The sequence below is a fragment of the Centruroides vittatus genome, unplaced genomic scaffold (genome assembly GCF_030686945.1).
Source record: "Centruroides vittatus isolate TY-2023 unplaced genomic scaffold, ASM3068694v2 contig_1758, whole genome shotgun sequence".
Taxonomy (NCBI): Eukaryota; Metazoa; Arthropoda; class Arachnida; order Scorpiones; family Buthidae; genus Centruroides; species Centruroides vittatus.
Window position 1 is genome coordinate 769,242 of NW_027121073.1, and position 69,988 is coordinate 839,229.

Genomic DNA, 69,988 nt, shown 5'->3' on the forward strand with positions numbered 1-69,988 from the left:
ATTAGTGTGTGGGGGCACAATTTTGTTTATCCTCTTTGAAGCTTAATAACTCCTGTTCTTTTTGTCAAAAATTTCTGAAATTTTGCAGGGAGGTTTGTGTATTAGGTGAATTGATGCTATTAAATTTTGGTTGTTAAAGGTTGACAGGGTAGGGAGACAATGGAGGTCATGTTTATCTCTAGTCGGATCAGACTTAATGACGACTTTACTTGTTGTTAGCATTTACAATTTTTTTTTTATATAAAACTCATCCCTATTCTCAAAATCTGGCTTTTTACTATTTTCTAATAGTTAAAAATATAAAAGTTTTAAAATAAAGTGGTTACAGATGGTGCCACCAAAATTTTAAAGTTAGGAAAGTTGAGCAACTCATTGCTGGTTTATTTTTGTTAAGTAACTAACTTGTATCTCCATAGACATGCTTAACATATTTGTTTTCTGAATGCCAAAGAAAGTTTTTCATTTTTGAGTTTTGTCTGTGTAAATTTTTAAGAAAGACGGATGCTAATATTTTCAAATGATTCTTAAATCTTAATTTTATCTGAAATAATTACAGCTTGCAAAATGTATTGTAACTAGCTGTGAAGCATTTCTTTGAGTTATCAGAAATTGATAAATCATAATTTTTTATGATTTCAGATCAATATCAATTGTTCAACTTTTTAAGAATTTTTAATAAAAAAAAATTGAGTAAGATTTTTAATCATTTGACAAAGACTATTTGAAACCATTATTTCAGTTTCATTACATATTTCTTCAAATAATAAATAAAAAGATCATTTGTGACACGTACAAGGCCAAAGTTAAAAATATTTAGAGATGTGATTTGATTACTCTTATTGAATGTCGATAAAAAAATTTAAGACATTATAAAATAATAAAATTAAAAATTAATAGTATAAGCTTGTATATTGTTTATATGGAAAATGAAAAGATTATACAGTAGAAACTTGATTTAACATTTTTCAAGGAACTAATTAAAAATATGTTAAATTGCAGAATAGGTAAAATCCTTAAAAACATGCCAGAATGTACAAATATATAAATGTGTGTATACATTCAAAATGTATAAAGTGAGTAAAAAATAATAATAATTTTAGTGTAAATGCTTCTGTGAAAGTTGTTTCAAACAATATAATATATAAGAACTGGCACCACTAGACATATTTTACACTGTTAAACTGTTAAAGCTGTCTTTTGACAGTAATCTAGAATACTCGTTTGTTTCCTGTTGAATATTTGATGTATCTTCACACGGTTTCTAAATTAGAAACATACACATTTTTGTCACTATCACCCAAACATGAAATACAGTATTTTTCTTCTTCTTTGAAAAACAGTGTTTGAGGTAAAAATTCATCTAGAGATTAAGGTTATGATGCATTAAATCCTGAAAATTCACAAAATTGAAGGAACTGAATGCGGTAATATTGACATTGTGGCTTACAAAAATTTTAAGACTACTGATGATAAAACTACATTTAATGTATTTTTTAAAATGTTTTTTGCATGAAATACTTATATGAGAATGAGTTTTGTACAGATTGACATTAATCACTAATTATATTTGGTTGTTTGGTTTTCTTTTAAATGAACAGTTATGATGTATATTGATTGTATAAATTAAAATTTTAATTCGTATAAAATTATTTTATACCAGTATAAATTTTGAAAGTAAAATTATAACAGATTTTATTGTATTAATATTCTTAGTATATTCACACTTAACATATAAAATAATATAAAACATACTGAATATGTAAAAGAAAAAAAAGCTTTACCTATGAAGACTGTTAATTTGTTACTACTTTTATAATTTGTGAAATATATATTGTATAAAAAAATAGATTATAGATTTTGTATAATTTATGATGATCAAACTCATATATATAATTTTGTTTTTAGGAGGATACTTCTCTTTCACTGTCTGAAAAAGAAACTACAGTCAGGTAAGTAAAAACAAACTTTAAACATTAAAAAAAATATTCAAGTTTTATAAACTAGTTTTAAAAATTATAAAAATGCGAGGGCTGTTCAGAACATTTGCGGCCTTGCCTATATGCAGCGCTGCAATCAGTTTAATTTTTGGCGGGAATAATTCAGCCATCTTTGCTAAAGATACAATACCAATTTCCACTTGATTTGTCATAAAGTTTTGCCACGACAGCTTAGCAGATAGTCAGTTTGCACATGCATTGTCAAATATGGAGAAGACAGACTCGTACGGTCAGAAAATACCTGACGAAAAAAGGGTTGGCCCCATCTCAAATCAAAGCTTACATGGATGAAGTTTTGGGCTAGTCTGCTTCTTTGTACACCACTATGATAAAATGGACAGCCCTTTTTAAATCTGGCAGAGAGAGAGTGGAAGATGACCCTTGCAGCAGACGGCTGTTAACTGCTATTACTGAAGAAAATATCAACCAAGTTCACGATTTGGTGTTAGCAGATTGCCATTTGAAAACACGTGAGATAGCTGAGACAACAGGCATCTATGTTGACCGAGTGCACCACATCCTAACCAAAAATTTGGGTATGATGAAGGTCTGCCGACCATCGAGCAAAAACGTGTTTGCACTTTGATGTCAAAGGAGTGCTTGGACTTCTACCAGAAAAACCCACAGGATTTCTTGCATCAGTTTGTGACTAGTGACAAAACGTGGATCCACTACTACACTCCCGAAACAAAAGAAGAGTTGAAGCAATGGAAACACCACAGTTCGCCACCACCAAAGAAGGCAAAGACAGTTTCATCAGCGGGGAAAGTGATGGCCTCGGTTTTTTGGGATGCTAAAGGCATCATCTATATTGACTACCTAGAAAGAGTAAAGACCATCAATGCTGTCTATTACTGTGAACTTTTGGAAAAACTGAAGAAAGAAATCGAAGGAAAGAGAGCCACACTTGAAGAAGAAAAAGGTTCTGTTCCACCACGATAATGCACCTGCACATTCCGCCAGAATCACTGAACAAAAGAGAAATGAACTTTGCTTCCAATTAGTTCCACATCCACCGTACTCACCTGATTTGGCCTCCAGTGACTTCCACCTTTTTCCAAACCAAAAAAATTTTTTGGCTGGAAAGAGATTCCACTCAAATGATGAAGTCATCTCTGAAGTGAACGAGTATTTTGCACACCTTAACAAATTGACCTATTGTGATGGCATAAAAAAGCTAGAACATTGCTGGAATAAATACATTGCTAACAAAGGAGACTACATTGAAAAATAAAAAAGTTTTAATATTATTTTGTTTGTTGTTCTATTTGAGGCCACGAACTTTCCAAACAACCCTCGTATATGTAATTAATATTTGTTTGTTAAAACCTGTTGCTTTTAAAAACCTTTTCAAAAATACAGTAAAATCTTACTGTTATTTTGGATATTGCCCCAAAACAAAGAAACAACAACAAAATTCACACCTAAACGCTAATTCCAGCAGTAAAAGTGAACAAACTTTAATGTTCAAATGTTTTCGACTTCTTTTAGAGGCCCTCCTCAGGAATGTACAACAAAAAACTGTTCTATCGTTTGAAATTCTTTAACCGTCGAATACCGTCGTGTTCCAATTTTTAAAAATATTTAACAATGTACCGTACAATACAACAATCATTACGTTTTAAACATAAAATTATAATTTAAATAAAGTTATAAATAGACTCATTATTATTATTAATATTATAGTGTTGTAAAAAAATTAGTGCGCTGTAAACTTTGCTGTAAACGCAGCATAAGTTTGTTCATTTTTACTGCTGGAATTAGCATTTAGGTGTGAATTTTGTTAGTATAGTTCCAGTTTATATGTGCTAAATTTTTGTCTAAAACAAAGAAAGTTTAAAATAAAGGATTTAGTGCCAAAACATGATTTGTGTAATTTCTATGATTTCAAGAAAAATCAATGTTTTTATGCAAGTCTCTTCCGTAATGATTAACCAAGTTTTAGTTAGGGTAGTTTGTTTGGAACAAAATGAAACAATTAGACAATCCAACATGTTTGTATTATAATTTTTCCAATGAAGTATTTTTTTTATTCTGATATCTCATTTTGGAATATTATTATTAGCATATTATGTCAGCCTGTCTAGCTGCTGTCTAATATTGTTTGTGTTTCTATTCTTTACAAGCAGGCTTCTGAAGGGTTTTTGATTTGTGTACTTCTGACTGTGGATGCAGTTTCAGTCTATGGTAGGTCACAGTAGTGACCTACCATAGACTGACCACCTGCATAGACTAGTGTGGCTAAGAACAATGAAGTTGTCAGGTTGTTGATCAATTGCGCAGCTCAGGAAGTTGCTCATCCGTGACGTAAGAACATGCTAATCGTCATCAAAGGCGTTCCAGGTGGACTGGTCTGATTTCACGCAATAGGGGCACGAAAATCGATCAGAGGGACGCGTTATAGCACTGTAGGTTGATAATACTAATTGCTTATCGCTTTTCTAATGCTTAGCATCGGCCATTTTTATTTTAAAATCGTAAATGTGCTTGCAACTGATTATAAGAAATTAGGATTGAATCTGTTATTTTCATACTTTTCTTTCTTTATAACGTTTTATTTGCGTTTATTTTCCTGTAATTCGAGACGAAACAGCTTTAAAATAAACAGATTACGTTTCACTTACCAAAAGATTATCTCTATTGACATCGGTTTCTTTGAAATCAGAGAGGAATAGATTGTGTCAATTTCTAGTGTTAAGTGTTTATTGCTTTTGCGGTAATCTGAGTAGAGGGGAGAAGTCACTTAATAAACCGCCAAGTGTTTTATTACTGTTTAAACAACTGCTCCCCAGTTGTTATTTTTAGTAATTAGAGAGGGTATATCGTCTGTCAAGGTCGGTTAAAGTTTATTACTTTCACAACAGGATGTCAAGTGAGCTGCCTCCCACTCCCCGCTGTTAATGACAACAACGCGCTAAGTGTTTTATTACTATGTAAACAAAAACTCCTTTCCCTGTCAGAAGTGGGTCAGATGTCAAGGTTAAGTGTGCAACGTTTTTATGACTTCTTAGAAAAACACAGAGATTAGAAATGACTATTTACATTTATTATTAACTTTAAGAATTTACAGAATAATATTTACACAATAATATTTATACACATTAGCTTAAAAACTAATTAAAAACATTAAACATGACAACATAAAAGGAGAATAAATTAAATGATATAAAAATAGTGTTTACATAAGTAGTATAGAATTAAATGAATAAAATATAATGTGATATATGAATATTTACAAATTATGAAAAGGTCAATTCGAATATAATATGAATAAAAATACAATATAGTAAAACAAATTGATTACAATAAGATCTGTTTATAAAATGGCAATATATTTTATTCATCTTTATGTAATAACAAAGATGTAGCATTATGGAAAAATTTTTGCAAAGTTGAACGGTATAATCAATAAATATTTTTTGAAACAACAAAAATGTTCATTGCAATTTTAACTCGTAAACTTTATATAAGTATAATTTAAAACAAATCGATTTAAAACATGATAAAGACAATTTTTTAAACGAGCAGAAATAAATTATAAGAAAGATATTAAAAGTAAACAGTTCTGACAAAACTGAGTTCTTAAATATCAAGGACAACATTCTGTTCAATACCATTAAAAAGTAACCTTGACATCTGACCCACTTCTGACAGGGAAAGGAGTTTTTGTTTACATAGTAATAAAACACTTAGCGCGTTGTTGTCATTAACAGCAGGGAGTGGGAGGCAGCTCACTTGACATCCTGTTGTGAAAGTAATAAACTTTAACGGATGGTGACAGACCATGACAGACCAGACGATATACCGTCTCTAATTACTAAGAATAACAAGTGGGGGAGCAGTTATTTAAACACTAATAAAACACTTGGTGGTTTATTATGTGACTTCTCCCCTCTACTCAGATTACCGCAAAAGCAATAAACACTTAACACTGGAAATAGACACACGATCTCTTCCTCTCCTATTACAAAGAAACAGATGTCAATAGAGATAATCTATTGGAAAATGAAACCTGATCTGTTTATTTTAAAGCTGTATCGTCTTTAATTACAGGGAAATAAAGGTAAATAAAGCGTAATAAAGAAAGAAAAGTATGAAAATAACAGATTCAATCATAATTTCTGATAATCAGTTGCAAGCAAAGTTACGATTTTAAAATAAAAACAACCGATGCTAAGCATTAGAAAAGCAATCAGCGATTACTATTATCAACCGACGGTGCTATAACGTGTTCCTCTGATCGATTTCCACGTCCCTATTGCCTGAAATCGGACCAGTCCACCTGGAACGCCTTTAATGACAGGTAGCACGCTTTGACATCACGGATGAGCAACTTCCTGAGCTGCGCAATCAATCGACAACCCGACAACTTCATTGTTCTTAGCTTGTACAATCACATTAAGGATAGTTTAATGAGAGCTGCTATTCTTGAAGGGTACAACTGGCCTTGCAATCCTCACCTTGTTCACATGTGTACAATGTTCCATCATCTACTTGCATTCATAGTGTGTCTTAGAATCAGTGGCATCTTAGAAATGAACAACTATAGTATATGTAACTTTATAACAATTATTTATATTTTATTATGCTAATTTGTTATGAATTTTTGATACTAATAAAATAGTTTTTTATTTTTATGTTAGCTCTTCTTCAGTTGATGATTGTGAATTTTCTGTTTATTTTGAGCCACAAGAAAATTTTAAGAAAAGCACTAACTGGACAGTAAGTTTTTCTGAATTATCTATAACACACCTTTAACTGCTGTAAATCATTGTGCTATAATTTGGCAATAATAATTATTGCCAAATTATAGCTCGATTTACGGCAGTTGAAGCTGTATTATTGCAATGTATCAGGTTTAGTAAAGTGGTTTGTATTGAATTATTATGTTGAACATATAAAATATTTTATAGAATAAATAAAAATTTAAATATAAAACTTTTTGAAAAAGCAAGTAGAAATTTATAGGCGTAGAAAAATATTTTTTTAAATAGTAGCAAAATATTTGAAGTTTTCTTTTAAATAATAGTTTTATAATTCAATTTATAGAATAAATTTTAAATTGAATATTTTAATTCAGAATTTCATTGGCTAATAATCTACCAGATTTTTTTATTGGGCTATATTAAGGCTAATAAATAATTCAAAACAAAGTAATTTGTCCACCATCTCATGAGAGCTTCATTAAATTACTTGAATAACCTGATATACGAGAATTTTCTTATATATTGGGTTATATTATCAATGGAATGTATTTGCATTATCCATGATATCATAAACATGAAATTTTTATGGTTTCTTATAGATCTGCAGCAAAATAATACTTTTTAATTTTAAAAATAATAAACAAACACATGCATTTATATAGGGATTAATGAGTTGTGTGATTTTAATGGCTATTATTATTTGTACTATTTATAATATCCTAACATATCATTTAATTTTAAATATCTTACAGAAATACTAAAAAGGTAATAGTAATTGTTTGACAAAATTGAATTTATTATAATGGAACTATTGTATCTTATGAACTGTGTTTTTTACTTCTAAATTTATAATTTATTAACATGTCACTTTAGATAGTTTATAATTTTCATTACTATTGTATAATGTAGCAAGATTTTTTTTATGTTAAACTCTATTTTGAAAATGTAACCTCTGTGAATATTTCCAGTATTCTGAAATTAAAGAAAAACTTTACGTAAGCATGGCAGTGGCTTGTCCAATTCGCTTTAAAGTGAAAAAATTGCCACCAGATGGCACCATTATTCGTGCAACACCTGTTTTTATTAGTTCAGAGTTTAGAGAGGATGTTGCTAAACGTTGTTTAATTCATTCTTCACCATCAGACGTGCTCAATGTGGGTAAGTATATAATTTTTTAATTTGTTTTTTCTTGTGATTTAATTTTTTCTTTTGTTTTATTTATATCCAATGTACATTTGTTTTCTTAAACAATTTCAAATTAAAATATTTTACATTATTTCTAGCAATGTTTAGATTACGTTTGTCTTTTTTTTTTTTAATTCGTAAAATAATTCAGAATAAGAATTTCATAGATAAAAATTTAATTTAATAATAAATTATTTATTATTGAATTATGACATTCATTTAAAAACTGAAAGAAAAACACAGAGAAATAATTTGTGAGGAACTTCTATTATTACATGTAAATTTATATAGATTTATTTGTTGTTTATTCTAATAGTATAGATACAATGCTAGTAGGCAAGTAGTCTTCCCCATAAACATAACAAAATAATAACTATAGTCAAACTTCTATATAACGAAGTTGCTAAATCCTGAAAAAAAAAACTTGCCACAGGGAAATTTTGTTATACAGAAATTTTTGATAGATGATATTTTATTTTTGATAAATAAAGTATTATCTTTATAATGTGTTTTACACTTAAGAACATTTAAACTGCTTCATCTACATTGACATTAATTCCTGTTCTATCGTGTTTTCCTGTAGGTCTCTCATCATCAGCTAATTTCAAAATTGATATTTGCAATTTGTTGTTATGGTTCATAAACTAGTGGGAATTCCAAACTTTGCTACTTTTTTTTTTTTTTTTTTTTTTTTTAAGCCTTTATCAACACATTAATTTTTTTAGTAATGCTTAAACACTATATTAAGTTCTTCAAATTCCAACTAGACAAACTTATTAAATAAAATAAAATCTCACTAGTCTCAAAATTTGTCCAGCAGTTGTCAAAATTATCACATTTCTAACATTTTCGACATTTGTTAATTGTAAATCGTTTATCTGTCAATGACTGCATTTGGACCTAATTTTTCTCTCCATTCTTTACAGCCAGTAGCCACATGGGTGCTGATTACATGATGATTTTAAAAGTAGCAACTGTTATTTCTCATATCTGGTGGCATTTTACAAAGAGTTTACATATTGATACCTAAATTCAAACTTAACCTGAAGGGAGTAATTGACTTTTAATGATCAAGGATTCTTACAAATTAAAGAAAATTCATTATACAGAAATTTAACCTCATTATTTAGAAGCAATTTTACATATGTTTTTGTCTGAAAGACCAGTGTACATTATGTCCAATGCAAAACTTTGTTGCATGGATAAATTTGCTATATAGAAGTCCATAATATGGAAGTTTAACTGTGTTTCCCATTAGAAAACTAAAATAACATAGATAGATTTATTTTAGTACATTTTAAATTATTTTAAGATATATATATATGTTACCGGCAAAACCTGATTTTACGCCAAACTAGTTTAGAATTGTTATTCAAGTATATTAATGGTTAAAATAAAATTAAAAAGCAATCAATTAGATGAACAATATTTATTCGAACATAGTCTACTTAATTATAAAAAACAGGGTTAATGTTACCCTACATATCAATTGTGGCGGCTTGTCTCAAGAGTATCTGTAAAATATAATTTTCTATTTTAAACCCATTCTACAGTGCAACCATTTGATAATTGATATAATTGCAATGCAAATAGACACACATTATAAATATGTAAAAGAAGGAAAGTACATATACAATAATAGGAGTAATACATTATTAAAAATATAGGGTTTGTCCAATAAGTCTCAGGACTGATTTTTTGCTGCCAATGGGAAAGGGTGGAGGGCAGTCTCTGTATGTGGAATCGATGGTGGGGGATGTCACTTAAGCTACATGACTGAACTCAGTTGTCTCCTAGCCTTTGGAGCGTGTAAATCGTGCCTGAAGTGAAAACGTGTTTAGTATTCGTGTCGAGAATCAAGATTCAGCAAACCATCGAGCAGCGTTTTGCCATCAAATTATACATTAAATTGAACAAATCCACTACAGAGACTTTTGATATCATCTGTGAGGCTTAAAAGAACAAAGCCATGTCCAGATCATGTGTATTTGAATGGTGTAAAAAATTCAAAGATGGCCAGGAAGACATCAAAGACAAACAATGTGCTAGATGTCTGACAAATCAAGAGTGAAATTATTCTCATTCTTTTTTTTACGTGGAAGGTGTGGTCCACAAGGAGTTTGTCTCTGCTGGAAAAACAGTAAACTGTAAATTTTACACAGAAGTGCTCGAATGTTTGGAATTAGGGTTCGCTGCATCTGAATAAGAGATCGCCAATACCTAGATGCTCCATCGTGACAATGCGCCCAGTCACACATCACTAATTGTGAGAGAGGTACTGGCCAAATACATGTCAACATTGACCCAACCACCCTATGGTTTAGATATGTTACCCCGGCTTCTTTTTGTTCCCTCGGATCAAAAGGAGCCTGAAAGGACATCGTTTTGGGACGATTGAGGCATGCCAAGTGGCTTTGACAGGGTGCCTGAATAGCCTTGCAGTTCTGACTTCCAGGGGGTGCATAAAGACTGGAAAAAGTACTGGCAGTGGTGTATTGATGAAGGAGGATCATATTTTGAAAATTATTAATACACTGTACCTATATCTTCAATAAATTTCTTTTTGTGACTTCAGTCCAGATACTTATTGGAGAAACTCTGTACATGTAAATATAATGCATTAAAAAATTCAAATAAATATTTAAATAATAATGAAAAACATGGTAAAATGGTATATAAAAATAAATTCGGGTCAGTTTTTAACTTAGAATTTTTTTTTTATCAGTTAAGTTTACATTAGAAATAAATTTAAGTTAAAACTGAGTTAAACATTTTCACTTGTAAATTAGATTAATATAAATTTTCTTTTTGCAGTTTATAGTATCAAAACTGATTTTATTAAAACAAATAATGTCTATAAAAAAATAATAACAAATTTTTTTTTATTAATGCTCGTTTTTACATTTAATTTTAATGAAATTTAATTTTTAATTATATTTTAGGTCATCCTGCACCAGAGCACTTAATTCGCTGTGATAATGGTTCTGCACAATATGTGGAATGTCCATTTACTAAAAGACTAAGTGTTACAGTTCCTTATGAAAGTCCAAAAGGTAATAAGATGTTTATAATTATCCAATATATTGAACAAATAAGGTTATTGAGTAATATTTATGATTGATTGATTATTTAGATATATTAGTTTATTCTTATATATTATAGAATAAATTTTAAATAATAAAAGTTTGATTTTTGATGAAAATAAAACAAAATATAATTTATACAAATATACATCAATGAGCTCTAGTATCAAATTTAACCCGTTCAAAATATAATTTATGTAGCTATCTTAGATACAGCAAGTATTAAGAAATAATTTGTTGAAATTTAAATAATTTTTAAAAGTTAAAGTATTTACTCATCAAATTAGTCAAATCATGTTTGTACATTTTATTAATACTGGAATATTTAAATATTATGTGGATGATTTGAAAACTTTATGGCCTGATAACGAAAAAGTATTTTTGTTTTTGTATGTACTTTTATTTTTCAATATAATGTCTCTGAATTTCAGTATACTTTAGTGATAGTCTGGTACCTTTATTCAATCTTGGAAGTCAAATTCTTCAAGATCATCAAAATAACCATTTACTGCCATTTTACATCTTATCGTCTGATGAAAATACCTTTCCACCAAGGAATTAAAGTTGATTAGATGAAAGATGGAACAAAATCAGATGAATAAGGTGGATAGGGTAGAAATCATACTTTAGTTCTGCAATTTTTGCATTAGAAACAACACTTGTATGAGCACACATGGATCAGCCTGATGAAAAATGACTTTTTTCTTTTGTTTGATAAACTCAGTCTTTTCTCTTGAACTTCTTTTATTTAGTTGATTTAAAAGGTTAGCATAGTACTCTTCTGTTTTATAATTTGGCCTTTTTGGAAAATAATCAGTCTCTTAGCATTTCAAAAAATCAAAGCCTACCTTCAGACAAAACTGACTGTCTTTTTTTGGAGGTGGAGAATCACTATACCTCCATTGTTTCAACTGATGTTTTGTCTTTGGTATTTACTAGTGGACCTAAGTTTTATTAGTGGTCACAAATTGAAGAATTAAATTAGCCGTTTCCTTTTTAAAACACTAGAGAGTCATGGAATTTGCATTTGAGTATTTTTTTGATCAATTGTTAACAAGTGCAGCATTCATCTTGCAGACAGCTTTTTTCATACCTAATTCATTGATTAGGATGTGAAATGCCTGTTTATCTGAGATGCCTTCTTAGCAGTTTTGGACACTTTCAATCAGTGATCCTCCAAAACAATATCATGCACTTTGAATTTCTTGTGTTGTTGTTGTTATGCCCATGGCTAAATTCTCTAGCTTTTTTTTTTTTACAGTTGTAAATGAATGTGAATGATCACCAACATATTTTTCATCTCATTAAAAACTTTTGTTGATTAAACCTTTTTTAACAAAAGCTTAATCACTGCAGTGTTCAATTTTAATCTATTTTGAACAGTATACTGAGATAGTTTTGTTTCAATGTCAGTTTACAAAAAACTATTTGACACTTCAGCTTGATATTTCGTCTTATTTATTAAACAGATATGACCATAAAATAGGACAGAAATATTTTGCATACTACTACTCTGTATAGGTCAATCCCCAAACTTTTAAAATTGCTTTCGTAGAATAGTAAACATATATCAAAGTTTTTAAAATTTCCATATGAAGTAAAAATTGTTAAATTATTCTAAATTATATGTATTTTTAACTAAATACAAAATAGAAATTTAACTTTGTTCAAATTTATAAATAGTTAATAAAAATGTAATTTGCAATATTATACATAAATAATTTACTGAAATAGAATGTGTCCATTTTATTATATAATTCCAAATTTCAGATAGCTATAATATTGGTATATTAAAAGATTTATTTATTTGTTTCAATTTAAATATATAAATCTTTGTTATAAAAAAAATATTCGTAATTTATTACTTTTATTTTTTAATACATTTTATATTTCTGATCTTTCATTTATATCTCATGAATTTTTTGATCACACAATTTATGCAAAATAGGAAAAAAATATCAGCGAATTATTAGTTCATTGTTAAAAATTTAATATACATAAATTAAAATTCTAAATTATTGAATTTTTATTTTATTATATATTACTGTATTAACATTTTCATTGATTAATATTAAAAATATTTATAAAACATAATTATCCTAAATTATATTTAATTTTATTATATTGAAGGTTTAGCAAAGCTTTATTTATGTTGATTCTTAGATTTTGTAATATATAAAGTAAAGATATAATTTTAATTTATGATTAGTTATATAGACTTGTAATATTATTATTATAAACATTTCAAATATTCTGTTGCAGTTGGGATGGACCATTCTTTGTATATATACAGATTTATGTGCCTTGGAAGTTGTGTTGGAGGTTTGAATCGAAGAGCTCTACAAATTATTTTTACACTGGAAAAAGAGTGTGTATTTTATAATAAATTAAGATTTATAATTTTATCTTGGTGGTTTTAATCAAAAATTTAATATTTTTGATTCTTGACCATTTTGAGCAAAAGATTTTCAAAATTTTGTCAGAATTTTACTTTTTAATGATCTTTATAGTTTTATGCAGCCAATTATCTACATTCTTTGAAACATATGGTTAGTTGTGTGGAGCTATAAAAGAAACATGATTTTCCAATAAAAATTTTAAAAACTCAAGCTTTGAAGATTGACAAAATCTATTAAGATTAAAAATATTTAGAAATATGCTATGTTTAAATCCAATTTAGTAGTTTGTACAGAGTAAGAAAGCAGTGTTTTAATAATGAAAATTAACAAATTCAAATAAAAAAGTACAATTCAAAAGTTAAAACTCTAAAAGTTTTTGTTTATAGTAATCACTGCTTGGGTCAAAGAATATTAAATATTCGAATCTGTGCTTGTCCTGGAAGAGACAGGAGACTCGAGGAAAAAAGACAGCTGAAACAACATACTCCAAAAACAGGTTTGGATTTTAATTTTTTCAGCTTAGTAGTTTAATATGAATAATTTATTTTTTGATAAAAGAAGAAATATACTTATTAAATACTAGAACAGACAAAACAGTCAGTTTGACTGTTCTGTGACTATGTGATACTTTTCATATATCAATTAGCCTTTAATCCCTTTTTTATATATAAAATATAATATACTTTTTACAATTACATAGTACATAATTTTATTGAAAGGTTTTTGTATATAATAGTTTCAGTTGTATGATAACCCTTCAATAAAATTATGTACTATGTAATTTAAGAAGTAGTGTGTATTATGTGTTTGATACCTGTATGAAATTGAAATTTTGTTTTCTTCATTCATGGATATGCATGTTCATGCAAAATCATTTACATTATATAGGCATGCTAATATAAGCCATTATACCTAGAAGAGCATTGGGAGTTAATTTGATTATTTCATTTTTATTTACTTTATGCTGAGCGTAATTTGTTGCTGATGTGTTGTGACATATTTGTTTATTGCACTTGTGATATGTATATTTTAAATATTTAGTATGTCCAGATATTGATATGTATTGATGTTTGTGCCTATTTTCTTTTATCTATAAGTATGCCTTGTGACTTGTTATCTAACAGTTACTGACAGAGAATGAAAACAAAGATAGGCAACGCTCATTATATGTGAAGATAAATAAAAAGAGGATTTTAGTTTGAGCAGTCTGAATCTATACATTGAAACACATAAAGTCAAAAAGCTTCCTGAAAACATATTACAATACTGAATGATACAATACAGAATTTGGGGTGCACATATGAATAAAATAGTAAATAAGTATTCCATGAGAGCTGTGTCCCAAAGATGGCTAATATATGTATTTTACAACATGCTTGGTTATGGTTGGCAGAAAACAGTTCTTGTGTCAGCCATAAAGAAAACAATAGAAAACTTAGAAAATAAATGGTATGCCAAAACATACCATTTATTTTCTAACTAGTGGAAGTGTTACAGTTGATTATGTAATTTATAACTAAAATAGTACACCAAAATATGAAAATCTCATTCACAAATCCAATGTAAGAAAAGATAATGTCAAATTTAGAATACCACTAAAACAAAATGAAAAAAGAAAAATGTGTTCATATTATCCAACGTCTATCTTTAAACCTAAATTATCATTACAGTAGAGCGTCGATAAGTGGAACCAATTGGGGACTGGGATCCTTCCAGTTAATGATTTGTTCCAGTTTCCGACTTTGTACGAAAAAATACATTAACCTGTCCGATGTTCAAATTTTTCTCCATTGCGTATTGCTTCCTGTTGAATTTTTCTCCGTTGCGTGTCGCTTCGTGTTGAATTTTCGTTGATTTTAAGCCTAACGAAAATTTTTATAATAATCATCGAGGCTATTGTATCGTTAAAAATTATTTCTGCATTTTGTACAAACAAAATAAATATATTAAAGAATATAAAAAACATGAAAATTATACGTTAGAAGTAAATTTAGTATCAAAAACGTTCGATTCAGCACGACACAGTCCGACTGAAAATCGTTCCACTTTCCGGCCATTCCACTTACCGACATTCCACTTATCGACACTCTACTGTAATTCTATTTTCCTTTTTAACCTTTATAATTTTAACATGTTCATATTATTTTTGTTTATTACTGCTTGTTTCAAATTTTTTGGCTTTTATTAAATCTTTCTATTTCAAGTTCATCTAAATTGCAATTTTTTGCAACTGAGAGTTGTATATTATACTTTATAGCATTAATATGTTATTTTATTTGCACTTTTAAACACATTTTTGTTTCTCCTACATAAATCATTTTATCATTACAATTACAATTAAATTTATATATAACATTACTTTATCCAAGTTTGTTTAACTTTATTTGAATTAAACAAATTTTTCATACTGTTAGGAATTTGAGGGTTAGGGAATTTGAACAAAGTTGTCAGGGAAATTCTTGGAATTTAAAACAAAAATTTGAGTAGGAACCGTGTCTATATTTATGAGAGTTAAGATTTTTAGAAATCTCTCAAATAGCAAATTGGAAGGCCTACATGGAAAATAGTTGGGTTCCTGTGAGTTGAGCCAATGTGGCTGAGCTGAAGAATGTTGCTGTTTTAGGAACATTTAAACTTTTCTGGTGATTCAATAAGTAACAAAAACTAACTTGCTAATTAATTCTTCTTCGCCTCTTTTGGTTATTATTATGTGACCAAAGGGTTGGCATTAGACCGGTAATGCCTATGTCAGGACTGACACCACTGTATCTTTTAAGGCAGATACAGAAACCTTGTTGGCTGTTGTTTCGATTTTGTACGAGCGGTCACGTATGTAGACACTAGGGGTCCGGGATGGACAGATTGAGGGACAATGCAGCTGAAAGAAGCGCACACTACACCATAATCAAAAAAGAATGATACCCATTTATTTTTGTAAATTATTTACACATATACATAGGATAACAGAGTTCTGTTATAGATTTTACACAGTGTCTAAAAATGGAGGATGCACACATGTGGCACGACAAGCAGGGCTTAAAGTGATCTCTTTTTTAGCTTTTTTTCATAGCTCCTCTCTTTTTTAGCTTTTTCTGAGAAAAACACACTTTTTTAGCTTTTTTCACTTCCCATGTGAAATTTTTTTTTTTTTTTTTGTAAATGTGCTCAGGAGCGAAATAGCAACCAGCACTTCCCCGTATGCCTTATGAACCGTGCGCGACATGTTAAGGCACTGTTGTATACACATGTAGTGTACTACATTTATATAGACTAACAAAACGAGGAGCTTCCCAAAGCTTGATACTCTGCACATGCTGTAGGAATTTGCACGTGGGTTCTCCTTGCTTGTATCCTTGTGAAATACCGATCTCCGCAGCGCTTCGATATAATCATGCTGCATTAAGTCAAGTACACTTCTAGTTTGAGTTAAGAGTTATTTTTATACAGCATTATTTTTAGCATTTGTATTTATTTAAGCGCAGTGGACAAAAGAAAGAAATAGATTTTATTTAATACTAACACTTTTCACTTTGTAAAAGACTTTATTACAAATTGCCTCGGCACCGCAGTGCATTACCGAGGTGAGGTACAGAGAATATTTACATTTTAACATTTTTACTATATACAATATAAACACAAAGATAATAGTTTATAAAAGCTCGCGTGTAGGTTACAACTGCAGAGATGACATTGAAATTATACAAATCAGACCATATATCCCATAGATTACAGAATAAGGTTTAAAATATATACACTTTAGAAATACAAATCAACAAAGTTATTCGCTTTTGAATATAATACAGTTTAATATTTGAGAGCATATGCTTGTCCGACCAAAGTATATAAATAAACATAGCCAATATAATATTTAACAACAAAGTTGCTCACATTAAGAATATAGCATCAGAACAGAGTAATTCGCTTGGAGATTACCGTAACAAAACAACACTATCCATTATATTCCTATCTGACCATCGTTCTTTTAAAATACATATTAACAAGTTTGTTAAAAGCTTGATTTATGTTTTTATCGTTGATAAGTACATTTAAATTGCATGGCCAGTTGGTATGAGCAGGCAACATGGTAATAATGTGATGACGCATGTCCTCGAGCATGGGGCACCAAAATAGGTAGTGCTCCACACCATCAGGGACATCGCACAAAAAGCAGTTCTGGTTTGAAGACTTGTTAAATCTGTAAAGGTAGTTCTGGAACCTTCCATGCGCTGTGTAGAACTGGGTGACATTATGTTGGATGAGATGTCCAGCAGTAGTAGAAACTTTGGGAAAGAAGTTTCTTGTTATTTTATTCTGAGTGTCCCAGATCTGCTGCCACTTGATAAGCGCACTTTCTTTGAGTCGACTAATTATGAAGCTTTGAGGGATTGCAGTGTAGCTTGGATTACAATTCATATTTGAAGCACAACGAGCCAGCTCGTCCGCTCGCTCATTCCCGCAGACTCCAATGTGTCCTCTTACCCAAACGATTGCAAAACTGTTGACATTCTTTGATATTTCTTTGAGGATTTGATTTACAATTGGGTGGCGCCAATTGTAGTTACATATGGATTGCGCAGAGGAATTGGAGTCAGTAAAGAGGTTAATTTTCATACCACCAAAGTTATCATTGCACCATCTTACGGCTGAGAGGATACCCCAAAGTTCCGCTTGGAACACGGAACAGAATCTTCCCAACTTATATGAGGAGTGGTGAACTTCATTATTATCCTGATAGACAACGAAGGCGCTGCCTACCTGCTCTCCATCCTTCGATCCATCCGAGAAAATGGCCAGAGTTTGGTCTGCCCAGGGGTGACTGGCAATAAAGGGCCAGTTCTCTGGTGCTTCACTATACTTGCAGTGTAGAGTTTGCTCTATATTGTTATAGTTCTCATTGTTTATGAAAACATCCAAGCCATGTCTCATTTTCCATCGTTGCGAAACCATCTCGAGTTCCTGTGCAATTGGCAGTTTGCCTGCGATGACCTGCAGGGCTGCCGTGGAGGTTGTCGAGTACGCCCTACAAATCCTAAGGAGTGCTCTCCGCTGGGCGCTCTGTAGCTTCCGATGAATATGTACCTGGTTCTGACCCTCGACCCAGACCGGGGCTGCGTATGAGATCATAGGAAGGAACACAGAATCATAGATCACACTCATAATTTGGGGAGAGAGCCCCCATTTCGTTTTCGCAACCTTTGTCATTTTATTGAATAGCAGATTAGTTTTATTACAAATGTTCTTGACATGAGGAAGCCAACTAAGCTTGTGGTGTAGCGAGATTCCCAAGTATTTTAATGTTGGTACTACCTTAACACTGGTGCCGCCCATTTTAATGGTCGGTACCCTTTTGTATAGATGTCGTGCCCTTGGTCTGGTAAAAATTATCCCTTTTGTCTTGCTTGGATTAAACTCAAGCCTGTTCCTCCTTCCCCAATTGAGGACCTCCTCCAGAATTCTGTTGGCCTTGTGTTCAACTTCGGCCCTAGAATGTGCTGTTACCAGTATCATCGCGTCGTCAGCATAGGCCCCTGTCCAGACACCTCCAAAATTTTCATTTACAAAGCCATTGAACAACAAGTTCCACAATAGCGGGCCCAGCACGGAGCCCTGCGGGCACCCACGTGTGATATGCCGAGTATGGGAACGTGAGCCCACTTGTAGTGTGACGGTACGATCATGCAAGTAGTTCCTTATCATGTTGAATATATAATTTGGACACTGGCTCTTTTTAAGACACATCAATATCATAGGCCACCAGGACGAGTTAAATGCGCATTTAATACTAACAGTAGAAACTCATGTTTTAGCAACGGAAAATCGTACAGAACCCAATACTTTCTGAAGTAAGTTGCTAAGCAAACTTCTTCTCAACCGCCTGCTATTCTTTAGCTTAAACGATGACATTTACTCGTTTTTGACTACTGTAGAAAAACCGAAAAAATAATTGTTGAGCGATAATAAATTTGATTTCTACTGTTATTATTAAATAAAACGTTGTATGACACTCGTTTCAAAGCTTGTATCTTTCTAGCTCTCTGTAAAATTAAAGATCGAGCGAATCTCGTGCTAGGAAATACAAGATTTTAAACTAATATCCTAAATATTAATAACTTCTGTAGAGATAATCTTTAGACAAAGACAAAAGTTTGGTTTTAAGTGGGTGCTTATATATTTGGCATGCACCATGGTTTTCTGCATTCTAACGGTGTCCTTCATTTTCCATTTTGACAAACTTTAAAACTCTTCATGCACGTGCGCATTTGAACAGCTGCGGTCAATCCGGCACCAAATTAAAAAATTAATTTGTAAATATTTAGCGTCGAAAAACTGCTATTTTCACTTTAATCTAGCTTTTCGATATGCTTCTAGTCGAACTCAGTCAAAAAATTAATTTAATTATAATTTATTGAAGATTTTAATATTTTAATATTAGAAAGTAATTAGCATAAATTACATGGTGTCATGTCTCATCTTTGCTCCCGTTCAAGTTTATTGTCCTATACACGCGCCAATGTTTGTTTTTACTTCTGCTGGGGTTTTATTTCAACCTCGACCATTTGGTTACGCAAAGTGGGGAGACGGGCATCATGTGATCGCGTACCTGACTTTTTACAAGTTTCCTTACCTCGAAAGAAACTTATATTTTTTTCTTGATTTTAATTATTATTAATTAACTTTTTTGATGGATTCTTATATCTTTGTATTATCTAAAGTTGCAGATATAAATGCGTAAAACTTTATTTAAAAAATTGTTTTTCTTATATTTTAAAATTCAAAAATAAATTAAATATCGGAAATGCTAAACTATAAGTACGGTGTGTTTTACATTATCATTGCGAACAGATACAGCCAATTATTTCATAAACGTATTTATTATTTCAATTTTTATAAATTATTTAATTTGATGCAACGTAATCAATTAATTACTGTGGCGCGTTAACATGGGCGTAGCCAGGAAAGGGCATGGGTGGGCACACCCCCCCAGTTAACCTGGTGCCCCTTCCCAGAAAATTACAGCTTCTACTAGGCCCCCCCATAACAACGCGTTAATTAATATGGAGGCAAGACTCAATTCAATTACTTTTTCATTTCAGACGTTAATTACAGTGTTATTTTAATGTAATTTTATACATAATGTATGTTTATTATAATTAAGAAATCTATATAGGAATAATATCTGTGTCTAATAAAACAAAGTGATTATAAAAATGAAAAGCGTGCGTTCCATCTCGATCTTTTGTAAGCGAAATTTTATGATTTTAATTTTTAAAAAATGAGATTTTTATTTATAATTTCTGTAATTTGATCTATAAGAGCAAAAAACTAAACTTATCAAATATCAACTCTCTGTAAATAATTACATCATTTACTTATTAACGTCAGATTTGTTAAATTTCATGGGATTGTATTATTTTTCAACTTTAGGGTTCTCCACTGTGAAGGACAACAAACTGCTAAATGTTTAATTACATTGTTTTCATAAACTCTCTTCTCTGTCAGTTGTGGGTCGAATGACTAACAAATTGTTTTATTGTATTCAGGGGAATAGATTTGGAGACTAGTATTACCAGTAATGAATGCTGTAATTTTATTTTTAATCATTTAAAAAGTATTGATAAAATTACCAAATAAATGATTGGGTCACAATTACTAGTGGTATTGCTATATAACAGACATGGGCAAACGAGACTCCGAGAGCCGCGTGCGGCTCTTTTTGAATTTTATGTGGCTCTTGCTGAAAGTGTTAATTTCTGCTTTTTATTATTATTTTTACAGTTTTATTTTCACAATTTTGTGAAAATATGTTTATTAAAAAAATTTAATACTTGTTCAATATTATATAATAAAATCCAGTTACAGAACTGCAGTACAGAACTGCGGCTCCCATGCATTTTGCAAAACCTACATTTCGGCTCCCACTGAACTTTTGCTTGCCCACCCCTGCTATATAATGAACGTGCAACCTACTGATTCTGCCAGAAGTTGTTTTTATTCTTCTTTAATTACATTTTTTTTATGAAGAAATCAAAAAATGTGCCTTGAAATAAATGGCATTTGAAATTTGGCATATTATATGGAAACACATTCTGGTAGTTATGTTACTATTCCATTTGCTTTGCTGTGTAACGGTGGGAATTCTGTACGGGGCACATGAAAACTTAATGCGGGCCTGTTCTGGCTTAATGCAGTCTTACTGGTCACTTTTCTGGAGTATAAACTCAGCCTAACTATTTTCATATTTAATCTTATCAGTCCACTTAATAATCAATCTAATATCATATGCAATGTTATTGATACAAAATATGTGTTCATTTGTGTGTTTTTTTAATAACGCCTGTTTTCGTTCATTTTAACACTGTTAGCTTTTTTAGCTTTTTTTCAGTGTGAACTCTCTTTTCTCACTTTTTTTTATTGCCATGACTGCTTTAAGTTCTGGACAAGAAAAAACAGCGAAATGGTGTCTCTTTTTCTCGCCGCAGAAGTCTATTTTGTGCTGCTTTTCTCATGCTACAAAAGTTGGTTAATTCTATCTTTTGCAGCAACCGCCACTAAGACGAGTTTCTATCAGCCAGTAACAGTTTGTCTGGTAGTCACATGAGAAAATACAATCATGTTTTTTAATGGTGGAAAGTTCAATGCGGTTAACTGAAATAACTAACATCAGAATAAAGAGGAAAGGATAATAACACAAATTCTACACAAATAATCATATATAATTTAATTCAAAGAACAAAATAATCAAATCTTACTCTAAATAGTATTCTTTATCAGGGAATAAGTGTTTTTTGTACACCAGTTCTTTCTCAATCCAAGAAAATATCTCTAATCCAAAATCTTCATTCAAATCTTCAACAAAATCTTCTGCTATATAAAACAAGCCATAAAAAATATATAAACATGTGGATAGTGGTAGTGTTGGTATTGTTCACCATCTTGAATACTGAATGCATATGCCGAAATGTAAGTGCATTGCCGCTTGTGTGGTTGTGCTGCCACGTGGCGAAGATGCGTTTGCGATACCGCTGTTTCTTGTTGTGTCACATGTGCATCTTCCTTAAAGCTATATTGCGTAACATGATTGATTTTGCTTTCTGCTAAGTTAACGGATTCCTAGCTGAGAGAGAGAGAGAGGTTACATTATTATGCACAATGCTAAATACTTTGATCGGCTTGAACGTAGTCTTGAAATCGCAAAATGTATGGATGACAGGATGGAGAGTTCGGTTCCTTGATGAGCACAGTCCACTATCAAATGTTCGTTGTTAAGGCCACCTACAGTGAACAGATCGATGACAGGATCTCTGAAAGGACAGTCAAAAAAATCAGCGTTAGAATACGGTTAAATTACACTCATGGGGAGGAGCTGGATTGGTGAACTTGCTTGTCAATTTCGATGTTCGTCTTTTTATTTCGGGGTTCTCCCCTTGATTTTGATGACTTTTTTAGGCAATGTTAAGTTTTTAGACCAATAGATAAATTTCAGATGAAAGTTCCTGGTGACACATACATTTGGAAGATGTGTCACCTATGGAAAGGAAGTAGATCCAGGGAAAGATGTGATCACATTCTTCTATTTTTCATTAAGTGTTGGGAAAATTTTTTTCCATCTAATTTAAGTGTTGTTATTAATTAATTTGATATATTTTGTTATGGTTAATTAAAATTTCCATCTCATCCAGGCTCTCACAATTAGTTTACTATGATTATAATCTATTAATAGGACTTATTGTACTGATGAAACTCTCTGATTACAAAAATGAAAGATTTTATTAGTCTGTAAGTTGAAAGGAAACTTCATTTGCATCTGTATACAATCTTGTATTTTGGACCTTTTTGTTCCTCATCAGCAAGTGTTTTATACATCATAAAATAAATACAAATAAAATTTAATTACAGTAATAAAACCCAAGAAAAAGTTTAAAAAATTAAATTTTTTACAGACATAAAATAACTTCAGACTATTTATTTTTAACCAATACATAAGTCTATGTTTTTGTTTAAACCTTTACTGGCCAGGTAACATTTACTGTAATAATACTCACTAAATGACTGTATTGCCTAATTATAAAAGTTTTTCACTTAAAGTATAAGCAATCATTTATTAACTTCATATTCACTTATTTCTATCTTTTTGCACTATTTTTCCTCTCCTTTTATTATTTAATTGATTCTTGTTAATATTAATGGATATTTTTTCTTTTATTTTCCTTTATCTCCTTGCTCTTATTATGCTTAAATAGCTAATATGATTATTAAGATGTCTTCTATTTGCATTTTCTCCCAGAAGTTGAAGTAATTGATAGGAGGTGCCAATGTATTGTGGCTGCTGCCATTAAGTATTGGATTGTACATCGTTTAATGCTGTTTTCAACATTTGTTAACCTGTATTTATTTTAAAATATAATACTAGATAATAAAATAATAATGTATTAAACTCTGTATCATACAGATAAAGAAGATTTTCATTTTAAAAAACCTTTGTTGCCAGTTAATGTAATGTAAAAGAATTAAAATTAGTAGAAAACTTGTTTTAATCTTTTTTACAATGTTTTGATTATTTGAAATACTGTCAGCAATATAAATATAGCAATTTTAGCATATTTTTTTAAGTAGAGAAAACTTCCAGTCTTGTGTATTCTAAATTCACATTTATTGTATAATTAATTTCTTTATTTAAGAGCTTTAAAGAAATTTATAAAATTTTTTAAAACCAAGTTATTTTGATAAAGATTTAAAATAAAATAAAAGTTTTGGAATTAGAAGTAATCCAAAATTGTTTGTACTTTCTAGTGCCAAAACTAGTTAGCAGTTCCAGTTCAGAGGAAACTTTTGTTATTCCTAAAGTAAGTTTTATAATATTTTTAATTTAATTTATATTTATATAAATAATTAATATTTTGTTTAAAATTATTTTTTAATAATTAGCAACATCATCGCCACATTGAAAGAGTAAGAAGTATATTAGATGTTTTCAATTTTGCAGACTTGTTGACAGACCAACAAAAAGCAACACTTCGTGACATGAAATTGCAGTAAGTGATCATTTTTTAATGTATTTAATTCAATACTGATATTAATCATTAACAAAAATTTATTAATTTTACTTGATGAAATATTTAAATGTTGCATTTAATTTAGAATACAGTCATTCCTCACTGAATGACCTACCTGTTTAATAACCACTTGGACTTATGACTAATTCTCCAGCACGGGGAATCCCCTTTCTTAATCCTAGTTTAGTTCTGGTAATTAGTGTTCACTACATGAAGCATTCACAATTTCCAAGATTACGTATCTTTTTTTGTAAATTTGTACTTTATTGGTACATCCCATTTGGGCCCACCAGTGGCTAAGCAGTTCCGTTCCATTCCCTAAACACTGGGAGTTCAGTCGTGGGTTTGCGTCTCGCCAGGATTGGCTGGCCACGTGTTGTTTTCTGGGTTTTCTCCACATCTGTAATACCTGAATCTGTTGTTTTCTCCACTTTCATCTAGCTAATTCCATTCTTGAGATTAATGATGGGTGAACAGACAACCATACACCAGTAGGAATTCATAGATCTGCAGTTTTAAAATTGCAGCCCAATTATTTACCAACATACTATATATATATATATATATATATACATACATACATACATACATACATAAGTACAATATATATTGTAATTTAAAGAAGTATTTTAAACTTTTTATTTCAAAATATAGAATATAAATTTTATCCAATTTATAATGATGTAAAGATTTGTATTGGTGGAAGTTTGAATTGTGTTTTATTCTTTTTTTAAAAAATAGTATATGTGGTGCTGAAAATTGCTAAATGCTAAGGTGAAACATTCTCAAACTAGTTTTTTAGTAGGTGTAAAAATAGTTTTTTTTCTTACTTTATTAAAAAAAATACCATGATGATTTTCTTTTAGTAGTGGATGGATTGTTGTAATGCTATAACTTGATGCTAATAATTACGGTTAAAAACTTTTTTGGTAAAAACTACTTTTAAGAACTTTTTCAAGGTTAATTTCTCAATTTTTCTAATTTTTATTTTAATGATGATAATAATAATGTCAATTTTTTATTTTAAATTTTTAAAATTTTATAGAAGATTGTCTGTTCGGCCTTCATTGTCAAAACATAACAGTTCCTGTAGTAGTTCAAGTGGCAACAAATATGATTTGATGAACAAATTATTTAAAAAAAGTGATTCTGCTAAGACAAGGTAGGTAACTTTTAAAGTTTTTTTTAGAAAGTAATCTATGCTTTTTCAATTAAAAAATATACATCTATAAATAAATATTTTCTAAAAATAAACAAGTAAAAAAACAATTGAATTCTGAATTTTATAAACCAGCACTCATTTGAACTATTCTTGCATTAAACATGTGGTTTCATCATTTGTAGTTGGAAAATGGCAGGATTCTGTTGGAGATATTTTAAAGTTCTTCACATTATCTCCAGTTTCATTTTTATTATTGCATTTAAACTTTTGTAATATTGTTTTTAACATTGATTTGATTTTGGGAACAAGAAATAGTTTATTCCTTTATTCTTTTGATTTCTCTTAAGAGAGAAATCAATAGTCTTGTTTTTTGCCAAAAATTATCATAACTATTGCAAAATGAGGCTCAGCATTACCACATAACAGGAGTCAGCTCTGTTTTTGAGACTGAAGCTTTATTTAGTGAATTATCTTAATCAAATGATACCAGAGGCATTCATAACTGTTCTTTATTCATCATTTCAGTCAATGGAGTATATTCTTTATAAATAGTATATATCAGGGGTGGCCAACTTTTGTGCACATAAGATCTACTTTTTATCGTAAAAATGTGTCGCGATCGACTTGTTGTCATAGGCATAGTCTAAGTGGGGAGGGGGAAGTGTGAAATACATACTATGTTTATACACTGTTTCAGTACGAAGTGCACTCATTGCTTATGAGTCGAGTCATAACTGCATGCATACAGTTGCGTTCGGTTACAAATATAATACATTAAGTCAAGACATCGCTAGCGATCGACCAAAACTGGCTTGGCGATCGACTGGTCGATCATGACCTCGACTTGTTGGCCACCCCTGGTATATATTGTTGTCATGGAATGCCTACAGGGAGAGAATTATTCGACTCCTGGTCAGGGTGTACGAGTGGTGTGGGAGAGTATGTAGGAGTTTTGACACTAAAATGAGTCTCTTTTGAAAGTTTAATCTGTTTATAATAAACATTCAAAAAGGAGCTTACAATAATTTTCTGAAAAAGTTCAAAAATGTCTCTAGGTCTGGATATATAGGTGATTTTTCTCTCAGAAAATCTCTTGGTGAAATGAATCCCCTAGGGCATTTTTGACTTTGAGTGCAGAGCTCAGGCAGAGTTAACTAGATGAAATTCGGAAAAACCTTGGTAGTCTCAGTTGTGAAGAAAAAGCAGAAACACAAGCACAAAATAAAAGATCAGAACTTGAGTGGTCTCTAAGCAGTTTTGGAAGGATAGCTGGGAGAGAATGCATGTGAGCAATTGGTGGGGGAAAAGCCTGGTGTCTTTGGTTCTTCCAGTTTATATAGGATTTTTTGCGGATTATTAGGGTTTTGATTGGTTTGAATCTTTCATCTTCACTTTCCAATTGGTCACCCACTTTGTTTCCAGGTGTAACAAGACTCAGATTAGGGCTTGAGAAAGATGGATCATATGAGTACAATTCGATATCTCAACTCCATCTGAGAATTGTTTATTTAACCTTAACTTCTTTTCTCATATATTAAGCTATTGTGTTTTGATATGACAGTTAAGAATTTTAACGATTCAGTTACAAAGTTTTTCCTTCTATAAATTAAAATTATTTATTAAAAGTTTATTCTATTTTTCTTTTTTGTCATAATTACAACTGCATATCAAGATTCACTTCCTCAGGTGGACATCTGTAAATTCTTGTCACCTGCAGTCATCTTTTGCTTGAGACTTACACCACTTTATTTTAACTCTTCATTGAGTTGTTTAGTTCAAAGTTACTAATGTAGTTAAAGTGGATATTAGGATAATTTATTTTATATAAAATTCTTTACCATTTGAATTAGTTACCTAGATATTGATCCCATTGATCACACTGCAGTTTTTAACATTTCATATTTTCATATTTTTAAGTAATGATTGATAAAATATGTAAAATCATTTTCTTGATAACAGGTTTTTTTTAATAATACACTGTTTTTATACATTTACAACTTTTGTATTTCTGTTTATCTACAACTCTTTTGTTACAGTTTATATTATACATATTAATCATGGTAATAACTAAATAATCTTCAAAATTATCATGCATTTGTTGAACTGTGTAGAATTCTTCTTTAATATTTCTAAATAGATAAATTGCTTTCATTCCTATGTCATAAGTTTTGATAAGAATCATCACTGCATCATCTGTAGTTTAGATGAGAAAGTCAAAACGGTTTTCATAATTTCAAGGTTTAGTGTGAAGGGTGTTTAAGAAGTGATATCAAATTTTCAAAAATTAAAGTCAGAAAATGGAAAACCTTAAGTCAAAATATGTAAAAAATAAATCACTAAGAATATGTAAAGTAAAATTTATAAATTTTATATTTAAAGCATAAAAAAACTTAAAAAATATAAAAGCTATTTTTGAAACACATTATACAAACTTTAAAATTACTTTATCATAATTAATATTGTCTACACATTAAATTATTAAACATTAGTTGATATTTAAGCATCTTACACTTTATATAAATTTGTTTATTTAATTAAAAATTAATTACACATTCATAAAAACATGCTTGATTTTTCAACATTATTGGTTTGATATTTTTGTATTGACTACTTATTAATTTGAATTTTTTTTTATGTTTAATATATTATTTTCTAATACTATAAATCACAATTTTTCTTATAGGAATCAGGCAACAGTATCACCACCGAAAATTAATTTATCAAAATATAGTTCTCTTAACAGGTAAATAGCTGTTATTTAATGCCATGTTTAAATAATTTTATTATTGACAATGAATGCTAATGATTTTTAAAAATTATTATGATACATAATTTTTATTAACCTTAAAACCAAATTTACTATTATACCTAAAGAATATTAAAAGTTATTTATATATAGATACATATTATATATCAGTTAATTTATTTATTATTTATTGCCTCCCAGTTAGCCTTTCCTAACTGAGCATCTATTACCAGATTATTTATGAATCTTTCTGTAATATTTTATTATGATAACATAAACTTTTTATTGTAATAAAAAAGTTCAAACAATAATAAAGCTAACCACTGCCATATGCTATTAGGCTATATAACCAATATAATAATAATAAATTACCAAACAGTTTGATAGCTTGATGGCATATGGCAGTGCTTGGTTTTATTGTTATATTGTATTGGGTTTTCATAGTGTTGTAAGTTCAAACAAAATGTCTGTCAAAAATTGTTAAAAATATATCCATAATGAAAAAAGTTAAATCCCCTATTTGAATGTAAAAAAAATTATGCAAGGTAAATTATTCTAAATAAGCATACATAAGTATAAATCACTCAAAAAACCAAAAAATTCAATAGTAAACATATGTTTCAATTGCTTTGAGCAATCACCTTTGGGTTAAAAGAATGTTCAGGAACAGAACATGAAATGAAATGTTATACAGTGAAACCTGGTTAACTCAAATTGGTCAAGGGGGAAAAATTTGGATTTTGACTTAAAAAGTTTAGAGTTATAGGGGTTTGGCAAAAAATCAAGGTTTTTGTTGATTGATTTATTGGTGACCCATAAACTGTCCATGCAATATTTTCTTGGATCTTATTATGTAGAATTGTGAGAAGTTGGGGCAAGAATATATTATCATATGCCCACTTTCCGATGACAGGATGGCAAGTCTTGTGCACCTTGTCATTGGATGGCGTTAAAATGATTGTCGTTAGGATAGTAATATCCTTCTGATGTCAGGATTATCGACGCCAATTAGAACTATTATTTTTATATCACGTTCTTACTTGCGATAGAGGTTTGTGATACATTAAGAGTGTTTCTAAAGGAGGGTTTTTGCATTGAGTGGGGAGTTCATAAGTTTGATAGATGTCCATTTTAGAAATTGAACCAGATTCAAGATAACAAATAACTAACTGATTTAACCCTTTTATTCTAAGATTTCTTCCAATGGGGAGTTAGTATTTTGGTCATTTGATTACGTGTTGTTTTAGTTAAGAGTTATGTCATGGGAAATGATGACATTTTGTTTAGGAAATAGATTAATCTTTCTTGTTCACATCAACTTTTTTTAAAAAAAGGGAGAAAATGTTACTTTTAATGTGGAAATAATATTTTGAATTTTTGATGTTAGAAAATTTAATTAATCTTAAAATCAGATTTTTGCAGAATTGTTGTCAATGTAAACTTCTGGTCCAGAAACTCAAACACTTAAATGATGGTTAAATAAGCTACTGAGATATCCTGAATTGTTGATCCCTTCACTCATAAGTGTTTAGTAAGGATATTTTTAAATTATGATATTTACTGGCATTTGATTTGTTTTTATTTTTTTATCACAAACATACCATTCTGTACAATTATATTTTTAAAATTTTACCACAAAAATTCAAATTTTTACATAGAATCAGATTATAATTATTTGTTAAATTAATTTATCAAAAGTTCATTTATTTATTACATCAACTAGTCAGAGAAATCCATCAGCAATCAAACAAAATGGGGAGAAAAAAATTGTTTTAAAAAGGTTCAAATGGCAGTTTATGATATCTAGATCATGCTGTCTGGAAGCCACTGCCACATGACATGATGTTTATTTTTAATTGTATGTGGTTCCTATACTTTTTAGAAAGTTTGATTAGTTCATTCAATAGACGAATGTTAATTATTTTATTTAAATTAAAATTCTGGCGAGTTTATGAAAATACTGTATCAAACCCCCTATTCAAGTTGAACAGTTTGATTTAACATGTAAATCCCTATGCTAGACAATTGGGAAAAGAAAATGACTGAGTTAACCAGGTTCCACAGTATTTAAATTATGAAAAAATTGACATTTTGTGAGTGATTTATATTTGTTATTCATTAAAGTGTTTTTTTTTAATGTAAAGCATACATCTTGAATTTAACAAAATAATTTCTTAAGTTTTAATCATTCTATTAATGTAAATTAACTTATTTATTCTGATTATTATTGAAACATTAATTTTAAGATTACATCTTATAAAACTTGTATGGTTTCTTAATGGAAATTATTTATTTAACATAAATTCTTAATCATTTGTGCTAATTACAAAACTTAGAGCTTAGGCAGATCAAAATAGGTGAGAAATGAAAAATTTTGTAGTAAAAATCTTGAACAAAAATTTAATTTAAAACTCACTTCTGATTTCTTTAATATTTTATAAATGATTAAAAAAAAAATAAACTATTTTGAATAGAGCACACTACCAAACAGGAAAAACTAAAAAATTACAAATTATTATGTCATTAAAAAATGTTGATTTAAACATCAAAAAATTGCCTTAATATCTACCTCTAGTAGCAAATTACTTCGTATTAAACAATAAATTAGCAGTGTTATAGACCGATTATTTAAGTGCTATCTCTTAACTAAATTAATAATAATAATTTAATAAATATTTTATAATCATATGGAAGAAGAAAACTGCTCCTGGGTGGGGCTTGAACCCACAACCTCTGCTTGTCCTGTGGTTCACTTGCCAGTTGCACCACCTGGACCCTAAGCTAGCCTTTTCTTCCAGATGTATTTAAATTTAGATATAACCTTACGTGGTGATTAACTGCACAAGGTTATATCTAAATTAATATAACATAAATATGCATAAAATATATTTTAAGATTAACAGTTAAATGTATTGATCTAATAAATATCATTTTTTTTTATATTTTATTTAGTTGGTTGTCATCTTTTGGATTGGTAGCTTATAGTGATAAGTTTAGAGAACACAATTTTACTTCTATGGAACAACTACATAATTTTACATTAATGGTAAATTACTTTTTTAATACATTTTATATTTATTAAATTTTAATTTAAAATTCATTACAATAAAAACGTTTTCATTAACAGTCTATTAGAAACGTAAGCATTATAATCCAGACTCTGAAATATTAAATGTTTTCAAATCTTACTTTTTAATGTATATTGATAGAATTAAGATTGCCAACTGTACTTTATTGAAATGAGAAAAGATGCAATTTGTCATTTATTTTCTTTTTCAATTTCTGTGTTTTTTAATTGCAATGGCAAACATATACCATATATCTCAGCAGATAAGACGATAGTTGAATCATAAAAAATGCCCCCCCAAAATGTGGGGTTGTCTTATAGGACAGATACAAAAAATTAGATTGAAATTTATATAAATTAAAACCATTATAAAAAAACGGACAAACCGTAATTATTTACTAATAGAGAGTAAGAATAGAATAACCCATACGACGTTTTTGTGAATAGTCGAGGTCATTACCCAAATGCCAAATCAGTGCAAATGCTTGCAACAATCGCAAGGCAGTGCTGCCAGATGCAAGAAAATAAATTTGTTCATTTGAAAAATTACAAATAGGACATAATTCTGTATATGCTATACACTCAAACCTGTTTTTGTGCGGTCTTTTTTTGTGCAATTTTTTATATGTGCAATGTGTTTTGTGCAATTATTTTTGTGCAGTATATCAATTTGATTGAAATTCATATACCGCACACAAAATCAAATTTGTTCATTTGAAAAATTACAGATATGACATAATTCCGTATACACTGTACAGTATTATTATTCAGATGATGATCGCTGATCTAAACTAAATTCATAGGCCGTTGATAGTTTGGGAGTCATCTTATAGGACAGATATAAGCTAAAACTATAAAACTTTGATGAAAATTTATACCTCATCTTATCTGAATGTCGTCTTATCTGCCGAGATATACAGTATATCAATTCATATCATTTTCCATAGAAAGCTATGGTTTATCATTTAACACAAACATTTTAAATTCTAACTTACAAAATTTGTAAATATAGTCAATATGAAAATGGTGATTTTTAATTAAAATTGAAAAAATATAAACAGAATGGTTAGTTATTAATTAAAAAATCATTTAATTTTACTTTTTGGGGTAAAACAAGATAGAGTGAAAGGGAGAGTGGTGGTATTAATCACTTAATTCACAGAAATCTGGCAACCTTAGGTAGAATTAAGAACACAATATGAAGAGTATAGTTATTATAACATTCTGATAATTAATTACAAAATATTAATAACATTAGAAGTTACTAGATTAGAATTGGATTAATGGTCCACAAATAATTTATTTATTCAAATTTTAATACAATAGTTCTTTAGAAATCAACTTCTGGTGAGCAGTTAATAAAATTTTTTTCTTTATATTTTTGTGTACAAAAGTTAGCTGCATGCTGAGATACTTCTCAGCATAATCACCCTATAAATTCAAGCACTTGTCATAATGGACAATGGTACAACTTTTATATCTTCTCATCAAAGAAGTTGCTGCATGAGAGAGAGATTCTTAGACATACTGTGAAATAATGAAAAAGTTGTATAGATCCATTCAAACAAATTAACAGGAATGCTGACATCAGGCATTGTTTCTGCATGACAATGCATTCCCATACACAGCTGTTTGCCTGAATTTACAAAGTGATTATGTTGAAGTAGCTTCGACATTTAGCTAACTTTTTTATGTAATAAAAATGTTTACTTCATTTTTTGTTTTATCAAACTGCTCGCCAGAGGTTGATTTCACAACAGCTATCCTATATTGCATATAATGTATGTACAGAATCTATAACTCTTGTAAACTGTGAATGCATTGCTAGTTACATTTGACTTATTCCAGGATATAAAATAATTCTATGATACCAGCAAAGTTGACTTCAGGGGTGTGCTAACTGTGCATTCACATAGGGCTCCTATGCTTAGAGGAACTCAGAGGTCTCATATGGTTAATGCTTAGCTTTCTGTGTCTTGAAAAGGTCTTGCATTTATGGTTTTCACTGAGCTGCATGAAATATGGAGGCAGTTTTGGCAATTAGCATGATAACAAATAACTGTTATGATTAAGATGATGAAAATATTTTCAAAAATTCAGTATATTTATTCATTATGTAAATAATTTATTTAAAAAATGAGTTAGTTTTCAAGTAAGATTTTTTTTTTGCTAAAATAATAGTGAAATTATAAATTAAAGAATATTTTTAATTTCTTCATCAAAATGAAGAATTTAATCAAACAATTTTGCAACATTAGTTCTTGGTCATTATTTAATTACATTGTAAAAATTACTTAAAATATTAATTTTAAGCATTATGATTATTATTAATTTTATTCAATAAAAATTAATAAATTCAATTCAAGATAAACATCTCAGAAAATTCTTTTAATGTTTAAAATAAAAAGTGACAGAATATTTAAATCAATGTACTTTGAATCCTACTTACATTATCTGTAAATTTTAAAAATATATTTAACTCATTTCACTGGAATTTATCATTTAATCTCATATCAGTTTAGTTTATTCTGGTCAATAATAAGCACATTATTCAACACATTATTTAAATATTTAAATCAGCATATTATTTAAATATAAATTACATTCTGGTATATTAAACTTTTGTAAACAATAAGTGATGAATATAAATATACAAAATTTAAAATAATAATAAAATTATTGGGTTTTGATGTTTAATAATTCTGACAATGTGAATACAATTTTTATCTAAAATATTATTTTTAATAAATTTTAAAATAATATTATGCTATAAATTTAATAACTGATTTTATTAAAAATAATAAATATATATATATATATTTTTTAATAATAGGATCTAAAAAAATTGAGAATTGGTAAGGCACATTCAGAAAAGATTTGGGAAGAAGTAATTGCTTATAAAAAAGAAACTTCAAGGTATTTATATATTGAGTTTATCCAGATAACCATATCAGTAGTTAATTTTCACTAATTAGATTTTATATAAAAAATTAACATTTGTATTTTATTCAAATGTATCTGTAGTCAAATTTTAACTGCCAGGTTCTTATATTATAATGAAGCTAATAACAATAAGAGTTGTTTTATATAATTAAAAAATTATTTGTTTCTTTTAAAGTGAAGTATACTAGTTTTTTACAACAACAATAGGATAAGTATATGAACTTAAAAAAAAATAGAAGAAACTAAATCTTCTCTACTTCTGTCATGTCCAATTACCAGAGATCAGTCTTCCTTCACAGAGATGACTTTTTATTAGAGGGTAAGCCTCTGCTATATTATGTAAAACAATTAAAACATTCACTGATGAGAAGCTAATAATTAAAAAATACACTTTAAAAATTATGTTAAAGATTTAAGTTTTATTTTATACTCTATATCAGGGGTGGCCAACTTTTGTGTACATAAGATCTACTTTTTATCTTAAAAATGTGTCGCGATTGACTTGTTGTCGTAGGCATAGTCTAAGTGGCGAGGGGGTGTGAAATACATACTATGTTTATACACTGTGCTTCAGTACGAGGTGCACTCCCGCGAGCTATGGGTAGATAAGGAAAATATATGTTCAAAACTATTTTTTATTTTTTAAATCACTTATTAAGTTTTCAAGATATAAGCTCATAAAGAAAATAAATTTCCAGACCCAACTTTTGATATTTGCAGTTACGAGTTCATTCCGTACAGGCGGCACCTAAAAAAAATCGATTTTTCCACACTTTTAAGATAGATTTTTATTAACTTAAAATATAATTTAATTTTTTTTTTATCAATTACAATGTATAAATTGTGGTACTATTTGTTCGTAAACTTGAAAAAGTTGTTATAAAACTGCACAGTACGGCTGATAATTTGATTATAAGATTTTACTTCCGCGATTTGTTTTTGGGCGAGGAAAATTTATCATGGAAGAATGATATAAGATTTTTAGACTTATTTTTTGCTAATCTATCAATAGCTCGCGGGAGTGCTCTTTGTACTGAAACACCCTGTATATCTACCTACGTAAAAAACAACGTAATTATTTAACGGGCCAAAAAACTCACGTCCAGGGGAATTAAAACAACATGAGTAATTATTAACAATATTTATTAATTCAAATTAGCTACTGATAAAGACAGATTTAGAATTTATTTTATTACGTTACATTAATGGGAGGACTGAGTTTTCACGTCTCTTACCAAGGAAACATAATTAGGTGTATATCCTGACAAAGATAATAATAATGATTCTTCAGTATGGGAATCAGTCAGGACAGAATGTTTAGTCTTCGTTAACTTTAAGTATGAAAATGCCAATTCACACAGGTATGTAGTTCCGAAACAGGAATAAATATATTTGCTACATTTGGTGATACTGGGATATTTTTCTCAATTGACGTATTTCCAAAAATCCAAAAATATAGAGGTCTGTTGCCGAAAACGCTCACTTATCAAGTAAATAGATAGGTAAGAAAAGCCATAATTTAATTTAAAACATAAAGAACAGGTACTTACATTTTAAACAAATGAAAAATTGAAACTCAACGTTGTCACCGTGGATAAATAATATTGATTAATAATAATAATATTGTTAATACTAAAGAAAAGAAGCTACCGCATGACAGTATCAAATATTCAAGCTAAATAGCTGTGTTTTCTACGAGTCCAGTGATAACTGCATGCATATTGTTGCTTTTGCGCGTTACGTTCACGAGTTGCGTTCAGTTACAAGTGTAACACATTAAGTCAAGACATCGCGAGCGATCGACCAAAATTGGCATCGTGATCGACCGGTCGATCGCGATCGACTTGTTGGCCACCCCTGCTCTACATCACTCCTATATAACTGGTGGATAATAGTCGAAATTTAGACCACAGGAAAATTTTCTCCAGACTGCCAATCAATGGCAAGTTTCCAAACCATTACTTTTTCATTTATGGATAATAATTTTTCTACCAATATTGTATTTCCTTGGAATGCAGCCTCTAATTTATGGTAGCAAAAAAATGTGAATTGTAATACTTATTTCTTTCTTTTTTCTCTCTCATTCATCCAATGCAAGCAAATAACACTCTGCAGAACAGAGTTAGTTGCTTGCCTAGATGAGTCAACTGATTCTATTGACATTCTTCAGTTATCCATTTTTATGAGATTTATTAATGGTGATGAATTTATGAAAATACTGCTCAGTATGGTTGCCCTGATGAGACAAATAGAACAGTAAATATTTCAAGCTTTCAACAACACCCTCAGTTTACTTGAGTGCACTTCAAATGGGAAAAACTATCTGTAGCTATTGATAGTGCTCCTGCAATGAATGGTAAGAATCATTCATTGCAGTGGACTCATCAGAGTCAAAAATTCCCATGCTGTATTTTATTACTACATTATCCATCACAGTTTTGTACTAAGCTTCTGGAAAGCTGCAGTGTCAAAACGTTTGCTAGGAGTATTGAGTGGAGACAACAAATTTCTTAAAACACTTTGGCCAGTTTCAGAGGCAACAGTTTTTAGTTTATGGAGAAAGAATCTGAGATCATGTGTTTAGCATTTCTGCCATATATATTTGAATATAAATCAGGTTAGTACACTGTTGCAGAGACAATGTAAAACATTACCTGAGCTTCTCAAACATGTCCACACTTTTATAACAATGATAATTTTCTGAAAGAATATTTTGGAAGAATGTTCCAGTTTTGTATATTGCATTGGGAATCACAGAACAAACTACTACTGTAGATTACACTTCTATTGCAACATTTGCAAAATGAATGAGTAAAGATTTCAGAAATTTGATGCAATTGGAGAGTTGTGCGCAGTAGTAAAATGACACATGATTTCAGCAAGCAAATGATATGTGCATAGAAGTGGATCAGGAAAATTTGCTGTGAGCTTAGCAGTGAGATTTTCAAATCTCCCAAAGAATGGGAATTCATATTCTTCCCTGTTTACTTTAACATATTTGTGAAAAAGTGATTTCTTGCACATGATTTACATCAAAAATGAGTAAAGAACTGCCTAACTCAATGATGTTTGGTACAATGCGTTCAAATTACGATGATTCCATATATGCTTAATTTCACAGCAGTAGCTAAAGGAAGTGCAGTGTCTTTCATTAATTAGAAGGAACAGTTTGACCTAACAAATAAATAGCACAACATTTATTTATTTAGCAGGATACTTTATAACTTTTATACCTGTTTAGAGACAACAGCATGATCAACACTTTTTTTTTTCTATTGATCAGTTTAATAGTTGAGAGTACATAATCTGGACCAGCAGTTTGCATTTCAGTTCCATATTTGGACCTTCTACAAATTAGTTGAGTAGGATTCTCTATATGATATGTCACATTGAAAATGAAACATTATTTAATGATTTCATGTAAAATTTTCTCCAAATATGTGATGAATACAATAAATGTTGGCTAAGTATAATAAATATCAAAAATAGTAACATTTAGAATAAAGTATGTACTGTATTTAAGTAATAGCGAGGTCGCGGCTGATGTTTTCAACGCAAAAATGTGTACATTGGATGTTCAGCATTGCCTTCCTGTAAGCCTAGAAGTTTGACAATGGCATTTGGAATGTCGCGCATGATTTCAATGACATTCCAAATACCATTGTCAAACTTCTAGGCTTACAGGAAAACAACACTGAATGTCTGATGTAATGATTTGCGTTGAAAACATCAGCCACAACCTTGCTAGTGTCTTGTCAATTAAAACACAGAAGCCAAGTGTTGGTATCACTGTCAGAGATGATGATGATGAAAATCTTCAGCTGTGGCATCTATGCACAGTTTCACATATTGAATCACATTTATGAACATCCAACATGACAGTGACATTGATAGGGAGTGATTATGTGGTTGATACTCAGCTCTTGTGTTGTGTATAGATTTGTTTTGAATCAGTCTATGTACACTTCCATAATTGCAACCTATTTCTGTATTGAGTATGTCATCTTGCACTAAACAGGAAACCAATGTTTATTCACCATAATGTTCCATTCAACTGATGTAATTTGTCATTGTATCACTAGTGTTAGACTAACTTGACTGGACTACTTTTCATGCACCACCCTATACCTAGAACAGTTCTGGATAAAGCATCTCTGGAAATATATTCCCAACTCAGTCTGTGAAATGGTAAATATTTAGTTAGAAAACTATTTATTTTCGTAAATAAGGGGATTGTTTAACCTTTATGGAAGAATTAATACAGTATACTAAATATAAATAACTTAATATTCAAATAGTGAACAAACAAAATATTATGAGTTAAGTAATAAATTAATAATTTAAAATTAAATATTTTAAAATCATACCAGATTTATATAAAAATGAATTTAATACATCATGTATGTTTCTGTGTAAATACTTTAAATACTATATATTTAACAAAGGTAAAATGTAAGAATTGCATTGTGGGACAAGACAACAGTTGTTTCTAAAATTTAAGTGTACAATATACATCTAATTACATAGTTATAATATAATATACTTCATATATTTTTAATCTCTAGTCTTAGTTTAACTTTGTGTTTTCTTTAATCATCATGGTTTTAACTTCTTATTTTAAAATCTTTATTAGAGTAAATTTACAAAAAGAATCTTTCCAATAATTTCATGTCAAGAGTAAATTGAGTTCTATAAAATACAGTGGGTGATCGGTTAACAAACAAATCGGATAATGAACACTTTTGCGAAAGATTTTTATGTTCGGACAACGAACACCTCACAGAACAAACACAAGAAGAAGCAATGTAAAATAACAAATATCGATTGGTCTTCCCTTGTCTTCAGGCAACAATTTAAAACTTTTCAGAGCACGGGAGACGTCGACATTGACACTCAACCTGGTGTATAGTGATCAGATAGTATTCCTCTAAACTTTGAAACTCTCCCTTGTAATTCCAGCCTTTATTTTTCTGACAGAAACAGTTTTTTTATAGTATTCACGAGACTGTCAGGCAGGCACTCGTTAAGGTTTGTGTTTTATTTTTAAAAGGTGAGAGTATAATAGCAAAGGTAGAGAGTGGACAGAAGATGTCTGATGTTTGATGTTGTTGGGCAGTATGGCTTAAACAGGTCTACAGTAGGCCACAGTTCAATCTTATCTAAGAAAGATACTGTATAATCAAGAAGATTCAAGCAGCTTAAGGAGTAACAAAAATCACAACTGAGAAATGAAGAACATTGAAGAGTTCATAATGGAACCTGAAACGGATCTGACAACAGAAGAACGCCAAGAATTCTTGAATGAATTACACCAAGAAACTTGGCAAGATATGTTTTCTTCTGGAAAAAAAGGATTAATGCCGATATCTGCTATTAAAGATCTTTTGAAGAAGTGGGAGGATGTCGGAACAACGGTCTTAGAATGGCATTCAAACCAGATTGAGGTTAATAGGCTTGGGGATGTCTACAATTACAATGCTTTTAATTACTTACAAAAAATCGTGAAGAAGAAAGAAAAGCAAATGGGTGTTAGACAGATTCTTTAACCCCCACAAACAGAAAAAGCATGACTAATAAAAATGCAAGACAGTGTATATATGTATTTTTATTATTACATATAAATAAATGTAGTCGGAAAGTATATATTTTTTATTTTTTGGGGTCTCCAGAACAAATTAATCAAATTCCCGTAAAAACCTATGGTAAATCGATAATCAGTTAACGAACAGTTTGGATAGCGAACAGTCTTGGAACACATGATGTTCGTCAACTGATCACCCACTGTATTAAGTATTTATTGTTTAAGTACAGAAAATGAAATCCAAAGAAACAGATACATTAATTAAAATACAATTAATGTAAAAATATAGCATCTTTAATGGATGATATTGATTTTATTTCAGATGTGATTCTGGAACAGAATGAAATGGACTTATATGAATAAGAAGTTTGTATTTAAGTATTTATGATTTATGCATGAAATCTATGCATTTTGATTACATTTTCATTGTAATTTTTGAATTGTCTTTTTGTTATTGAATACTTTTCAATTATAACAGAATATTGATATTTGATATTTTCATATTATACACAAAGAGTTTAGTTTTATATGACAGCGAATAATAATTGTTTTAGTTTGAGAAAGTCTCTTAAGTACCTGATTTCCTACTTTATAACTTTTTATAGTTTATAACTTTTGATTGAATGTCATTTTTGTTAAGACTTATTGGCAAGATATTTTATCCTAATATTTCCTAAAAAGCTGTGATATGAAAATATCTTGTCTGATACAATATATATTTTTATATTGTTGAAATTAACATAGTTTGTAAGGCTTCTGAAAAAATGCTACACAAAAAATGCATTCCAGGAAGTCAGTTTATATATAGTGATTTTAAATGAATGTTTTTGTATGAACATTTTTACTTTTTAAGAATAAAGTTTAAATTTTATTATAAATTGTCTTTCTTTCTTATTAAGTGGGAGTATTAAAGTAATTTACTTTTATTACCATTTTACATCATATTATTTTGAATTCATTTCTTATATGCTGTAATGCTTTTGCACTGCAGAAGAACAAAAATAATAAAAAAAAATATTTAGCTAGAATGTAATTTGTTAGTTTTATACTGTGTAATTGGTTATAATCCTTTACAGAATTTCCTACTTGCCTTTTATTACATGTATACATACCTACATACATGGCATGTATTTATTTATCTGCATTTAATCACGTGCCAAATAACAGTGGCATAAGTATATTATAATTTTGAGGCCGCTTGTAAAAAATCTTTTGAAGGCTTCCCACCAATCTAATAACGAAAATTGTAATTTTTTTCATCCCACTTGTTGGGGGATTCTGCTGACCACAGTAAGGCATTGCCAAAGAGTACTATGGCAATGCTTTTTTCAGGTACCCAGATATTGTCTATGGATTTATTTCTTTGAATAAATAAACCGATAGACAATAGATTATATATTGAAAGACTGGAAAATCTAACTAAGACTAACTTCAATTATTGTTTTACCAGATATTTCAGTTCTACTATACTCGAATTTTGATGTAAAGAAGTGATTATTAAAAATATTTATCAGGCAATTGACACTTTTCATTTACATCTAACATAATTTGTGATATTAAAAGTTGATCTTGATTTCATGTTTTATTCTCATCACAGTGACTAATGTTCGCAGGTCCAATGGGCAAAGGGTCCAAATAAAGCTGGTCCTGAAATGAGGTTGCAAAAAATAACCAGTATTATATTTTTTCTTCCAAATTTTAACTTTGCCATATCATTTGGGGGCTGATTCCACAACATTTTAGGTTAATTTTTTTTAAGTTTAACCAATCATTTTTCTTACTTTTTACTCCAATAAAAGAGGAGCCCTAAAATCTTGTACAAGACTTATGAAAAGCTACCTAAGGCACTGATAATGACATTTCCTGTTTAAACTAAATTTTAGAATGAAAAAAAAATCCATATGTATGATGATTTTCATACATATGGGACTTGTATAACATATATATTTGGCAGATTTTTAAAAGTAATTTAGTCGTAAATGTTTTTATAAATAATTTACACCACTCAATGTCATAAGAGTTACTTAAATTGCACTGTTTGTTGTATTTCTCAGAGCAAACAGGAGAAAGGTATATTCAAATTGCTAGTGTGCTATGTTTTTTAACCATGGAGAAAAGATGTTTCTAAAAGTTAAATATTTAATGTATTATGCTTTACAGCTAAATACTGTAAAGCAAATTGGATATTTAATGAAAGTAGTATATCAAGTATGGGTTGTATTATTTTAATTAATGAAGAGTTGAATATTACAAGGTACTGTACGTAATTGAAGTTCTGACAATCTCGCATAATAAACACTTATGTCTGGAACACACAGCCTTGATTAATTGTTATATTATTACAAATTTGTATTTAACTGTTATAATATAGAACCACATTATATTATTAAACAAGATGATGATAATTATATTCATTATTTTAGTCAAAATTTTGTATTATTAACTTATGTAGTTAGTATTTTTATAGTTATAAACCCATTATTATATGTATTGATAAATATAAACAATCCCAAAGGATACTGGTCGTAGAAGGAAAGTCAAAATTAATTTAGTAAATGTTGAAAAATCTGTTGTTTGATTTTCTTGATATACTTTTATGCTTTAGATTTAACATTTATATGGCTACACTCTAGATTTAGATTTATATTGGCTACACTTTAGATTTAACATTTATATACCCGCACTCTCCTGTGATCCTCCGCAGTACAAGATGGCAGCCTTTAAGGCATTACTCAAAAGGGCACTCACGCATTCCTCTTCACAAGCTGCCTTCAACTCGGAAATGCGGCACATCAAGAATATAGCTAAACAACACGGATATCACAACATTGCACGCAAAAACAACTTTGAGGCACTACGGCTTCTTTCCACCCACACCCCTCCTTCCAATGGTTCCCCACCTAAATATATACCGATCACCTACAATCCGGCACTGAAGACCATATACTACCAAATAGTGAAGAAAAAGGATATCCGCTTAGCTTTCAGGAGATGCCCAACGATTTTCGAGTGGCTTAGGAACGGAAAAGACGCTCCAGATAAAAACAGACTTCCGGGAATATACTCTATACCCATCGCCGACCACAGAGATAACAGCGAAGCCATCTACATCGGATCCACCAAACGCAACATACAGACGAGGATCAAGGAGCACAAAGCGGACATATTACACCATAGACAAAACACCGCCCTAGCAGTCTATTCATCCGATCCAGAAATAGAGCCTCTTTTCACCCGTGCCGCAATCATTCACCCCACGTTTCGACAAGATCACCTCAAATGGCTTGAAGCTATATACATCTTACTCAACACCCGCAGTAACACGCACTGCATCAATTTTAAAAAGGAGATCATCTTATCATCGGCTTGGGAAGCCTTTCTCAACAGATCCCTGACGTAGCGCTATACTCACATGGCGCAAGTCTAATATGACGACATCGGCTACACGCGACAGCGTTCCAGAATGCAAATTTTTTCTAAATCAACGGTCAACTTCGACGGGATATTTAAATTTTGTAGAACAGAATTCCGTTACGCCTGAGGAAGAACCAACGAGGTTCGAAAACGTTTGCGTTTTACAGAGAAAGAGGAGAGAAGCACACCGGTCAAAGGCACTACAGTTGTTGGTTTTAATTTATTTATATGGCTTTTTAAGAGGGAAGATGAAGCACCATCTAACATCTTTCAGAACCTAAACAAATTAATTTTCCTAAGTTTAATTTGTTGTTATACTAAATTTCATTAAAATTACTTCTAAATATATATACATTTTTTCCTACAGCTTCAATAAAACTTTATTACTACTACTACTAATAATACGTATTTAAATCAAAGATAAGTATTTTTATTGCAATATATTTTTCACATCCTGCTGTTCTCGCTATCAGTTTCCATTTGTTTCAATTTATATAATTGATTTATGGCACTCTTTACTAATTGACCATAACCTAAGATCGTAGACCATCCATTATTCTGTCTGACTGATTCGACTTTCCAATAAATTGATTTTAATTCCGAACAGAAAAGCATACAAAAATTTCAATTACTATTTTTCCTGTGTAGGAATTTCATGCTTGCTTCCAGAGAACTTGTCATACTGGAACACATTTGGTGGATAACGTAGAGTTTGTTTTAGAAAAGGATATGCATTTCGGGCCCCTCTTCGGTTCTTATTATACCACTTGACAAAACTACAGAATAAATTACGGTAAAAATAAACTATTTATTATCTTAAATACCCGTAAAAACCACAAAAGAATTAGATTACCTGAAATAATACTTCTTTACGTGCTCTTTCTAGAAAATTGCGACCAGAGCACGAAAAATGTAGTTTGATTTCTATGGACTCACTTAACGACTTAAACGAGGAGTTTATTCGTTTTTATTTGATTCTAGATAAAGAAACTGTCAAAAGTAATTTTGCAGGTGACTTTGTGTAGTAAATACTGAACGATTGCGAGAAATTAAGATTGAAACAGGTGATTTCCCTCCCTGAACAGCTGGTCGTAAGTCCGAGCTGTCGTTAAGTGAGGAATGGCTGTATAGACTTCATATATATAAGACACGATTTTTATTGATAATTGAATTTACTGGTTGTAGTCTGGTAGTGTATTTTTCGGTTAGTTTCAGTCATCTGCCACATTTAAATCATCCCCACGTGTAACAGAAATAAAGGTGAAGTAATTTATTTATAATCAAGATTATTATTATTATTAACTTACACACTTTCTACCTTTAAAACTATATAAAACATATATCTTTTTTTAAATCTGAGATTATGTAATTCGAGAACAACTAAATGAATACTCATCAAATATGCTCGACGTATTATATTATGCCAAGGAACGGGCTAACCATTATGCAAAATATACAATGAACAGGGCCTAAAGCTTAAAAAAGAGCTCACAACGAGTTGATTTTTACTTTCCCTCTGTTATATATAACAGAGGGAAAATAAAAATCAAAAGCAAACGTAAAAATCTTGAGGGTTTTTTTACGTTTTTGAACTAGACACCGATAAATGCAAACAAATTTGGTGATATTTTTCCTGTATGTATGAATGGGGGTCAAAATGCTTAATTCTGAGAGTATGGATGAGTTTTATAAAAACATTGTAAATGCTAAAAACGAATAATATCGTCATGAAGTCAGTTTCCTATTGGAGATACACACGACCTCCATTATCTCCTCACCCAGTCGACCTTTAACCACCAAAATTTAATAGCATCAATCTCCCTAATACACAAACCTCCTCCGCAGAATTTCAGAAATTTTCGACAAAAAGTACAGGTGTTAAGTTTCAAAGAGGGTGAACAAAATCGTGCCCCCAAATACACACAAATACAAGCACAAACAGCCATACATACAGGAAAAAAAAAAACGAATTTGTTTAAATTTCTCGACGTTTCAAGTTACTCTGAAGTCCAAAAATGTTAAAATCTTGGTGGTCATTTATTGACCGATCGCCATACTTTATATAACAGCCGAGAAAGTAAAATAGAAAAGAAAAATTTTAATAATTAGAAGGTTGTGTTTTTATTCAAAATTTCCATTCTTATAAACAATATATTACTTACGTATATTTAATGTTTTTCCTAGAAAATATTGTTTACATATTGCGAAAGTTCACCCCTGACCTTAGGATATCAAATGTCAGAGGTGAATATTTAAAATGCACGTTAAAATAGCTTTCATTTATTTAAATGTTCCAGTCGAGAAAATATTTGTATTATTTTTAAAATATTATAATTTTTATTAATTAATATAGTGTTAATTGCATATACGGTAATTTAAAAGAATTGATACAAAAGTACTTTTTTTTTTTTTTTAACTCTTTCCGCCCTGTGGGCACTAAGAGGGCCTCTTATAGCAAGCCCATTATGGGTTCGGCCAGGCCCACAATGGGGCGGCCGGGTGGTGAGGGACGGGGACCGACATATCCGGACGGGATACAAAAGTACTATAACACCTCGAGTGACTTACTTTCACGGATGTTATATCATATATATAAACGGGGAAAGCATGGGGTCGGTCAAAAAGTGACCCCCAAACCCCAAGATTTCTATGTTTTTTCGACTCGCGGGACCTTGAACGTCCTGAAATGCAAAAAAAGTTCGCGGGTTTTTTGTGTGTGTATGATGTGTGTGGGAGGTACGATTTTGTTCACTCCCTTTGAAGCTTAGTAATTCCTGTGTTTTTTACGAAAATTTCTGAAATTTTGCAGGGAGATGTGTGTGTTAGAGGGGTCGATGCTATTAAATTTTTATAGTTAAAGGTCGAGGGGTTGGTAAGATGGAGGGGGTCGTGTGTTTTCTCTCGGGTAGGGTCGGACATAATGAAGACTTTACAAACCTTATTAGCATTTATATTTTTTTTTATATATATAAAACTCATCTCTACAATCAAAATTAAGTTTTTGCCATTTTTTTTAGTAATTAAAGTTTTTTTTAAAACAAAATATCGTAACAGATGGCGCCACTACAGTTTTTGCCAGGAAAGTTACACAACTCCTTGCTGTACTTATTAAGAAAAATGTTTAAATAGTAACATATAAAGAACATATTCATTGAGAATATTTTTTGATGCAGACAAAAATCTATGTAAATCTTAGGGGCGGGAAGTCCCGATTAACTATATAGGAACTTCCGGTTTGGACCGGAAGTCACGTTATTTCAATTCAAAAATTTTCTCCCGAACAGAGTTAGATGATAACAGGAAAAGTATGATGTACAGAGGCAAGATTCTACTAAAATTGAGAACATTGTGACGATGTCACAATAAATAATCGCTCCTTAGAATTAGTTTGGTTTATTTGGTTACGGTAACGGGACACGTGAGCTATCTGCCGAAGGGGATGCATCCCGGGAAGACTTTTACGGGAACTGGACCCTATTTAGGTGTTATTAACGTGAAGAAAACCTAGAAAACTCCACGTGGCTAGCCCACTGACCATGCTCAAATCTACGAATATCTACCAGAGTTCGGTGGTTTTATCCACTCGGCTACCGGAGGGCACTTATTAGAATTAAGAAAGTGCCGTTCAGAAATGAAAACACCCGAATCATTAGATGTGAAAAAGAAATACGGATTTTTCAGAGTTACACTTTCGATTCCATGCAGGCAAGTGCTATGTGCTACTTGTCTCAGTAAGAGTGCGACTATGCAGACGTGAATTTAGAGTGAGCGAGAGATTAAGTTTTCGCAAAGGAAAACCATGCACAAACGAGAAGCGAGAAATAACACTGGCGAGAGCGAATTTCTGGTTCCCGAACATATCTGACAGGTTTTGATATTTATCGCGTCTCGCCTCTTCTCGCCACACATTCTCGCTCGCTCGCGTCTGCATAGTCGCACCCTAATGATACAGCGCATCTATTTCTCGCTATATAGTAATGACACAGCGCATCTATTTCTCTCTATACAGTAATGATACAGCGCATCTATTTCTCGCTATACAGTAATGATACAATGCATCTATTTCTCGCTATATAGTAATGACACAGCGCATCTATTTCTCGCTATATCATTGTCGCAGTAATTAAGTGAATATAATATATATTTTTTAAAACTATATCCTTTCTCGTAAGAATTATGTTTAGTTTATTAATTTCTTTACCGAAGATGTGTAAAGCCAACAAATCCAATATAGATAGAAATTACTTTATAAAAATTCAATCGATATTTTGGGGTGGGGTATACGGCATTATCTAAGTTAGAAGTATGTGAACGTGACTACCGAGTTTTGTAGCAATTGGCCGAACGGCCTAGGAGTGTACAGCCAACAAACAAACAAACAAACATACATACATCCTTATTTATATATATATATAGATTATTGTAAAACTGAAGTTTATAGATCTTAATAAGCCTTAAGTCTGATACCCTACTGGAGATACACACTACCCTCTTTATCTCCCCACCCCCTTTACGTTTAACCACCAAAATTTAATAGCATCAATGCCTCTCATACAAGCCACCATACCAAAATTTCGTTACTTAATCTTTACCCCATCCTGAGATATTAAGTGAAATACATGCCAACACACACATACATACAGATCCACGGAATTTTTTTGACTTTTTTTGGAGTCAGGAGGTTTCAAAACGTGGAGATTTGCAAAAAACTCGGAGGGTCAAATTTGACACGATTTCAATACTTTCTCTTATTATTTATACATAACAGACGGGAAAGTTATACTTAATTGTTGCTATATATCTAAAGTTATAGTGTATATATTATGTGTATATTCTTATGTTTTGCTAGAATAAAGCAAGAGTCGAAATCCTTTCGAGCATCTTGAATAAAACATCATTTGATTGCAACGCAATACAACACAAACACAATACAAATATGTTGGAATTAACAAGAAGTTCTGTCAAATTAATTGTAGATTATTCGAAATATTTTGCTAGAATATTAAACTAGTGAAAATGGCGACTTTTGTGATATTCCATGATAAATTTACATTTTTTTTCTTTTTTTTTAAATATTGAGAATTTGCTGATACGACATGATGATGTGTTTTGAAATTGGCCTCCTTAAATATGACGTAAACAGTTGTGGTTGATATATTGTGATTACACAAGAGCTGATGTACAGTACATTATCAGAAAACTAAATTTAAAAAAAATCTTTTTGTGAAATTGATAATTGAAATGATATTAAATGCAACATTCTTAAATACTTTATTCTTGATCAATATTTTCTGGCATGTCCTTTTTAAACGATATTCTATTTTTGAGGCCCATTAGTGGCCAAGTGGATATTCTACTGAACACTAGTAATTACTAGCAGATTTACACCTGTCTAAGGGCTGACTATGCAGAGTTTGCCGGTTGTTTTTTGGTGCAGCGGTTCCCAACCTTTTTTCATTAGCGTACCCCCCCCGTGGCATTTCCAACTTCCCAACGAGCAACGCATGCGGAAATCTCGCACTGCCTGTTTGTAGAGAGTGTCGCCATTTTGAATTTTATTTTGACTCGGTTCTCGGTTTCCTGAGTACCTACAAGTCTGGTTTCTTTTATGCACGCATGATTTGGGCACCTAATACTCTGTGCCAAATTGCAACTTCTGACATGTACTCCTTCATACCTCTAAGCTGGTAACACAGCAGGCAGTACGATTTTATAAACAAGTCATAGTCTTGTCAATAAAAAATTAATAAAAGTACTGAATAAATAATGAAAAAAAATACCGCTTGTAGAGGAAATCTGGAGAAACTAGCTATGTCCTTTTCCTTGCTAACAATAAAAAATACTTTTTTCAAACAACACGTGGGAACTATTGTTGAGAGATAATAATAATAACGGTAACATACCCCACCATCAAAAGGTTTCAAAACGTGGAGATTTAGGTCCTGTATTTATATGTCATACAAAATGGCACTGTTAGTATCTCTTCTGACAAGTTAATATGATTATTATAGCAATAAAATAACAGTCCAATTGTTGCAAGGAACAATTTTTTACGTAATAATTATTTAATACTATTAATTTGTGATACATAATATATTATTTTTTCTGCCATAATAACTAACTTTTTCTGTACCCCTAAACAACCTATCGCGTACCCCGGGTTGGGAATCGCTGTTTTGGTGTTTAATTAATATATAAATAGGAACCAGTTTCCTATTGAAAGTTTTTCCGGAAGGCATCCTCCTTTGGCATTTTTCAGAAGGCCCACGAATGATAAGAGAAATGAGCAATATTCTCTTTTTGTGATCGTCGTGTAAAAGGATTCTTTAATAAAAAACTTTTACATACTTATGTATAATTTTGGATTATTTAAATGCTTAATTGGATGGAAAAGGCACCAGTTTGCCACCTGGATTGCTGGGAAAGTCTGGGCATCCTGGTTCGAGTCACAAATTTTCACAAATGATTTGACTCGGTTAGTTGGATCTTCTCCCTCACCACCCTCATTGCGTTCATGCTCGAACCCATGATTGGAGTGGTCGCCCACAGGAAGACATTTGTCAGGAGTCTGGATGTGGCGGCCATTTCTAACTATCACGCGGCAAAAGATTAGGGAAGTCGATGCCCAACTTCTCGAAAAGATGGTGAAGGACCATAACAAAGCCTGCAATGCGTGAGCGAAATTTGCCAGGACACCCATATTTACGAATGGCTCTGTTTATGATTAGTTAAACTGTCCGAAGCTAACATTAAATTGTTCAGAACATCTCTCTGAACAATTTAGTGTTGACGTTCAGCACTAGATGCACTGAAGATTGCTTAGTCCTTAGTTTGATTCTTTTACTTAATTATTTTGATTAAAACAGGGGCAAATCCGGGAAGCAGTTTACTATTTAACACGCGTGACATGAGAAAAGGATGAAATGAGACCAAACAAGTGGCAAGTATGGAGTCTATCGTTTCCGAAACCCATAATATATAACCTAAATAATAACAAATTTCACACTTATTAAAAGTAGCTTTAATTTAGATCATTTTCCTACCAAGTTTTGTACGTAGAAAGTCGTTATTTTGATTAAAACAGGGGCAAATCCGGGAAGCAATTTACTATTTAACAAGCGAGACATGACAAAAAGATGAAATGAGACCAAACAAGTGGCAAGTATGGAGTCTATCGTTTCCGAAACCCATAATATATAACCTAAATAATAACAAATTTCACACTTATTAAAAGTGGCTTTAATTTAGATCATTTTCCTACCAAGTTTTGTACGTAGAAAGTCAATTTGAGGGTCCTTCTGTATTTATATGTCGTACAAAATGGCACTGTTAGCATCTCTTCTATCTGACAAGCTAATATGATTATTATAGCAATCGATTAACAGTCCAAATTCATCTTTTAATCACTAGTAAATGACCTTTCCTAAAATCAGCATTTCATTGAACTGCGATTAAAATCAACAAAATATTGCATTTATCTATTTATTTATTCGAATGCAAATTTTACTTGCAAAAATTCAAAATATATTATTCATTACTATATTAATAAGTCGTAGAATTCTGTTAACATTTATAGCTTGTATATACTTGAATAGACTTTATAATTTTCGAGCATAAATTTGGCTTAATTAATGTTTAATTAGTTAAAAGAAATTACTTTAAAATGTTTTAATTCCTTTTTTTTTTTTTTTTTTTTTAAGTAAGAGGAAGAGATTCTTATCATAATCTAAACAAATAGACTTATGATAAAGACTGTCTTTTAGAGCATCTATGCAAACTTTAATGGCTAAAATTTGAATATAAATTGGAAAAAATGCACGTAAAATAACTAATTTTTATCGTTTGACGTATTTAAATGAGTATTTCTCTAGTGATTTTTGATCAAATATGGTTATTGACAACAATGGCGAGTTATCCTGTGCACAAAAAAGGCAATTGTCCGAGGACACTACTAACAGGGGGCCCGAGACAATCATTTTATAAGAAAATACTTGCAATTTTACTAGAATTTTTAGTATTATCGGAGGACCTTCTGTTTTATTATCTGATGATGACCCTAGGGCGAGATGACTAAACGTAAATAAGCGTTGGATCTTATGACTACATTCTTTAGTCCTTGGATAAGATCTGGAGCATTTCATCGTTCGATTGGTAACATTGATATAATTATTGATATTATACAGCGACCGAAACATTATTGGCTTTTGTTGTCAGGCGATTCCCGGAAGGATTAAGAAATAAGTACATATGTATACAAACTGTAATTCTCTATACACTAATTAATTCATTTATTAATAGTTGAATAATACATTTTTAAAAGTAAACATTCGACATTTATATACAAAATATAATTATGCTATCTGATAAGCTCTAATTAACATAGAAAGCTGATAATTTTCACCGTTTGTAACACCTAAATAGGGACATTTTCACATAGAAAACCCTCCTGGAAAGCACCCTTTCACGTCCATGTAAAACCCCTTTTTAAAACCAAACCAAACGTCCTAATAGAAATTTATAGTATTATACATAATTTTATTGCTGTTAATTATAAATTATACACAGTTTCTTCATCGAAATACATCTTCATTTTCAGCAATAAGTACGCATTGTAGAATTAATGCTTAAAGAAGAATTCTGTGCCATTAGGATGTATTGAATACGCTGCAAAAATAAGACCTTAAAATAATAATTATTATTGTTTTATGTTATATTTTCATTTCAAAGTTGTTATTATAAATGATCCCTAGTTAAACTGTCAAGGAGGGGCCATGGCTTTTGATGATTCTACTGATGAACTAACGGGGTTCATCAGTTAGCCGTGGCCTCCTCTTGGAGCATCTCATATATAAGTAGAGAGTCAAGGAAGTTCCTGAAATCTTTCCCCGATTCCTAGTATATTATATAATAAATATTCTATATTAGAACTGGCTTTGTAATTATTCAGTACAATAAGTAATCGGCTCGCTAATGTAGGAAATGCTGATGAAATTAATGATGAAAGAATCTCATTAAAGAGATCATTCTTTATCAGTTTAAGGTGGCAGATATTTCAAACCAAACAAATTACGGGCTTGATTTTCCTCTAAACATGTCCTTGGAACAACGATCGCGATCATCCCGAGAAGCTATAACTATTTACACCGAAAATATTGAGTGTTAAATGAACATACTTGTCCAATAAAATAGTTTCGTCCATTTCGATTGGCTTGACTTCCGAGCGGATTCGTTGCCGAAAGTAAAAAGTCAGAAATTAGCATAATCTAGGCATAAGTAATGATTTTCAAACCTTCATAAACATCTGATTGGTTATCGTTTCCGAGCTTCAAATCATTGATTGGTTATACATCAAAGACGTCACGGGTAAGGTAAGTGAAAAGAGTCGAAGCGTGGCATCATTAGCATTGCCATAATTGCCATGAAAGTATCGGTGCGTGTGAGAGGAGAATGGTTCGCCGTGCCTTGCAAGGCTGGAAGATCCACAGTAAGATGGCTGGGAGAAGAGGCTTTGAGAAGATATCAGAGACTACAACCGCAAAGTTCACACGTTGATCGAATCGAAAAGGTGAGAGAAATACGAAGAACAAAAGGAGGAGCCATTTTAGACCCCGACGACTTGGTCAGAAATATTTTAGATGATAACGATTACGTTTCAGTGGGTAAGATATTGATTTTTATTCTATATTTACATTAGTAAGCCCCCTCTCTCTATTTCTGCCCTCTGGGTACTGAGAGAGCCTTGTTTAATCATACTCGTTATAATTTCTCCCAGGCCTACATGGGAATAGCCGGCCGCTGAGAGGCGGGGTCCTTCATATCCGGGATAGACTTAAGAAAAGTTATTGGATGACGTCTTAATTAACAATCATAAACGCCATCGAGGTGTTTATTTGGGGTTCGCTATAGTCCGCGCAGCGAAAGAGTAGACACGAGTCAGCCTGAGCTGGAAAAATTTATTTCAGATGGAAGGAGACACCTGGGTATTGACACGTGGATCACAGTAATAAAACAATATAATTATTTACGATAAAGTTAGCATTAAAACGTCTTAAAAACGAAGGAAAACTCCTTCCAACCCCTTCATCTGACACAGACTCTTCCGGCTCAGGCTGACTCGTGTCTACTCTTTCGCTGCGCGGACTATAATAGCGAGGTCGAGGCCGAAGTTTTAAACGCGTAAACGTGTACGTCGGACGTTCAGCGCCGCTTTCCTTTAAGCCTAGGAGTTCGACAATGGCGTTTGGAAAGTCAGTGGAATCATGCTCGACATTCCAAACGCCATTGTCAAACTTCTAGGCTTACAGGAAAGCGGCGCCGAACGTCCGACGTACACGTTTACGCGTTTAAAACTTCGGCCTCGACCTCGCTAATATATTATAATTATATAGTAATTTGCCTAACTCAGTATTCATGTTCCACGAATAGATCGCCACCGCATATTCACCCACAAATCTCTGTTCGGCACAGAGAAACACTTCTATACTTTTACTGTATAAAGTCTCGTTTTTTTTTACTATTTTCCCATAGAATTTGCTAATATAAATTTTTAAAATTCTAGTGTTGGAAACGGATCGAGCCAATCCCGTAACCGGACCTGCCGAAATTCATTACATACCCGAACAAGTGTATCCTTTCGTAAACACAATATACTTTTTTAATATTAAAAAAAAAATGCTAAATTTTTAAATATTACGAATATAAAAAAAATCATTATTTTTTTTAACTTAAAAACAACAGACCGGGAAAATTCAGCCTTCCAGATGAAGTGAGTAAACAATTAAAATTCTAGAATTTAATTAGATCATCCTCTTATTAAATGATTAATCTATTTAATATAATAAATATTGTTGTATTAAAAATCTATACGTAATAAGTAAAAGGAAGTTTTCAATTAAAGTTTTAAAACTCTTGACGTAAATTAATTGTGAAATGTTTTACTTTATCGTATCGTTGATCGTGTATACGATATATTGCATCTAACTTGCATATTGTTTATGATATTCCCGTGTTTATACGTAGATTATCACACGAATAATTATGAAACTTTGTGGCATGACCTTACGGGATAAGAATTCGTAGTGTTTTTTCTGTTTATAAATTCTTTAGCATTAATTAGATAAGAGAATCGAGGAACCTTCACAGATAATTACTTGTAAATTCGGTGGTAGGATATTAATAAGAAGCAAACTTTTGGGAAGATCGGGAGACACAAGATTAATTTTTTTTTAATGGTATCACACAGTTTACGTGTTTATTAAACGCAATTTCAACCTTGGGATCATTGCATGGATCTAGTAAAGTGATTTAATGTTATTTAATGCTATTACGTAAGGGATTTTTAAAAATCTCAATACATATATACTTTAGCCCAATTGTAGAGGCAATTAATGTCGCGAAATTTTAAATTTCCAACATGTCTTTTGCAGTATATATGCTTAGATGGATGCAGCCTGGAACCTGATGATCTTCTATGTTTGGGTAAAGGGTTGTACAGACTTAAGGTAAAAGGGCATTTTAATAATAAATATACTCACTCTAAATGATTTATTTATTATTTTAATACGAGAATAACACCATTATATTTCTACATTCTTTCTAGCTTTGCGAAGATGCTAAGGAGAGAATTAAAAATTCCAGAGCTTTATTGGAAAGGATATTACAAGAAAATAAAGGTAGTTCATTAAATTACATTAGTAGTTATATTCTAACGTTAAACAAACGTTTTATTTTTTCGTATTCAAGTTGTTTATGGAGTTAATTCTGGATTTGGAAAATTCGCCACAACAGTCATTTCGGACGAACAATTAACGTAAGAAATTTTCATATAATAATTACTCGTTTTTCAAATAAAATAATGAATTATAGACATTATTTAGAGGCAATCTTAAATTGTATAGAAAAGAAATTTGGGTTAATGTTACCCTAGGTAGCCAAGATGGCGGCTCGTCTCTGAATCCAGCAAACAGAAGGCAGGAAACAGTGAGGACCACGTTCTAACCTAACCTAACCTATTCTAATAAATTACATAATTATTAGCAACCAAATTATTAGAATAGGTTAGGTTAGGTTAGAACGTGGTCCTCACTGTTTCCTGCCTTCTGTTTGCTGGATTCAGAAACGAGCCGCCATCTTGGATACCTAGGGTAACATTAACCGAAATTTACTTATGTGAGATTTGCAAGTAGTTAAGTAAGCTTGCTTACTTAACTACTTGCAAATCTACACGCACCCATTAATTACATGCAGGCTTATATTAGTGTATGTATAATATATATGCATATATCTAGTATATTCTGTCTACATTCATTACAGTAATTGAGTTCATATGTATTTTACTTTTAAAATGAAATATTTAAAATAAGACCATTTATAATTATTTTTTTCAGTCAATTGCAAGAAAATTTGGTCAGATCTCACGCTGCTGGTAAGATGATTTTATTCCTATTTATAATAAAAAAAATAATAATAATAATTTAAATTCTGACTTTATTGCCTTTTATATAGGCTAGATATAATACTGTTGTATAATCGTAGGGTTCTTAGGGGAAAAACAGGAAGAAAATATATCGTAAAATCATTTAGCTCAGTTGCTTTCATCCCTATTAAAATTTGCTCTTATTTTATAAATCCTTTGTTTATTGATAGGTGTGGGAAATCCGCTGCCACCGGACAAAACCCGAATGCTCCTGGCTCTGAGAATCAATGTGTTATCTAAAGGGTACAGCGGGATCTCTTTAGAAACACTACAACAACTAGTGGATGCCTTTAACGGTAATTTTATCCATTAAACAAAAGATTCGGGCACTAAAGATTAAATAAACAAATAAATAAAATTTTCTATAGCATCTTGTTTGCCGTGGATCCCCGAAAAAGGAAGCGTGGGAGCCAGTGGTGATTTGGCTCCACTGGCTCATTTGGCTCTAGGTTTGATTGGAGAAGGGAAAATGTGGAGCCCCGAAAGCGGATGGGGAGAGGCTAAATATGTAATTACTTTATTATTATTATTATTATTTTAATATATACGAAATGTTATTTTGTTATGCTTTTTTTTAGGTCTTGGAATCGCATGGATTGCAACCGATTCAGCTGAAACCGAAAGAGGTATGTTACGTTTTAATCTTTATTTAATGTTTTAAAATAAAATTAAAGCTAATTATTATTATTAATATTATTAGGGAATTGCCATTTTGAACGGAACGCAATTAATTACTTCATTAGGAGCAGAAGGTAATTATGAACAGTTGAAATTTCTTATAAAAGATTGGTTTGGGCCCTCCTGTTAGTGGGATCCCAGTCCCATTAATTGGCTTCACCAGTGATTTATATCTTACAGAAGAATTTAAATTTTTTTTTGATATTTTACGCTGTAGCCGTACAAAGAGCAAGCATTATAGCGAGACAAGCGGATGTAGTCGCTGCACTATCTTTGGAAGTTTTAAAAGGAACCACGCGCGCTTTCGATGGAGGTGAGTCGATGGTTTAGACAATATAAAGTTTTCTAATTGCGTTAACTCGTCTTAAATAATTTTATTCAGATATTCAAAAGATTCGACCTCACAAAGGACAGATACAAGTAGCTAGAAGATTGAGATCTCTCTTACATTCAGACACCTTCCCATCCGAGTTAGCGGGTAAATACATTAATAAATAAATATTGTAATATAAAAAAGGCCATTAAATAAATAAATAACGTTTTCAATATTTTCTTTAATATAGAAAGTCATCGATTTTGCAATCGCGTTCAAGATGCTTACACTTTGAGATGCTGTCCTCAGGTTCACGGAATAGTACACGAGACCATCGGATTCGTCAGAGGAATCATCACCACCGAAATGAACAGTGCCACCGATAATCCCGTATCCTTACAGTTTATTTCTAGTCGATAATATGAAATTGCCTCCAGCTGTTGATAACACGAGTTAGAACCTCGATGCGGGCCTATCAATGATTCTTTGGTACAGAAGATTGGATCTCGCTTCTCTTGTGGCATTCAGAATATTGTAACTGCATACGTTAACGTTTTAAAAAGTAAATTACTAGTTGTAATTTTGCATTAAAGTATAAAATTGTAAGCAAAAATTTTGCTTAACAAAGCTTTTCAGTTGGTTTTTACCGAACGTGCAGAAATTATATCGGGAGGAAATTTCCATGGAGAATACCCAGCCAAGGTAGAAACATGTGCAAATTTCTAATGTTTTATTTAATCCGTCGTCACAAATTTATTACAAATTTCGGTTAGATTTACCTTTGGTAGTCAAAATGGCGGCTCGTCTCTGATTCTAGCATACAGAAGAAAGGAAACGCATGTTCTAACCTAACCTAACCTAACCTATTCTAATAAATTATTATAATTATTACCAACCAAATTATTAGAATAGGTTAGGTTAGGTTAGAACGTGCGTTTCCTTTCTTCTGTATGCTGGAATCAGAGACGAGCCGCCATTTTGACTACCAAAGGTAAATCTAACCCAAACTTCTTTAACCAGGCTTTGGATTATTTGGCCATTGCCGTCCACGAACTTGCCAGCATGAGCGAAAGAAGAATCGAAAGATTAGTTAATCCGGGTAAATATCGTTCCACTTAAATAGATTTTTTTTTAAATAAATTAAATAATTATATACTTTGTTTCCTTAGCTTTAAGCGAACTTCCGGCCTTTCTAGTAAAAGACGGAGGATTGAATTCTGGGTTCATGTTAGCTCATTGTACTGCCGCTGCTTTAGGTAAGTCTGAACTCTCCCCAGTTCAATTATAATCTTCATTCGTATTAACGGAGAATTTATAATTTGAATTTTTAGTCTCAGAAAATAAAGTCTTGTGCCATCCCGCTTCTGTCGATTCTCTGTCTACCAGCGCTGGAACGGAAGATCACGTCTCTATGGGTGCTTACGCTGCACGAAAAGCATTGGAAGTAGTAGAAAACGTAGAAAGAGTTATCGCTATAGAACTACTAGCAGCGTGCCAAGCTATAGATCTGTTACGCCCTCTAAAATCTACATGCCCTTTAGAAGCAGTCTATAAACTAGTGAGATCAACAGTCAAGTAAGTCTACGTGCCATTTTCTGAAAGAATTATTAAATTTTCTAATCGTAATCGATTTTACGTACAGAACATGGGACAAAGATAGATATTTTGCTCCGGATATCGAAGCTGCTACAGAACTTCTGAAGGAAGAAAGAGTTTGGGAAACCGTTCGACCTTACGTGGATCGTTATTTCAACGAACAAACAGTCGAAACAAGACCGTCTTCGCCCACCACCAGTTTCTCGAAATCCATGAAGAGGAAATTCGACGAACTCAACGGATCTTTAGAAGAATATTTCGGAGAAAAAACATTTAAATCCGAATGAAATTTTTATAAAATATTACCAAAAAAAAATTTAATCTCTCACTAATAAAAATTTCCAAAAACATAAAAAAAAATATCGATTGGGGTGGTAAAGGAAGCTTCGTCGTAGACGTGGCCATTATTATCTCCATTTGTATCGGCATTACCAATCATTCTATTGACCAGAACAATTTGGAGAGGAAAAGATCCCGTCTAAAGTTGAACGTACGGCTACCATTGGGTTTCGAGGAAGTCGATGAACGATTATAAGACAACACAGGATATGTAATATCAACATATATTTCCTCATCACCACTCATCTCCAATCACTTCTAACCTAATCAACTAACTCTTAACTGTTTTGTTAAAACAATTTTATGTCAGAGACTCTCCACTTTAAATTACACTACTATATCTTGAAGAGTTCCTAATGTAGGGAGGAGGAGGAGGAGGAGGAGGTACATTTTATATCCATTAAAAACAATTAAAATTGAATGAAATTTATCGACTTTTTTAAATCAAAACTAACGTTCCTGTATTTTTGTTTTGTTTTCATTATTCAATTCCTTGTTGTTTCCTACTGTGTAACGAATAAATAAAAGTTGTTGTAGTGTATTTTTTGGGTGTTCTTTTAACGTTTAATCCAATCAGATGTCTATAAGAGAGCTTCGAAGAGTTGATTGCGCCAAATGATTTTATTTAATAACGGTTGAGTGTTGGTTAGTCTGCTACGTTATATTGATAACGTCGGTCGTTCCTAGACGAGCATCCTTATTCGTTAAGAGGTGAGATGACAGAATTTTAAGTCGTAAAACATCGCGTAAATTTATTAAAATACGACTTTTTTCCCCTGTTAATAATTTTACATTTTTATTAAGATAAGAAATGCGAGATAGATATATATATTTTTTAAAACGTTACTTAAAGATAGCTGCTCTTATCTACGGAGCAGGAAGATAAAATTTTACCACGCGGATTTTAAGTAATTAGTTATTGTTTTTATTTTTCGATTGTAGTATGAGCCTTACCACCGATCATTTATCTAACGACACTACTACGATTGTCGTACCTTATCCACGTCCCGCTATCGTCTTCGCTTACGTATCTGCTATCGTATTCGTAATTGTAGGCTCACTAGGAAACCTCCTGACGATTTTAGCCTTATGGAAATGCGTCAAGTTACGCCATGCCACTACAGTATTTGTCATTAGTTTATGTTTTGCCGATTTACTCTTTTGTTTTATCAACCTACCCCTGACTGCTTCACGATATATTCACCAAGCGTGGTTACTAGGTGATACCCTTTGTGTACTTTTCCCATTTTTCTTTTATGGAAACGTTGCTGCTTCTCTGTTGTCTATGACTGCCATCACTATAAACAGGTAAGTGTACTGTACAGTACATACGTTATACATTACTATAGTCGTAAGAATCGTTCTTAATGGAATTTCTCGGCAGCTAATTAAGTTAATTACGGTGTAAATTATCGTCTAATTTACTTAATTTATCGATAAATAAACATGGAAATATATTCTAGTGAAAATTGATAAGGAGTTTTATAACCCGTAATAACGAGAAAGACAGACATCGAGATATCGAGAAAGACAGCTTTATTAAATGATAATTTATTTTCTGGATAAGATATAATTCTACTTAAATATCAAATTAACACTAAATAATAATTACGTTCAAAGGAAAATTAAATTAAACTATACGAGTTGCAACGATGATTCATACTCGTACATGCTAAATTGATATCGAAACGGTCGTATCATATTTACGTAAACAAGGAAATTCTCGATATTTTATCGAAATTTAGAGAATTGTATTGTTATTAAATGAGAAATTGCTGGAATAAATCAATTATTTTCACGCTTGGGCCAAGATAAGAGGTGAAACAGCCGTATTCCCCGACACAAAGGCCCACTCTCTGATGTGTAATTTATATGACTAAATATGCGTGTATATATAGATATATAATCCTGATTTTAAATATTTATATAATTTTAAAACTGAAATAATATATTTAGAAACGAATTGTTTTAACAAAGCCAAGCAAACCAGCGACGTTGTGAAGTTACACCATTGATTTACTCGAGTTATTTACTTATTTTTCTGAGATTTTTATTAATAAATTTCCGTTTGAATCGATCCAACATTATCTTCCGCGTGTTTTCTTTTATCTAATGCAAATATATGTTTAATAGTGCAAGCAAAATTAATGAAACTTCCGGAGATGTACCTGTCAATTCCAACGTTGGCAACTGAGATTATGGATTATAAACAGAAGTTTTTACGAATATTTCTAAGTTTGGAATAAGTGTGACTTGTTTACATATATTATACCACAAGCTGCAATTAATTTCCTGTAAATTAATTGCATTTAATTACCGAAATTTAACTTATATGACCTTTACACAAGTTGGTGTAATTATTATTCATCAATAAATTACACTTCAGATTATATAGAGCAAAATAATAATAAAAATATATTGATAATTTAATAATATAGATAATTGTTTGCAGATATGTATTGATCAACCACTATACCGTTTACTCTAAAATCTATCAGAAACGATACGTGGCCGTCATGATAGCCTTCATCTGGTGTTTCAGCTTTGCCATTTTGATACCGACTCTAGTTAGGTCGTGGGGATATTTCGGCTACGATCCCCGAACATTTTCCTGTACCATTTTGTCCATAAAAGGGCGATCTTCGAAGAAATTCCTCTTCGTCTTCGGATTCTTACTACCCTGCATCGTCATCATCATCTCTTACTCCTGCATATTTCTAAAAGTAATTATTCAAAGTTTCGGATATATTTTCTTAATTACTCGGTTTAAAATGTAATTATAAGATATTTTACAGGTTCGTCGAAGTGGCCAGAACGTATCTTCTCACGTTTCCAGTAACAATAGGAATGCCGAAAGGCAAATGTCTCAAAGGAAAGACGAATTGAGGATCACTAAGGTCATGTTAACTGTGTTTTGCTCATTTCTAATTTGCTTCCTACCTCTAATGATCGTCAATGTTTTCGATTCCGATATAAAGTAAGTTATCTGCTTTCATTTTCCAGCTTTTAATGGCGATAAAACTCACTTAATAACGCTTAAACTCGTTTAGGTATCCGACCGTGCATATACTTTCTTCAGTTTTGGCTTGGATGTCTTCGACAATCAACCCTTTCATCTACGCTGTAATGAATCAGCATATCGTCAAGCTTACCTTCGTTTATTATGTCCTCGTTCTAGATATTGCAGTTCACCCGATTTGAAAGTTTCGACAAGATCCGGCAGCTCCGTTTTCATGGACATGTTTAATAATTCCGGAAAGAAGAAAAAGTTATGCTCCACTGACGATAACAAATCCAATTCAAATTGTCATCTGTAAATTATACAGCGAATAGAAAGGACAATATCTAATTCTCGGCTTTGTTGTTACGTAAAATCTCGATATTTGCTAACGTCGGTGGCATATTACAACAGCTACCGATTCATTTTCATTTATAATTATCACGAATTTTTTCGAAATTACATTAAAAATAATAGTAATTTTTATAAATAGAATAGTGCAAAATCCAGTTAACTACTGTAAAAACCGATTTAATAAAAAAAGAAACAAAAATTGTTAATGTTAAAACTCGAATAAAATCTTTATAAAGTTCGACCCCATTCAGGATACGACACGTGACCTCTTCTATCTCCTCACCCCTTCGATCTTTAACTACCAAAATTTAATAGCATCGATCCCCCTAATACGCAAACCTCCCTGCCAAATTTCGGAAATTTTCGACAAAAAGCACAGGAGTTATTAAGCTTCAAAGTGTGGGTGAACAAAATCGTGCCACTCCCCCACACGTATAGGTACATACAGAATCCCCCTCCCCGAAATAGTTTGCATTTCTCGACGTTTTGGGCCACCCTGTAAGTAAATTTCTTCATCGATAAAAGATGTTTAACCGAGACCAGAAATACGAATAAAAGGTTGTAAGTGGGAACACGCTTCCAAAGGCACAGAGCCTCTTCGGAGTATTAATTCCGTTCAGGAATGAAATTAAGGCTGTGTTTATTTTTATTTTTTGTAAATAGTTCAATTGTGTTTAAAATATTTACCTTTTTGTTCTTTTAAATATCTGTTATTCAATTAATTTTTAACATTGATTAAAGTGCGAACATTATTAAAATTCTTTTATTTTTTATTAAACTTTTAAATCTATAAATGACCTGTCTTTTTTTATAATTATAAATTTCATCTAAAACTCACCAAGTTTCGATAAATATCGAATCTTTAAGCAGTTAATATGAAATTTAAGAAGTTTTATTAAATATAAAAGTTTATGTACAGTACATACAGTACAATCATGAAAATTCCACATACAATTTTAATTGTTGAAGTAATTATAATTCTGCTTTGAACACATATCGATTGCAATGTGTGTGTTTTTGGTTAAAGTTCAACGTTTAGTGCATTCTAGTGACCAATATCCGTTATTTTCTAGTAAAATTTTTTACTAGTCGGTTGAAATACAGTCTGTATAGGCCTATTATAAGTTGTCTCGACCAGTTATAGTCGTTTAAATACAGTTCTTAATTAAACACGAGAACACTGCTTAACGTTTCGTTGTCACTTTGACACGGTAGACGTCACTGTCGATGTTCTATGCACTTTAACCGAAGTGGAGGAACGATCTCGAATGGTGTCGAAGTATCCGTCCGTAAATCGGGATGGAAAGTCGAGTCCAGCAGGGTGAAAATGGCCGTGTCACATTCGGTGGAAAGTCGAAATCCGCGCAATAAGGTCTCGGCAGAAAAAACGACCTTTTCCACCAAGGTCTTTTACGCTCGACGGATTCTTCCACCATTTCTTCGGACTCCTTTCTGTCCAGTAACGTCTCGGGTGATCTTGTCTTCACCGTCCATTCCGGAACTTCGGGGTATCGTCGCTGCAGATATTGGACGAGAGACGAGGCGTTGTCGTCCGGAGTTACCACGACCACCCGTTTGACTCGGGAGTATGCGAGTGTTCCTCCGCATCTTTGGAAAGCACCCGTATTGCACCAGGCGAAGACCAAGCGCCATCCTCGGGCTCGGCGTGGTCCGAGGTGTTCCACTTCTTCGATTCGTTGAAATTCTCCATTCTGCAAAGGAAAATGAGCGACTGTTGTGAAAACAGAATTTGCATTAAGAAATTATCCTATTCTAATGCAAAAATGATCGTTTTAATTCCTCTTAGAAAAGAGTATTATAATAAAATCTCTATTTACTATATATAATTATTTTACTCTTTTCGACGATTTTTAATGTACGATAGAGAAATTAGTTTATTAAAAACTTGTAGCGGAGAAGGTAGTATTATGGAACCCCTCCATTTCAGACTGATAATAGATTCGAATTCTAGCAAATTGTGGCTGTGCTACACTAGGCAGACATTCGTAGCAAGGGGGGATGCTTCCCATTTCAGTTATGTGGTTGAGTTCAGTGAAACAGGACATTTGTGCTTTTGGCAATTCCAAACTTTTGAATGGTAAGTAAATTTAATTATTTCTAAAATATAAATCGTGTAGTTGTAGGTATCTGGTGCATGTGTCCCGTTCTATAAGCCTAGGGGTACAAGTTAATCTGTCTGATGTTTACGTTTTTAAAGCTTGGCGTTGACAGAAATTAAGTTAACCCAAGAAGGAGATGCGTGAAGTATGGACCCCATTGGTGCTATTAATATGGAACCCAACTCCTGTGGGGTTCGTAATACCCACAAATTAAAACCATGGAATATTTTTGTAAAAGTATGGGGTAGACGAATGAAGAAATTAGAAATAGATACCTGAAACTATAGATAAGTAGATCTAGCTAAATTCTGAAGTTATTTCGGTTTTAAAAGAACTGTTCTGGATAGATAAGTGTTTTTAAAGCTGATTTTTATAAATTGATTTCATTTTAATTTTCAGGTGAATAGAGCCCAGCTGAACAAGCCAAAGAAAGACTTGGAGAGACAAAGATCGAGCCAGGAAAAAATGGCAGAGACAGTGAATATGGTAAGGGACAAGAAAATGGGGCTGAAGAAAGCTGAAAAATTTTATGAGGTGCCAAAAACTACTTTGCGAACTCTCTCTTTGCAAGCAGGCATTCGTCCGGAGCAATTTGTGAAAAAGACACTAGCTAGAAAGCCAATTCTTCCTGAGAATATCGAAAAAGATCTGCTGGAATACACATTGTTGACGGAGGTCATATTTTTCTATTATTAAAGCATTTTTTTTGAAAACATACAATGGGGTTCCATATTACCACCCGGCTTCCCAAAAACGACTTTCTGACTTTTCTTACAGAAGCCTTCAAAAACCATACTTGTAGTTATACTAGCGAAAAATCCAATTAGAAACATTTAGTTTCATAGTTACCAGTACTTTTCGCACAAAAAATGTGAACGTAGTTGTGATACCTTGTTTACATATTACTATAATGAAAATGGGGTTCCGTAATACCACCTTCTCCTATATTATTCTGTTGACTGCCGTAACACGAAACATCTGTGAAAATAGGGGAAACTAGACGACGAATGAACTCGAATTATTCTAATTAATTAAAATTCGGACGGGATATTAAGAATATAATTAATATATTCTGAATAATCCTTACTATTGTCTCTATGTATATAAATCAAAAGTTTGTTCGTTCGCTATGCACGCTTTAGCCATTCGACCAAATTGCTGCGAAACTCGGCAATTACGGAGACAGGTAGCATTTAGCACTTGCCTGAGCGGAATCGAAAGCGCTACCCTGTGAAAAGTCGATAAGTATCCAATTTTCCACATCTAACAACGGGTTTTTTCATTTCTTAATTATAATAAGCGCCCTAATTCGACGAAACATTCACCAGATAATGCGCATCGTACTTTGATTAGAAATAAGTAGCTCGATGTCATATTATCTGGGTCAATTTATTAAACGTTAAATACATAAAGTTTTGAATGAACAGTTAAATATTAAGTATGAATTACAAGACTTTTTAGACTGGAACCTAATTTCCAGATACCGAAAATGAAATGGAAAGTTCATCGATGACTTTCAAAATCGCCTTTGTCGGTGTCGTATTTTAAAAAATATCAAAAAGTGATTCGATACGCTTTAGAGTACATTTTATATATTTATTAAGATTTTAAATTCATATTTCTTATATGTAAAAATAATGATAGCATAATATAAATAAAATAAGATGTAAATGCGGTAAAAGTTTCTTTCGTAAATTTGAAATAATATAAGAGTGCTTTTGAGCACACTTATGCTTTATTTTCACCCATCCTTACTATTAATACTCTCCTCAGACTCGACCATATCGGTGGTCTTTCTTTTCTCTCCTTTCATCTTTCATCTGGCTTTCCACACCGAACATTATGTTACATAAGCTGCCGAAAGGTATTTGAAACTGTAGGAAGACAAACTAATATTCAAATACTAAATAGAAAAACAGAATTAATAAACCATACAGTTGACTTGAAAATGTAATAATTGTTTCGATGCTATTATTACAGAAACAATCATTGTATTGTAAAACCGTTTATTTCGCCATTTATTGTTTAGAATTTCGAGTGCCCGGGTTGCACGTTAAACGGAAGCGAGCACGCTTTCGTTTGACGCGCAACCCGGGAGCTCGAATGTAAGGATTTTTAATTAATATAGTTAATTAAAAATCCTGTAATAAAAAATATCGTAATATAGTTACGATATTTTTTATTACGGGATAACGTCAGGTATACCACAAATTACACGCTCCATCTGACCCAGTTTGGACCGCGATAAGCTGTCCTCGGCACCAGGCAGGAATTAGTTCATCAATCGGAACGAATTTTAGAATCCGGAAACAAATTGATGGACAAGCTAGACGACGACCTAAGAAAAAGGACCGACGACGTAACGCTGGTGTTGGCAGAGGAGTGGAGAAAAGATAGAAAGACATCGAAGTCTTCAGTGCACGACTGCACTATGCCGAGGACGAAGAAGCGCGAATTTCGTTACTTAAACGATTTCGACGGTTTCGTTACAACACATCCTTACAAACATCCCTCGCCGTAACATTCACAATTGAACCGTTATTTAGTTTGTTCGTCGCGTCCAATCATTTACGTATCACGTTTCGTTACAGTAAACGACACCGTCACATAACACCGACACCGCTTTCCGAAATCCAACCTCTAGGTCCTCGTCTTGGGAAGTGGAAACGTCGCTCGGTGTTTTCGAGTGGCGGCTAAAGGGGCTCTGGTACAAACACTACAGTTGTCTTAATTAATCTTCTCTGCGAAACTTTGCCAACACGGATGTAAGGGATATTTGCAAAATGCTAAAACTTTCTAAAGATATTTTCATTAAAGAGCACGGATGCTGTTTCATAAGTATAAAGGAATCGTGTAATCGATATATAAATATGAAGATGTTTGTTTGTTTTTTGTTTCGCTATACACTCCTAGGCCGTTTGAGCAATTGCTACGAAACTCGGTAGTTCCGCTTAAATACTTCTAACTTAGATCATGTCGTACATTCCACCCCAAAATATCTATTGAATTTCTGTAAGTCAATTAATTTCTATCTACATTCAATTTTCTGATTTACACGTAGCGCCATATATTGGTAAAAAATTTAACAAAATCATAAACTAAATATAATTCTTACCAAACAAAACAAAAATATATATTACATTCGCTCAATTACTGTGACAGGTAGCACATAGCACTTTCCACACGTATTTTTGCTTTTCGAACGATATTTTCGTAATAAGTGTAGCCGAGTAGACAAAACCACTGAATACCGGTAGTTAGCTTGTAGTTTGTCGTGAATTCGGGCAGAGCCAACGGGCCAGCCAAGAGCAGTTTTCCGATTTAGTAACACCTAAACAGGGTCCAACTTCTCATAAAAGTCTTCCCTAGATGCATCCCCTCAGCAGATCGCTCACGTGTTGCGTTGCCTTAACCAGATAAACCAAATTAATTGTAACAAGTCATTACTTATTTTGAAATGGTCATAATGCCGAGCTGCAACTTTTCGTCAATTCTTTTAGTGGTGGTCTTGCCCGTGTACTGTACATCATACTTTTCCCGTTAGCAATAAAGTCGTGTCGGTCATCCATCTAACTCCGTTCGGAAGAAAAGTAACGTTACTTCCGTTCTAAACTGGATATTCGTATATCTAAGTCTCCTGCCCTAAGCTTTCCGCTTCTGGTATCGACTTTCATCTATCTAACTCCTTTCTCGCGATTAAAGAAGGACAGGTAGATAGGTGACGACAGCGGGTCTACAATTTTTTCAAATTGCAGCCCAATAATTTTTCTATAAACGCAGTATTTACGAGAACACATTTCCCGCATAGTTTATACAATCTGTTTCCAAAATTTTTAAAAATTTATTATCACATAAAAGCAATTATTCTAGTATTTTTACAAAATTTTTTCTAATTAAATATTAAAAATTAAAAAAGAACCATCGGACGAAAAAATAACAAATTATGACTGTAAAGTATCGTCGCCAGGGGGACCTTTTCAATCTACCTTTGCCTTTGGCTCATAGAGGAGTCTATTGCTTTTCGCTTATACTCCGGAAGAACAGGAAGATGATCGCTCAGCGACTGAAGAGTCGGCCTTATAGAAGACAGCCAATCCGAGAAGACAGATGAGAGATCACGGATGCGACCAAAGTCAGCCTTATCGGAGACGGCCACCGCGAGAAGGGGAGATAGGAATGCCTTCCGGGAGGACTTGGGGGAAAGCTGGCCCCTATTCAGGCGTCATTGGCAAGGAGGAAAACCCGGAAAAAACTCCCGCTGCCAGCTCGTCCGAGTGAGGTGCGAACCCCCGATCGAACTCCGGTGTTTAGGGTCTGGTCACCGCCAGTATGAGCGGAGACGGAGTCCACTCGCTTTTCAATCTACATTTTCCAGCGCTCTCCTCTCTGGATAAAAAGACGAAACACTCCCGAGAAGGCAAGATCAACACGTGGCGGCGCTGGAGCGCTACATTAGCCTCACTAGCCGTTTCGCTTAGCAACTGGCAACGTCGATCGGAGAAAGAGCCGAAAAGGCTATAACCTCCATATTAAAAGAATAAGAAGAAGAAGAGAAGGCAAGATGGTAATAAAGACACTCGTATATCACCAGTTCCGATTTTACAAAATTTTTGTGTTTTTTAAAATAAATAAATAAATAAATAAATAAATATAGCTGACCCGGCAAACGTTGTTTTGCCATATAAATTATTTCTAGGTAATTTCTAGCTGACCCGGCCACGCGTTGTTGTGGCTCAAAATGTATTTATTATAAATGTATAACACTTCCCCCGTGGGAGGAATTTCAAAAAATCCCTTCTTAGTGTACATTCTCTTGACGTACCCTATTAAAACGCAATCAAAAACGCATCTAAAATAGTATAATAAAAGCCGAGTTCTTCACAGTAAGCCTTAATCCCGCTGGCCTTCCCTCAGTAAGCCTTTTCCCGCTAGGGAATATCGAAAAATCCCTTTTTAGTGTATATTCCGTTGACGTAACCTATTAAAACGCAATTAAAAACGCAAAAAACCGCATGTAAAATAGTATAATAGAAGCCGAGTTCTTCACGGTAAGCCTTAATCCCGTCCATCTCCCTTCAGTGGGGAGAATGTCGACATGTATATTATATAAAAACACGTGCGTATTCGAATGCAACGTTGTGTCAAAATTTCAAAGGAATCGGTAGGAACAAACGAACGTTATATTTTATTTATATAGATAGATAGAAAATGATCTGCTTCAGTCCATTCTCACAGAAAAGCATAATGCCTGACAGAAAAGCAAACTTAGCGCCATCTGTTGGACATAAAAGCCTTAATCCATATATAAATATATTTTTGAAAGGGGGAAATGGTGTAGGGGTATGAAAAATAGATAGTAGCCGATTCTCAGACCTACTGAATATGCATATAAAATTTGGTAAAAATCGGTAAAGCCGTTTCGGAGGAGTAAGGTAACTAACATTGTGACACGAGAATTTTTAACATTGTGAACGATATTAATATAATATATATATATATTATATTAATATCGTTTATACTTGAACTATATTTATACGATTACATAAATGATAATTTACTCTTATGGGGAAATCCCGTTTTATATAGAAGAATCCGCCAACGGGTATTCCAAGAGGAATTTTTCCAAACCTTTTCATAAAGTCGTTTATCTTTAAAAAACAAAATTATAAAATATTAATCAGTTTCTTATAAGTAAATCTTGTATTTCCTTGTTTTTTCGTTGATGCTGTTTATAATTAACCTGATTCAGCTTTTTCAAATTCATTTTTATACAATTCT

The 69,988-nt window shown here is 31.8% G+C and overlaps 3 protein-coding genes across 3 annotated transcripts; all 3 read left to right on the forward strand.

The window, feature by feature from the left end:
• The first annotated feature begins 1,049 nt into the window (after positions 1–1,049).
• LOC136969206 (cellular tumor antigen p53-like) lies at positions 1,050–40,293 on the forward strand. Its single transcript, XM_067263301.1, has 14 exons — positions 1,050–1,073; positions 1,906–1,949; positions 6,641–6,719; positions 7,672–7,861; positions 10,831–10,941; positions 13,234–13,339; positions 13,757–13,866; positions 24,162–24,214; positions 24,297–24,403; positions 25,470–25,586; positions 28,270–28,329; positions 31,285–31,378; positions 34,233–34,315; positions 40,246–40,293. Exons 1-14 carry the CDS (start codon positions 1,065–1,067, stop codon positions 40,265–40,267), a joined length of 1,185 nt encoding a protein of 394 aa, XP_067119402.1. The 5' UTR covers positions 1,050–1,064; the 3' UTR covers positions 40,268–40,293.
• A 12,298-nt stretch (positions 40,294–52,591) lies between these two features.
• On the forward strand, positions 52,592–58,946 carry LOC136969205 (histidine ammonia-lyase-like). Its single transcript, XM_067263300.1, has 19 exons — positions 52,592–52,996; positions 53,896–53,962; positions 54,075–54,102; positions 54,764–54,838; positions 54,937–55,009; positions 55,080–55,146; positions 55,724–55,761; positions 55,983–56,108; positions 56,181–56,320; positions 56,391–56,438; positions 56,513–56,564; positions 56,708–56,803; positions 56,873–56,968; positions 57,054–57,193; positions 57,440–57,505; positions 57,824–57,902; positions 57,973–58,059; positions 58,135–58,378; positions 58,446–58,946. The coding sequence occupies exons 1-19, from the start codon at positions 52,756–52,758 to the stop codon at positions 58,684–58,686; spliced, it is 2,004 nt and encodes a 667-aa protein (XP_067119401.1). The 5' UTR covers positions 52,592–52,755; the 3' UTR covers positions 58,687–58,946.
• A 276-nt stretch (positions 58,947–59,222) lies between these two features.
• On the forward strand, positions 59,223–62,503 carry LOC136969207 (protein trapped in endoderm-1-like). The gene is given in 6 exon segments (XM_067263302.1): positions 59,223–59,449; positions 59,681–60,046; positions 61,191–61,461; positions 61,534–61,715; positions 61,789–61,871; positions 61,874–62,503. Coding segments are annotated over 5 exon segments (1,083 nt in total). The 5' UTR covers positions 59,223–59,449; position 59,681; the 3' UTR covers positions 62,056–62,503.
• Positions 62,504–69,988: the final 7,485 nt, after the last annotated feature.

Bases quoted from the DNA above. Each gene is read 5' to 3' on its own strand.
- LOC136969205 (XM_067263300.1), top strand. From the start codon at position 52,756: ATGAAAGTATCGGTGCGTGTGAGAGGAGAATGGTTCGCCGTGCCTTGC. The intron at 54,839-54,936 runs GTAAAAGGGCAT...CATTCTTTCTAG, and splicing joins AAGGGTTGTACAGACTTAAG to CTTTGCGAAGATGCTAAGGA. The intron at 57,903-57,972 runs GTAAATATCGTT...TTGTTTCCTTAG, and splicing joins CGAAAGATTAGTTAATCCGG to CTTTAAGCGAACTTCCGGCC.
- LOC136969206 (XM_067263301.1), top strand. The intron at 13,867-24,161 runs GTTTGGATTTTA...TGTACTTTCTAG, and splicing joins ACAACATACTCCAAAAACAG to TGCCAAAACTAGTTAGCAGT. The intron at 25,587-28,269 runs GTAGGTAACTTT...TTTTTCTTATAG, and splicing joins AGTGATTCTGCTAAGACAAG to GAATCAGGCAACAGTATCAC.